Here is a 72,089-nt window from a genome sequence, read left to right on the forward strand (position 1 = left end):
ATCTGGGCTATTGAGTCGTACCAGTATCTGCTCTCCATTTGGAAGTCCTCGGCCTGACTAGCTGCTTTGATCTCAAGTGCAGCCATCTCTCTCTTTACTTTAGCCACAGTCTTCTCGTGGTTGCCTTCCAATTGATTCAGGTACCGGCGATGCTCATCTGCTCTTGCATCCCACTGTGCCCTGAGCTCTGCTATGACGTTTTCAGATTTCTCCAAACTATCTTGCCATTCCCTGATTTCACCTTTTAGCCTTTTTATCAACTGCTCGTCTAATCGATGCCTTGGCTGTTTATCCGCATCCACCCTTATCTGTTTGATCTGGGCTCTGAGCCTTTCGTTGTCCTGAATTAACCTGTTCCGCTCTCCCAGATTGGTAGCATCTTGCACATTGTGCTCATATTTCAAACTTTCCACTTGTTGTTTTAACCTGCTGATTTCGGCGCAATAGCCTCTTTCCTTTGCTAACCAATCTCACTGCCTTTGCGATGATTCGGTGAAATTCCGGATGTGGGGTCTCTTAGCTGGCCTTTCATGCTCAAGTTCCCTTCTATACCATGCAAGGTATCCTGGCGCCGTCTCTCCTTTGGCTCGATCTCGCACGCAAGTATCTGATTTCAAATATTGACACTCACTCCAGATTTGGCGAATCTTTGCTTCTGGGAATTGTCCGTTAGGACTTATCTCAACTGCTTGAGTGCTAAGATCTTCCTCATGAGGTACTGTCTGGCATCTTCCGAACTGTCTCAAAACTCGGCAGGGTGCGTAAGGTTGAATGCTCTTAAGCCCCATCAGTAAGAAATGAGTTTTAGCTGCAGACATATATAGGATCTCATCAACAGGCAACCATCCCAACGTCCATTGTATTTGGCTGGCAGTAAGAGCTTGAAAGAACGAGGTCCATGCCAGGACTCCTTTGGGCAAACTGATCTCTTTGGTTCTCGTGTAAGATTCTTCTATGCAGGTCTTTTCCGGGGAACCATGGCTCAAAATCTCGGAATGATGGCAGAGGTGCTCGGTCATCCATATCTGTAGGAGCAAGTTACAACCTTCGAAGAAATTTCCCCCAGCTTTACAAGCTGTAAGAGCTCGAAAGATGTCAGGATACCACCATAGGCGCGAGAGTACTGTCACTTTGCGTGAGTAAAGTGCTGACGACCCCGGATATCTTCAAATCAATGTTTCCGTCTTTCCTTGGAAATACCAGAAGGCCCAGGAACATCATCATGAACGCTACCCGTCTGTGCTTGTCCCACTTCTGACGAACTCCTTTGCTGCACAGTTTGTTGATTGGATTATTGAATCCCCCCTCATGACCGTACCTATCATATATGAAGCATGGAGTACAAAATCCGGCTGCCAGATCCGGGTTGTGGACTGTTCTGGGTATCTTCAATGAATCTAGGAACCGATGTACCGTGACGACTCTTGGGGCGACCAAGTATTTTTCCCTCAAAGGAAGTTCAGTATTCCCGATGTATCCGGCCATTTCTTCCAAAGTCGGGGTGAGTTCAAAGTCAGAGAAATGGAAAACATTGTGCGCCGGGTCCCAGTAGGTGATCAAAGCCCTTATGATATCTCCCCGAGGTTGGATTTCCAACAGACCCACAAGACCTTTCAGATATTTCTTAACCTCATTTTGTCCTTCAACACCTAGATCATTCCACCATAGCCGTAACTTGACAGGGATTTTGGTCATTATTGAAAAATATTCATTTTGCATCGTGCTCATCCTGCACATTTATTAAGGTGATTTTAAAAAATGACTGACTCAAAAAATATTTTTACAGAGGGGATCAAGTTTTGAACACGGCCTTTAAACACTTCGGGGACGAAGATTTTAAGGCTGTGTGGGTCTATTGGATAAAATGCTAAACAAGACCCAAAGGTGGCTGTTTACGCAAAGTCAGCCTTCTGGCGTCCCTTTCGGGAACATTCGGCTATTTACGACAAAACAACGTCACCTGACTTATTTATGACTCTTTAAAAATTTGAAACGCATTCTTTTTTTTTTTATTATTTTGGCTATTTTAGCAAAATGGGGGTTGAACCCGACGAGGGTTGCCTACGTATCTCACATCCGGTGAGAATCAAACCGGCGTAGTTCGGGCTATCGTGAATAGAGAAAACCAAATAAACCTAAAAATCAAGAATACGTATTTTTATTATTTTTTTTGAAAAGAGATAAAGATTAAAGAAAATATTTATTACTAATTATTTTTTGGGAAATATTTGGACTATTAGTCTGAATTTATAAAAGGGGTACTACAAAAGAAACAACATTTTTTTTGAATTATGAATTTCCGTTTTTTTTTACTTTTAAATAAATACCCTTTTTTTTCTTTTTGATTTTGGAAATGATAAAAAAGAAAATTTGTATTTTTTTTAATTCAAACTAAGAAGACAAATTTTGTTTTTATTCTTTTTTTTTAGGAGAAATTCCGGCGAGGTTTTGACACTACTTGGACATTGGTTTTATTTTTCCAAAATAAGTAATCATCTCCCTACGCTGCTATTTTCCCTCTCTTTTTTTTTAGAAACCGGTCAGCATGCGGAACCGAAGCAAATAAATGCGCAAAACAAATAGGATGCAGCAGGGTGGTCTTTTCATTTAGGTTGCCTATCCTAGACGGACCCAACCCCTGTGTTGAGTCCCCTAAGTCAAATGCAACATGATGCAGATAAGCGTTCCTACTAGGGATCCGGCATGAAATCAAGTTATTCTAGGTTCGCAACCTGGGCATTTGTTCTAGACTGTGTACCCGAGCGGACAACTCGAGTCGAGGAGGGGGCTACGTACCGGGGACCCGCGAGATCGTCCGGCTTTGTAACTTGTCCGACCTCTTTCTTATTTCAGGTATAGACACTAACAGAATAGGGAGTCTCGACCAGCGAGCTTCTCCCCGGAGGTAAGAAGAGAAGGGTTTCGGCACAGTTTATATACAGTTCAGATAATATCAAAGCGGTAAAAGACAACATTCAGCACGTTATATCAAAACATGTAATAAATATCAGATAATAAAGCCAAATATAACAATTATTCTAAGCTCGAATTCTTGAACCCTGAACCAGTGGTTCTGGGTTTTATTCCCCAGCAGAGTCGCCAGAGCTGTCACACCTCCTTTTTGCGCGCCCGCCCCGAAGGGTAAGATGCGCGGGTGGAGTTTTTTCCAATTTAAGTGACAATATTCGAAATAGGATTATTTATTTAATTCAGAGTCGCCACTTGGGAAAGGTTTGGCTTTTGGTGTCCCAAGTCATCGGTTTATCTTGAATCCCAAATCGAGGAAATTTTCGACTTTTCCAAATGAAGTCTGCGAACCAGAAATTCTAAGTAAGGAATTCTGTTGACCCGAGGGAAGGTGTTAGGCACCCTCGAATCTCGTGGTTCTAGCACGGTCGCTTAAATTGTTATAATGGCTAAATATCTGATTTAAATACATGTTATGACTTACGTGCTTTTATTAATTTAAACCGCTTTTATTATTATCATTTATTTTATTTTTTTATAGAATTTGCAACGTCGCGAAAATGTATCTCGAACCACGTCGCAATCAATGCGCCCGTAGTTGTTGACCATTTCGACTCCGTTGAGATTTGGATTTGGGTCACATCAATGTACACCCAAGTTTTAAGAATATAATCTAATTAAGTTGTGCCTAAAGGGTCTAGCGCGTTATTATTTTGTAGAAGGCCGTGAAATTCACTAAACAGCCTATCCTGAATTCTAAATAATTATTATGGTTATTTATTGAGGGCCCCGCAATTTTGCATTTTTATTTGGCGAGGCTCGTCTCTATTTTAGAAAGGATATCCTAAAGTGGCTACGTTTTTAATACATTTGTCCTAAAACTAGAAGAAGAGGTATATGCTAATTTAATTATATGCTTTGGCCTGATCCGGATTCTTATGATTAATTATCTACGAAGTTAAGAAAACATTATACTTTAATGAAAAATGCTTTAATTTGACAAGGAATCACATACAAGCTAACGAAATACAACACTTAATCCGAACATTTCTTGAGTTGAACTTAACTAAACTTATTTGGACTAGATTAAAGGATTTAGCTACTAGATATCGTTACTAATAAGACTTTGAATGTGACCCTAGGTACTGCCCAACGGAACCCAAAAAAAAGACTAAATGAAACAGAAACAGCGTTGTACAAGGTCGGAGTATACATACCCCATACTAACAAACAACTACCGAACTAAAACACAAAGGGGTAAACTCAGTCGAATGTCAGTACATACTTTCGAACTGTTGAATTATAAACTAATCAATTTTTACAGGCCCGTTAATGTACCATGAATATTACAACAAATACTTGAACTTCTTCAACCTTTTTCATTTCATGCTTTCAAACTGTTTCAGTTACATCAATATGGGACTTGAAATGTGTACCTGGAAATACTGAAAATGCAAAGGAGAAGAAGAAGAAGATGTGGAAATCAGCAGCAGCAAGAAACAGGACTAGCAATAGCAGCAGGACAGGAAACAGAATAGCAGCAGCAAGAATCAGAGTAACAGCAGCAATCAGGACAGCACAACAGAAAAGATTCTATTGCAAGGTGGAACTAGAGTTGAAGAGGAAACAGCCAAATGAAACAGCACACAGTGTGATGGCAACAAAACTCCAGACAATCCAATTCTGAGATATACCAAATGCAACAAAACACTAACAATAATCTCGATTGAAACTTAGACGAAGCAAAACTGCCTGACGTATTGACAACAGATGAACTTCAGACAAAACAAGACCAAGTTTCTGATTTCTGTTTTATCTCTTTCTTGCTCTCTTTCTATTTCTGTATCTATGTGTATCTATCAGATCTCTTCTTTTTCTTCCCTCCTCACTTTTGTGTATCTTCCTGTCTGTATCTCCCTCTATTGTGTGTGTGTGTGTTTTCCTCTAATCCCAGGGTCTTGTATATATTTTTCTATCAGATGTCCTTCCCCCCTTTATAAGCCTTAACACTACCCCTTTTAACAGCCTGTTTAGAATATCACCATACCCCTCCCATGTGCCTTCCATTTTCAAGTCCCACTTTAGCTAATTAAGTATTAAACCCCATCATTCCCTTGGCAGGCTTAACTTTCCATTTTATTAACTAAAAGCAAACATGGGCAGCAGGATGTAGTCTGACAGCACATGCTGTCAAACTATTTAATTCAAAAAGGGCCTTTATGCCCATGTCGTGCACATGCCCCCCAGTTCAGATTACCATTACAGCCTAACCTTAGATTTCTGAAATCAAATTAGCAATTATAAGTAACTGAACTTGGTTCTTAATTGATTCAGGCAATGTTCAACAGAAGCAAATCGATTTATTTTGTTCAGACAGTTGAAACTAATTGACGACACATGTCGACTCGACTATATTAGCATTAACATACACAATCGTAGCCAAAAATCAGACATTTAAACAGTATCGATACATGATTCGAATTATACTGACTGAGCAAAGTGGTACTCGAGGAACCAATTGATCAGTCAACATTTGAAATTCAACTAATTGCACAACAAATACATACACACATTATCAGAACAAGTAGAAGAAGACACTCGATCAAACAACAAAGGTTCAGGCAAAGTGGACAAACAGAAGTTGATAAAATTAAAACAAACATGAACGGACTTTTAGTCAATCACACAGACTAAACAGAAATAAGAAAAGAAAAAGCAAGACTCACCTCAAATCTCGAAAAATCACAACCTTAACTCGGATTCGGACAGACCTTTCTTAAGGCTGAACGGACTTTAATCGAAGTGTTTCTCAGATGAGAAACACTTCGATTAAGGTCCATTAGACCTTAATCCTTTGGTTTGAACAAGACACGGACCATCGACGAAGACCTTTAAAGTTCAAAAACTAGATCCGGGATTCATGCTTCCCTGGTCAGATTCGGACCAAACCAAGTATGGTTTGGTCACGAGGGGGTCTGGGGAGTGTCTGGTGTGAAGCTGGGGTTAAACGGTGTAGATCGAGTTTTGACTCGAATCTTCAAATGAAGATTCGAGAAGGTGGGATGGTATTCGAACTACGTGGTTAACAGATCCATGTTCCGGATGGCAAGGGGGTTCTATGGTGTTAAGGGCGAGGTCACCGGCGTTCATACCGCCGGGTTTCTGGTGAAGGGAGATGGGGGCGGCTAGGGTTTGAGGGTAAGGGTCTGTGGAGACGAAGGCTGGGGTATTGGATATGGGGGCAGGGTATGTTAAGGGCTTATATATGGAATGGGTGGGTTGATCTCAACCGTTAGATCAATCTAGATCTACGGTCTGGATCTGAGGGCTTAAGTGGAACGGTGTCGTTTCGAGGGTAAAGGGTTTGGGTTGGTCCGGGTAGAAACGGGTCGGGGCCATTAGTGGGTTATGGGGAGGTGATCTTGGCCGTTGATCAATCTGAGATCAACGGCCCAGATCAGTTTGGACCAAAACGGCGTCGTTTGGACACCCTGGGTATCAGCTGGTGTGGACCGGGCAAGCCTGGTTTGGACGTTGTTTGTTTTGGGCCAATTTTAATAAATTGGCCCAATCCGGAAGAAGAAAAGATTTTTTTTTCTTTTCTTTTTTTTTTATTTTAAAAACAAAACTAAGCAAAAATCAAATTAAAATTAAACACATACTCAATACAATTATTTGCACACACACTGAAATATTTCAAAACAGGTAAAACCAAACAAAATAAAATCACGGACGAAGACGCCTATTTATGATTTTCTATTTAACGACCGGATTACGGTTCGAATTATGCATGACACACACATTTTTTTGTGTTTTGTTTTAATAAAGTAAAAATGGGCAAAAATCGTAAATAACCAACAAAGTGTCATGTAAAAATCCAAAATTTGTACAGCAGGGCCAATTATTATTATTTTTTATTTCTTTTGGAGTGATTGTCGTGCGAAACAAAAATCACGTGCTCACAATTAGTATCACCATAGAAATCATAGGAAAAATATGAACAACATGAAATCCAGAAGAAAGATGCAAATCAAAGTAAAAATGATAGCTAGTAAATAGGTCATGCACTGAAAAGCGAAATAGTAAGACACAACGTTGCCACTATCTGTCTTAGACAAAAACCCTACCAGCCTATTCTCACAAAGGTACGAAGTAAGGCAAGAATCAGCTACCTCCTAACCTAGAACTCTAATACTCGACCTCCACATCTTCCTATCAAGTGTCATGCCCTCGAAAATCTGAAGCCTCGCCATATTCTGCATGATCACCTCTCCCCAATACTTCTTAGGTTGCCCTCTACTTCTTCTCATGCCCTCCACAACCAGCCGCTCGCACCTCCTTACCAGAGCATCTGGGCTTCTCCTCTTAACATGCCCAAACCATCTGAGCTTCGCTTCCCGCATCTTGTCATCAATGGGAGCCACGTGCACCTTCTCCCGAATATCATCATTCCTAATCTTATCCATCCTAGTGTGCCCGCACATCCACCTCAACATCCTCATTTTTGCTACTTTCATCTTCTGGATATGTGAGTTTTTAACAGACCAACACTCAGCCCCATACATCATGGCCGGTCTAACTACTGCTTTATAGAACTTACCTTTGAATATCGGTGGCACTCTCTTGTCATACAAGACTCCAGATACTAACCTCCACTTCATCCATCCTACCCCAATACGGTGTGTGACATCCTCGTCGATCTGCCCTCCGCCATGGATCACCAACCCAAGGTACCTAAAACTACCTCTACTTGGGATGACCTGTGATTCAAGCCTCACATCCACGCCCACCTCCCCCGGCTCAGCGCTAAACTTACACTCTAGGTATTTCGTTTTCGTCCTGCTAAGCTTGAAACCCTTAGACTCAAGAGCCTGTCTCCAAACCTCCAACCTCTCATTAACACCGGCTCTCGACTCATCAATCAGAACTATGTCATCGGCTAATAACATGCACCATGGCACCTCCCCTTGAATATGGTGTGTTAACGCGCCTATCACCAGGGCGAATAAGAACGGACTGAGCGCAGAACCTTGGTGTAACCCTATTACAACTGGAAAAAGCTCTGGGTCGCCTCCTACAATCCTAACCCGAGTCTTAGCCCCATCATACATGTCCTTAATCGCCATAATGTAGGGAATCAATACACCTTTTGCTTCCAAGCATCTCCAGAGAACTTTTCTAGAAACCCTGTCATACGCTTTCTCTAGGTCAATAAACACCATATGTAGATCCTTCTTCCTCTCTCTGTACAGTTCCACCAACCTCCTAACAAGGTGTATAACTTTTGTAGTAGAACGACCCGATATGAAGCCGAACTGGTTGTTGGATACAGACACTGTTATCCTCACCCTCGCTTCAACCACCCTCTCCCACACTTTCATGGTATGACTCAGTAATTTGATACCCCTATAATTGTTACAGCTCTGAATATCACCTTTGTTCTTATATATTGGAACCAGCGTGCTCCACCTCCACTTATCCGGCATCCGCTTCTCCTTAAAAATAATATTAAACAACCCAGTCAACCACTCCAAACCTGCTCTCCCCACACACTTCCAAAATTCCATCAGAATCTCGTATAACTCCCATAACCTCCTCAACCTTGATACACCTGTAGCACCCAAAGTCACGGTGACTCTCGGAATGCTCCAATTCTCCTAGCACAATATCCCGATCCCCTTCTTCATTCAGAAGTTTATGAAAGTAAGTTTGTTATCTCCTCTTAATCTGGGCATCTTCCATCAATACTCTACCATCTTCGTCCTTGATGAATCTCACTTGGTCCAAATCCCGAGACTTCCTCTCTCTCTCAACTTGGTCAGTCGGAATAACTTCTTCTCCCCGCCTTTTTCCCCTAGTTCCTCATACATATGACCATAAGCCGCAGTCTTAGCCTTTGTGACCATTAGCTTAGCTTCCTTCCTGGCTACCTTATACCTTTCCATGCACGCTCGCCTCTCCTCCTCACCTATGTTCCCCATTAACTTGAGGTACGCCGCCTTTTTCGCTCCCACTTTACCTTGGACCACTTCATTCCACCACCAGTCTCCTTTGTGCCCACCAGAAACGCCCGTTGAGGCCCCTAACACCTCTCTCGCAGCCTCTCTTATACAGTCTATTATTGCTGACCATATAGTGCTCGCATCACCACTGCTCCTCCAAGCTCCCATAGCCGACAACCGCCCTTCCAACTCTTGGGCTTTATCCTTAGTTAAGACTCTCCACCTGATTCTCGGTCTTTCTCGAGCTGACCTTTTCCTTCTCTTTAACATAATACCAACGTCCATTACTAAGAGCCTATGCTGCGTCGCGTGTATCTCATACGGAATCACCTTGCAATCCTTGTACAACCATCTATCACACCTCCTAAGGAGGAGATAGTCAATCTGAGACTTCGCCACCACATTTTAAAAAGTAACCAAATGCTCCTCCCTATTTGGAAAGCTAGAGTTCGCAATCACCAACCCAAAAGCCTTAGCGAAGTCCAACAGCGAGGTACCTCCTCCATTCCTCTCTCTAAAATAGAAGCCTCCATGCACCTCGCTATAACCACCTGCGGTCGATCTAATATGACCATTGAAATCCCTTCCGATGAATAGCTTCTCAGCAGGCAAAACCTGGCGCACAATCTCATCTAATCCCTCCCAGAATCGCTGATTAGCCTCCTTATCTAGGGCCGCATGCAGTGCATAGGCACTAACGACATTTAAGGTGCACTCTCTAACCACCAACTTAATAATCATCAATCTATCATTCACTCGTCTAACCTCAACCCCAGACTCTCTAAGTTCCCTATCTACCAAGATACCTACTCTATTCTTACCTTTTTGGACTCCTGAGTACCACAGTTTATACCCGTCCGCGTCCTTCGCCCTCGACCCTACCCACCATGTCTCCTGGACACACGCTATATTGACCTTCCTATTCTGGAGGATCTTCGCCAACTCTATAGACTTACCCGTCAATGTACCTATATTCCATGACCCGATTCTCAACCTATAGACACCCTTGATCCCATTACCTCCCTTGCCTCCCGCCCCACCCCTTAACCCCTGCCCTACCTCCCGCACCACCCCCCATTCCCCCCGAGAACATGACCTCACTCAACCATCCCAGACCACAGTCACTATACCTACGACAGACTGAGTGGAATCACTAACACACATAAGGCAACATACCAAACTAGAAGAAGACAAGTTGCAACTACAGACACACAAATACAGTGAATCAACTAATACGAACTAAGATGACGGTAATTTAACTAACACAACTAAGGGAAACAGGAAAACGGGAGGTACCAGCTTATGCGAGTAGAGTCTGGGAATCGTCTTGGTTTATACGGCGATGTTGCGTCCACCTAGCACATTCACGTCCAACTCCCACCGCCCTTTACTGACACTCGTCCGGGTTGCTCTTTAATATTTGCACACGCACGTCTCATTCGCCTCTAATAGTCACATGCCCTAACCTGAAATACACACAAAACACCACGAAGCCAAACAAATGAGGGAGGGGTTATCACCGCTACCACTAGTGGGGCCCCACCGGCGACGATTGAAGGCAGAGATAACAGGTAGAGGGAGAGAGTCCGAAAATGTTGAATCCGATCTGGTATATTTCTATAGTCATGTAGGTGAAATTAATTTAATTTAAAAAGAGAATAACAAACCAAAAACTGTACAATTTTATTTTTTCAACTAGAGAAAATGTACGGAAAGGATGATTCAAAAAGTTAGAATTTTGATGCAAAAGCCAATGATTTCAATTCAAATCACGCAGTAAATGCAATAGGAGATAAAATCGAAAAAAAAACAAAAATTTCAAAATGGGTTAATTCGAAGCTACAAAAAGAGTGATTTTCGGATCTGAGAATGAAACAGAAAAAGGATCAAATCAATCACAAGAACAGAAAGAATTGAAACTTTACCAACCAAGTTGACCTTAATTTCAACACTAAAGAAATAAATTCACAAAAACTCCACAAAAGAGAAAGGAAAAAAATGGACCAAAATGTCTGTAATGTGAGGAGCTTGGATAAGTTAGTGGGATCTCAGTTTACTAAAAAAAAAAGATATATATATATATATATATTCTATACTATATTAAAAGTACGAAAGCCCTTAGCGAAATATCATTCGCCTTTATTACCCTTTAAAAATAGATTTCGTATTAGACAAATTAGTCATTAGATTATTTTTCTAATATTAGTAATAGTCATTTAATATTTTTCTAAATATTTAGAAATTCGAGATTAACTAGATTTTGTGTATAATATTTTTCCTTATTTAAACTATGTAACATAATAAACTTGTAAAAGAAAGATCAAAATCTTTTGTAAAGTGTTCCAAAACAATCGTTTACATAAACTTTGAAGCACTTTTACGTCTTGGGGGTACTTTTGTTTGTCACATTTCAACAATTAATTCTTTTTAAAAAATTAGGTAATCCAGGTAAAAGTGAGTAATTTTAGTATCTTTTAGGTTTAAGAGTTTTTTTTCCTTTTGTATAAGTTATTAAAAATTGAGGATTTCATGTAGGTTTAGGAATATTTTTTTAAAAAGTTAATCAACTAATTCTTTATAAGAAAAAGATTAATTTTTTGTAATTATGTTAGGTAAACAAAATTATTAATACTTTGTAAATATTTTAGGTAAACTTTTTGTGCACTTTGACCTCCTTTTAGGTTTAGGAATTTTTTAATTTTTTTGGGTAAAATTCTCAAGCACTTGTACCTCCTTTTAAGTTTAGGAGTATGTGTTTATGTATAATTCCTAATATTAAGGACTGTAATTACTTACGTCTTTTGTTCATGATTCTTTTTTTTTTTTTTTGGTTATTTGCGAGATACAAAAGAATTGTGATTGAATCCTAGAGGCATACCCTTCCTTTTAGGATTTTTCTTATTCCTTCAAATTTATGGTCTTTATCTTTCTCCATTAAACTTTTGAGATTTTTGTACAGAAAGTAAGTTAATATCCAAGCATAAATTTTTCTCAAAAGATTCAAGCTTAAATTTTACAACTTATAAAATAGGTCTTATGGGAAGAAAATTGAATTTGGGCCAAGAATCGAGATTGTACAAGAGGTATTATTCATAAAGATAATTGAAATTTCTCCTCTTCCTTAATGGAAAGGACTCTCTACCGCTCTCTTCTAGTTAAATCTCACATTCGTAAATTCATGCTAAATAAAATTATAATACGGAATATTGTATACTTTGCCTAATAGAAGAGTTAGAAATCAATTAAAATTTTAATGATCTATTGGATAAACTTTGTCCTTTCTTTACTGCATTCAGACTATAAATTATATCTATTCCCGGACCATTATTTGTAGGCTCAAAACCAATGATTATGACAAGTTATGTTAGAGTGCAGCTTTGTCTTTCGGGTTTGCTTTTACGTTGTCTATGTTAAGCGTGCATACTGCGTTCGACAATTCTAAAAAAAGTTTGATCTTTCTTATGTTTCTAAATTATGATATTCAAACTGATGTTTGAAATTAACTAAATTTATGTATTGTTTTGATTTATGTTTTCTATGAATATTTTCTTCTTGAATTTTATACTATTAGTATTTGCATTATATGCCTACATGTCCACAAATTTGATTGTATATAGCTCATTGAAGTTATTATGTTCTTCATTTGGATTTTTTATTTTCGATAAATTTACTCTTTTGAATCTTTTGTTCAATTTATAACTTTGAATCGATTGTTACAATTAACTACGTTGATTAGCTTACAGAACGTTTTTCATAGTTTTTTTGATTAAATGTTTTACTTAGTAAGTTGTTATTATTATTGTAAAGTAAATGCATCAAAGATTAAATAATAGAGAGTCATTGTTTTTGTTTTAAATGATTTGACTTTTTAGGATCAACAATATCGTCTATGAAAGAGAAATTAGATTAGATTCAATAGTACTAACATATTGTTATCTCATACAATAAAATAGCTATAATTAATACAACTGAATTATTTATTTTTGTAAGTTCAAAAAAATCTAATTACTACATTTATGTATCACATTTTTTATCATTAAATAATTGTTATTTTAATGACATTCGCTAATTTACATAATCAATTGTTCTTGTATTCAAGTTTTAATTGATTGACGCTATATATACGTGCAACACAGGTGCACTAAGACTAGTATATATGTATATATGTATACCAGCCTTAAGGGTACGCGCTTTGCGCGTGTACCTGTATCAATAAATACAATAAACTTTTAAAAGTTGTGTAAATATTATTAGACAATTTATCTGAGTTATGTAAAATTTAAAATAAAATTTAAAGAAATTATTTTAACATACTAAATGTTGTTCCCATTTTAGCTAGTTCAATAAATAAAGATATCTTATACCAAAAAGGTTTTCAGATGCCTTATTTGTGATTTATCTTATAAAATTGTAACTTATTTTATAGAATTATTTGGATATGTAATTCGAAACAAGAAATACTTTAATTACATAAAGTAAATTTGTGTATAGTTAAAACAGACAAAAAAAAAATTACAAATAATTAAGACTCCTAACATAAAAAAGTCAAAACAACTTGTTTTTCACCAAATCTTTTTTATGGGAAATTAGTCCTTCAGTTGTATCAACTAATTAAGACTCCTAACAAAAAAGCAAAAAAAACAAAAAAACAACGTATGTGAGAATTAGGAAAAACAATTTTACTACAAAATAGTCTCCTAAATCTAATAGGTATTAAATACAAAATAAACTCCAATGTAGGGTGTTGATAGAAGAGGCGAAAATTTAGGCAAAATTTTATTACCTTTCCTAGATTGTTAATAACAAGAGAATAATTAAACAACTATACCTAAATTATAGAAAAATTAATTAAATAACTATTCTTAAATATTAAATAAATACTCAACTTCATACTTTTAATATAGTATATAGTATATATATATATACATATAAATTTTTTATTTTTTAAATTACTTAATCATGCAAGTTGATACGCTTTAAAACACCCAAAATATGGTAAGTTTTTACCATTTATTAGGACGACCAGAACTTCTAATCTTAATAAACTACCAAAAATGTATTTTAGTTGAATTTATTTACTAAATTGCCATCTCATCGGTTCTCTGCCGCGCCGTCGGCCGCCACCCACCTCTCCGTCATGTCAGTCCAATTCTCCCTATCAAAGCTCCGTCGTTGCTCTCGTAATTTACCGGAAATCTCCTTTCTCCACACTGTCACTTCTTCAGACTCTTATACTAAAACCTCAAACCCTTCCAATCACTATCGCCGCCACAACCATGGCCACCGCCGGCACCTCCACTTTCTCAGCTCGTTATTACCGTCGCAGCCGCAACTTTCTGGACTGCGCTGTGTTTCCTTCTGCCGTTCGTTCTCCACTCGCGGCTGGCGAGTTGGTGATATCGGTGACTCGGTGATGACTCAGTATGAGAACACGGAGTTGTCATTGATCGGAGAAAATGTTAGTGGAAGTGTTGAGGATTCTATTCTCCCAGTACGTGCATTGATTTCATTGCTGGATGGTTATCATGACCTCACTGGCTTCCCTTGGTAAAATTATTTTTGAGCACCTTTAGATTTGTTTATTTGAATTTCAGAAATTCTAAGCTTTATAGTTTGAAAATTTGTAGTTTATGTACAGTGATACAGTAAGGCGAAAACAGAAGTAAAGCAAAAAATAAGGTGAAAACAGCTCTTATGTACAGTGTAAAATGCATATACAGAAGTTAAGCAAACAATGCAGAAAATGCTTTTCTTTATGCATTAAAGCGCTGATAGAAGATAATTGTATCTTGTAAATTGTGATATATGGTGCAAAATGTGTCATATTGCTGGAAGTTTGTCTATGATAAGGGACTGCATCTTGATAAGGGACTGCATGATTTGGAAAGGAAAATGTAAGGGCCTGCATTAGGCTTTCGGTGGTAGTAGAGATAGGTGCATGTCAAGAGTAAATTGTGGCACTAAACATTTCTTTTTGCTTGTGCTCAGCTTACAACCGTTGAAGATGATTTAATGTGTAACTTGTTATCATGTTATTGGAAATTTTTGTCCTTAAGAGCCAGGATTAGGCTTTCAATACTAGTACAAGTAGTTGCATGCTGTTGTTCTCTCATAATAATGAATTCCAATGGATGCCTACTTATGTCATACTATCCTCTATCTAGCCAAATGCTTTAGTGTCTACTTTTGGGTGGGAGGCACTGGTTTGTTCAAAATTTAATCATTGGATACTTCGGGGACCATGCATATTTTCTTTGTGAACTTTATGCCTTAGGTTTTTCCAGGTTTTTGCTGGAGGTATATGCTGTTAGCAGTAATTCAATGTGAACTTTGTGCCTTAGGATTTACCAGGTTTGTACAAAAGGTTCTATGCTGTTGGTCGTAATTATCAAGTCGTTGTTGTGTTTAAAAAATTGGCATAAGCAGCTTAATTCTGTACTTCACTGGTTTAGACCCACTCCATTTTGCTAGATGGCCCACAAGGCCTGCGTTGTTCCTCAACCAAGACAGGAGTTGTTGACAAAATTCCGTCCAAACGCACATGGAATAGTCGATAATCTCTTAATTTTATAGTTGTTTGTAATTTTTATCCAATGATAGTATATGGCCCTTGACGGTAAAATAATGGTGTATGTACTTGGTTTGCAGGTGGATCATAATAGCTTCTTCAACAGTGACTATGAGGCTGATATTGTTCCCGTTTGTAATATTGCAACTCCACAAGTTGATGAGGATTGGAGAGTTATTTCCTAAATGTGAGGCTTGGTTCTCAATACCGTTCGTTTTCCTTTAGCTGATGCTAACTATGGAACTCAAAAAGTAGGATGGAGTGAATGAATGGGTGGAATTTTCCGTTTGATTGGAATTTCGGATAAAAAATATTTCATTATTTCAACTTCACCTTGAAATATAATTTGTAAATCAATATTTGCTTTACCATTTGATCCATTAGTTCAGCTTCAACTTCAAATAGAGAATTTGAAGTTGGAAAACTGGTTTGAGGAGTATTTCAAGTGAAATAATGATTTTTAATCACAAAACTTAAATTATTTTCCAAGTGAAATTTATGTCAGACACAACTTCAACTTCCAAATACTCTTTTTCAACTTCAACCTCAAATAGTACTCTTTTTTTTCAACTTCAACCAAATATTGTCCAAACACCAAAGAAGATGCTCATAGATTTGGATTCACTTGGTAAGATGCTGAGTGATTTTGCTGCTAGAAGATGACAAGTTAATTTGCATGCTCAGTGATTTTGCCACTAGAAGATGACAAATAAGATTCTCTTATTTTTTAACAGTTCAGTTCCTTATCATCTCTGTCAAGATTCACAAAACAATAGAAATCTTAAATTTAATGTGTTCTATAGTTCTACTACTTCTTTCCCTCCAAGTGCTTCAGTATGTATTCATCCTAGAGTAGAGTCGTATACCTGCATTTTGTCATTTCATGTTTCTTGAGGTGCACTTGTTCAAAAAGAAAGTTATGTAGGGTCCCCAAGGGGATGGCCTGATGGTTGAAGCATGGGACTTACAACCTGGACATTTCAGGTTCCAACACCAGCTATATCGCTTGGTTTGAGCCCATCTGCTTCAGCCTTGATGGATGTATCTTGGGAAACCTATGCTTATGCACAGGACAAGTTGCCCTGTAGATTAGTTGAGGTACTCTCAAGCTAGCCCACACACTGCTAATTTTAAAAAGAAAAAACATAACAACCATGATAACTTTGATGCTGTTGCTATTTTCTTTGTTGCCTCAAGAATCCATCTCATAATGACACGTCCAGCCTCCACAAAACTGATGAAAAAGAAAAGAGTTAAAGAGGCTAGCCTAGTGAGTTTTTTTTTTTAATGAAGTAAGGTGTTATATTGATGGCATTAAGAAGATGCAGAAATTACAAAAAAGTTTGGAATAGCTCCTGAGTACAAAAAAACTAGCCTAGTGAGTTGTTTGAGAAAATGGTCATAGTATTTACCTCTTAATAGAGATGAATGCCCGACAGAAGCTATTATTTTTCAACTGATCTTTCTTATGTATTTTTAAGTGCCTCCTCCATTCCCTCCGCCTATGTCAGGAAGGAGTTTAAGAGACCAACTTAAAATCTTTTTCAAGCAGAAACGAGAAGCAGGATGTCCTTCATTTTTTTGGTACTTCGCCTCTCTGACAGTTCAGGTGATAATCCTTTCTATTTTATTATATCAAGTTAATTTGCTTTAGAAGACCTTTTACAAAATTCGTGGATAACTATTTTTGATTGTACATTAAAATACAGTGAGGAAATTGTGACCTTTATTTGGGAGCCTAGTGTGCAACAAACCAAAACTTACGACAATTCAGTACTATCTGAGTGAATCCGAGATTGACTATTCCAATTTGTGATGAGATATTCTAATCATTACACTTTATGTGATTTATAAAAGTTGTCTTTAAATCTAAGTTAACTTCAGTGATTCCATAGATATTTCTAGTAGTCTTACTATGTTAGGCCTTCAAGCTCTTCCCAACATAAGATGCTGTTATTTGTTTATCAAGTTAGAGTATTTTACTTGTGATCTATAAGACCTTCCCCTAGAGAAATGTCTTTTAGGTTAGGTAGCGAATTATGACCTTGTTCTTGTTCTGCAAAATGAAACAATCTGCATATTAGGTGGTAGTGAGCCAAAACAAACAAAAATTGACTGGAATCTTGGATTGTGGTTATCTCATTTGAGTGGTCGATATATGTAAACAAAAAAAGTAAGAATAGCTGTTTTGGGGATTTTGAAGATATTGTTCTTTAGTTAGTCTTCTAAAAAGGATCTTTTACAGGATTAACTTCTAGAATGACTTCATTTGATTTATAGTGATGTTACGTGGACATTATGTTTGTGTTAGTGTTTGTACAGCCTTATTCCCCTCTTGGTTCCTAAAAGCGCTTGAGTCTTTTGGTCTTGTTAGAAGTTTGTATGAATTTTTAAATATTAGATTAATGCAGGTCTAAATGGAACCACATGGTTGTGACAATTCATATAGTTGATCCTGACTAGCTTGAGATTGAGACACAGACACATAGACTAGTAATTGTTGCTATCTAGGTGCTATTACAGGCTATTGGGAGTACCCCTGGTCATAGAAGTTTGTGAAAAAGGATTTAAGGGAGGGGAATGAGAACATTTCTGGTGATTTAGAGAAGGTAAGAAAAAGAAACAGCTGTTAAGTGTCAAGAAAATTTACAAAGGCTGGAAGCAGGCAGGAAGAGAAGTTATGGTATCAAGTGAGGAAGAAGCTGTAGAAAAATATTAAGAAGGGAAGGAGAACTCAGGAAATTGCGAAAAGCTGAGGGAGATTCCTGGAGACAAAAGTACCGGTGTTTATGGCTTCAACACGGAGACAAGAATACAGTTTTTTTTTTCTTTTCACAAAATGACAAATACTTACAGGAGATATAATTTTGTGGAAAAGTTGAAGGTTGATAACACTACGGTATGGGATCCAACAGAAGTTAACAACATGATAGTTGGATAGCATACAGCCCGCTTCAGGAAGAGGAAACTTGGAGACCTTCTTTTGGGGGTATAGACATGCCCACCATTACAACAAGTGAAAGAGAGTGGCTGCAAAGACCATTCACAGTGGAAGAGATTGAGGAAGCACTTAAACATACTATGGAAACTAGCCTCGTGACCTGATGATTATACAATGGAAGCATACTATGGAAACTAGCCTCGTGACCTGATGATTATACAATGGAAGCATAAATGTTTTCCAGTGAAGTCATCTCATTAAGGGTAATCAACCAAGAAGTTTAATCAAAATAATGCTCTCAGGCATGGGTTACGAGGTAAGTTACTAAGGTCATTTTCCAACAGTTTCAGGCAGGATCGCTCATCGGAGGGACTAAGTTTTTCTTCAATCTTGCTGATTGACCAAAAACATGGTTCGAGATCAACATAACATGGACAATACTATTTATTTTAATGCGGGAGGCAAATCTTTCGATATAACAGAATACTTTCCCGGGTCTGAAATGTGGTATGATTGGGTGGAAGCATACTATGGAAACTAGCCTCGTGACCTAATGATTATACAATGGAAGGAAGCATAAATGTTTTCCAGTGAAGTCATCTCATTAAGGGTAATCAACCAAGAAGTTTAATCAAAATAATGCTCTCAGGCATGGGTTACGAGGTAAGTTACTAAGGTCATTTTCCAACAGTTTCAGGCAAGATCGCTCATCGGAGGGACTAAGTTTTTCTTCAATCTTGCTGATTGACCAAAAACATGGTTCGAGATCAACATAACATGGACAATACTATTTATTTTAATGCGGGAGGCAAATCTTTCGATATAACAGAATACTTTTCCGGGTCTGAAATGTGGTATGATTGGGTGGAAAGCAAAGGGAATTCAATGCACAGAATTACAGTTAGCAAGAAGGCCCTGCTGTGGATTTGCCATTTATTACATTTGGCAACAGGAACCAGGGGAAATAAGTATAACAACTGGAGACTTAAAGACCATTTACACAACTACTTTTGTTCTCAGAAGTACAACAGTTATGGCAGATTCATCAGTATTGTGGCAGTACAAGGGGAGAGGAGATCAGTTATTATTGTTCCTGAACTGGCTCCTAACAGGGGGTGGGGAGATATAGCTAAAAAAATCTCAAAGTTTACAGACAAAGGAGTTGTGAATGAAGTTGAGAAGCTGCCTCCCATTATGAAAATCTCTTATGGTGATGCTCTAGCCAAAAGCAAATGGTCTTTGAAGGAAGGTGGTCACAGGATTGAGCACCACAGTGACTGTATCAGCTTCTCCGAAGTCGAGGACAACACAGAAAATGATCTGTTAAGCAGGTGCTTAATAGGCAGTTTCTTAGGGAAGTCAGAGGGTCCTACTCGAGAAAATTTGCACAGATGGGTGGCTGATAAATGGAAGTCAGTATATGGAGTGCTTATTTATGATCTGAACGAGAGGCAATATCTGTTCGAATTTTCCAACAGGAAGATGGCTGTGCAGGTGATGCTAGGTGACTGGAAGTGGAGGCACGAACCTCTGAAACTGAAATGGTGGTTGCCGGAACTTGCATGCACGAAGTCCAATGAAGTAAGCGACTGGCTGTGGGTCAGAATTATTGGGCTTCCTCTTCACCTTTGGACAAAGGAGGTGATGATGGAAATAGGCAATAAGTGTGGCGGGTGGATTGAAACAGAAGAGGAGACAACATTGAAAAATCACCTGAAGTGGGCAAGAATCAAAGTTAGAGGTCCACCAGAAAATATTCCTCGCTTCATTGATCCGGAGAAAAATGGTCTGATTTTTACCTTACCGATTTGGTGTGAATGGCCGCCGACGGTGAGAGTTGGTAGAAAGTACGTCGGGGATCCTAGAGACGTGAAATTACAGGAGTCCAATCGCTTGTCTGAGTCTATAGGATATAGAATGGCTGGGCACGTGAGTAAGGAGATGACTGTGCAAATTTTAAAAAATAAGGAGTGTGTGGGGCACATGGGTGAGACTTCCTGTGTGGAGCACGTCATGGAGGCAGAGGCCCTAGCTGAGGGTTTTAAAGGGTAAGGGCTTTGGGCCAAGTTATGGGCCTGGACCAGAGTTTGAATATAAATGAACAAAAGGAGTTTGCCGCTGTTGGGCCTGATTTTCTATTGGAAACTCTGTCTGAAATTAGGCCCAACACACAGGTTAAATACGACCCTTTGTTAGATGAGATCGAAGCAAACATCTATCAAACAAAATTGGTGATGGTGGAAGTAGAGGAAGACAGAGAAGAAGTATCACAGAGAAGCTCAGGAGATCTATACCTTGCCTTTTCAGACGTGAGCAACATAGATACAGATGAAGGTATAAATCAGAAAGTTGGGGATTTGGCTAACAGTAGCTATGGGGTGAATGAGTTACTATTGGTGACAGCAGAACAACCTCACCAATGGCCCATGAAGGACCCTCTTCCTCTGGAGATGCAGATTCAGTTAGCAGAACTTGAAGCTTCTTTGTGGGTTCACAGAAACGTGGTGAAATTAAGAAAACATTTCGGAGTGGATTTCTAGGGTTGCGAATGGGAGGCTTTCTCGCTCTTCATGAAGTTGGACAGGAAAAGACAGGAGAAACTTTGTGTTCCCAGCAGTTCTACCACACCTACACCAAAACAAAAAGGATGGAGGTCAAGAATTTGACATCGTTTGGGATCAAATTCAAAGGAGGAGGATCGAGGAACAGGGGGAGAAACACAAGTAATAGTGATCAATGAAGGTACACATTATCTCGTGGAATGTGAGGGGGTTAAATGGGGTTGATAAAAAAGGGTTATCAAATCTTTGATTCAAGAATGGAGAGCAGACATATATTGCTTTCAGGAAACAAAGTTGGAAGGGGAATGTGGTACAATAGTCAAACATTTGTGTAGTAATAGATAGGCAGATTATGTGGGATTAGAGGCTAATGGGAGGAGTGGCGGTATCTTAATTATGTGGGATAATAGAGTATGGAGGGGGGAGCTAGTTAATTCTAGTTTGTACAGCATCACTTGCAGAATTAACTCCCTGCATAATGATTTTGATTGGTGTCTAACTGGGGGGTATGGTCCACAAACTAGAAGGGAAAGGGAGGAATTATGGTGGGAAATGGCAGCTTCTAGAGGGTTATGCGAGGGGGCTTGGGTGGTTTGTGGGGATTTCAATACAACTAGATTTGCAAATGAGAGAAGACATAATGGTGGGTTTACCAGGGCAATGAGGGATTTTTCAGAGATCATTGGGGAGCTGGAACTTGTAGATCCTCCATTGTTAGGGGGAATGTTTACCTGGGCGGAAAAAGGAAAATCAAGAATGCTCTTCTAGAATAGATAGATTTCTATTCTCTGTGGAGTGGGATGAGGTGTTTAGTAACATTAAGCAGTCCTTACTTCCTAGAATTAGCTCCGATCACTGCCCAATTTCTCTGAAATGTGGGGATTGGGAATTCTCAAAGTCTTATTTCAAGTTTGAGAACTGATGGCTGGAGGTTGAAGGCTTTACGGAGAGGGTGGAATGCTTGTGGAACTCTTTTCAGATAGAAGGAAGACCAGATTATGCTTTGGCCTACAAACTTAAAAGGTTTGAAAACAAAGCTGAAGCAATGGAATGCCAACAATTATGGGAGTTTGAAGGTAAAGAAGAGTGCTATTCTGGAGCAGATCTTAGCTTTAGATAACTTACAGGAACAGAGACCTCTTAATGAGAATGAATTGTTGCAAAAGGCAAGTCTTCACATGGAGTTCGAGGAGGTAGCAAAACATGAAGAGATATCATGGAGGCAGAAGTCCAGAACATTGTGGCTTAAAGAGGGAGATAAAAACACCAAGTTTTTTCAGAAAATGGCAAACTTTCGCAGAAGATTCAACTACATAGATAAATTAGAAGTTCGAGGGGAAGTCATTACTAATCCAGATGATATTAAAAGGGAGATTGTAGCCTACTATAAGAATCTGTATACTGAAACAGAACCATGGAGGCCTGATTTCAACATAATGGGTGGGACAAGCATTACAGACGAAGAAAGGGTGTGGATGCAAAGGGACTTTGAAGAACAAGAAGTATTGGAAAGCTTAAAACTGTGTGCGTCAGATAAAGCCCCTGGGCTAGATGGATTCACTATGGGATTTTTTCACAAGTGTTGGGAGGTAGTCAAAGAGGATCTTATGAAGACCATTAAGAATTTCCATTGCAGTGAATACTTTGAGAAGAGTTTCAATGCCTCTTATATAGCACTAATCCCTAAAAAGAATGGTGCAAAGGAGCTGAGAGATTTTAGACCTATTAGCCTAATTGGAAGTGTGTATAAGATCATCTCTATAACATTGACAGAGAAGCTGAAAAGAGTGGTGGACAAGTTGGTTAATAGTCACCGAATGGCATTCATCAAAGGCAGGCAGATTATGGATGCTGCATTGATAGCAAATGAATGTGTGGACTCTAGAATTAGAAGGCAAACTCCAGGAATCCTATGCAAGCTAGATATTGAGAAAGCATATGACCATGTAAACTGGAGTTTTCTCCTGAAAGTTCTAAAGGATATGGGTTTTGGTGCAAAGTGGATTAATTGGATCTCTTTCTGTATAAGAACTGTTAGGTTCTCTATTCTTGTTAATGGTTCTCCAGAAGGTTTTTTCCCATTAGAAAGAGATCTCAGACAAAGTGACCCGTTGTCCCCTTTTCTGTTTCTTACTATGGAGGGTTTGGGTCAGATGATACAGATTGCCCAGGGGAATGCTTGGCTAAGAGGCTTCTCAGTCTCAAGTAGGGAAGACAGCAGTTTGAGGATCACACATTTACTGTATGCTGACGACTCCTTAGTTCTCTGTGATGTTGATCATGAGCAGCTGAAATATCTAAGATTAATCCTTGTAATATTTGAAGCTGTTTCTAGGCTTCATGTTAATTGGAGTAAGAGTAGTTTGTTTCCGATTAATACGGTTGATAATACACAGGTATTAGCTGCAATTTTGGGCTACCATGTGGGATCTTTGCCAACTACTTATCTGGGGCTATCACTTGGCTCCAAGAATAAAGCTCAAGAAATATGGAGCGGAGTGTTGGAAAGATGTGAAAAAAGACTAGCAACTTGGAAGAGTCAGTATCTTTCTTTGGGAGGCAGAGTGGTCTTAGTAAATACTGTGTTGGATGCACTCCCGACCTATGTCATGTCCTTGTTTCCGATACCATCCAAGGTGAGGAAAAGAATTGATGCACTTAGGAGGAATTTTATATGGCAGGGCAACAAAGATAAAAGAGCCATACATTTGGTAAAGTGGAGCTCACTTATCACCAGCAAAAGGCAGGGGGTCTGGGACTCAGGAACCTCAAGGCACACAACCAAAGTTTACTTATGAAGTGGATGTGGAGGTACAACTCAGACACTAATGCTTTGTGGAGAAAGGTTATAAGGGAGAAATATGGTCAAACTGAGCAGTGGTGCACTTATCCCTGTTAACAGTTCCTATGGGGTAGGTGTTTGGAAATCTATCAGGCAACTATGGAGCTCTGTGTTGGTTAACACTAGCACAAGGGTGGGTAATGGTAGGAAGACACTATTTTGGAATGAGAATTGGCTTGGGTATGGTCCACTCAAAGAGATGTTTCCAGAATTTTTCAGTATTCCAAATATGCCTCATATTAAAATGGAAGCAGCTTGGGGCCAGCATGGTTGGAATATTACTTTCAGAAGAGGTCTGAATGACTGGGAAATGGGGAGAATTGCTGATTTTTTTAAGGTTTTGGAAGGGTTCAAAGGGCTCAATGAAAATGAGGACACCTTATTATGGCACTGCTGCAAGAACGGGGTATACACTGTCAAATCTGCCTATTTCATGCTTACAAATGCAGATCAGCATACAGCGGGATGGCCATGGAAGAACATATAGAAAGCAAAAGCTCCCTTTAAGGTGGTTTGTTTCTCATGGCTGGTAGCAAGAGAAGCTTGTTTTAACCCAAGAAAACCTACAAAGAAGGGGATTTCTGTTATGCTCGAGATGTTTGTTATGTGGCACAGATCTAGAGACCAACAGTCATCTGTTCCTGCATTGTTCTATCACCAGTCAATTGTGGCAATTGTTCCTTAACATTGTGGGCCTCAGATGGACAATGCCTGCAACTACTCTGGAGCTTCTAAAGTCCTGGAATAACATTGGAGGTGTAGTCAGTCAGAAGACATGGTGGAGAGTGATACCTGCTTGTGTATGGTGGACAGTGTGGACAGAGAGGAACTCAAGAATTTTTGAAGACAGATACAATACTCTTCAGAATGTTAAGATGAATTGTATTCTTTTGTTTTATTTCTGGTGTAAAGAAAGGCATGTAGAGAATACTGAGTCCCTGGTTGACATGTTAGGTTTTTTGTAAGTCTGGTGGATCAGTTTTGATCTTCCCCCCTGTACATATGGTTTTGCACTGCCTTAGTGCCTTTTTTCTTAATATATTGGTACCAGTCTAAAAAAAAAATGTTTTCCAGTGATAAAAAATGGTAATGGATACGTAAATTATTTCTACCAATATGAAGTCTTTCAAAAAACCTCTATGCAACACACATTGCTCTTGTTCCGAAAAGGAATGATGCAGAAGAACTCAACTACTACAAACAAATTAGTTTGGTTGGAGGAAAATATAATATTATTGCAAAAACATTAACAGTAAGGCTGAAAAAGGTGATTGGGAAATTGATATCTGGTCTTTGGAATGCTTATATTCTTTGGCCTTTTGGTTTAAGATGACAGATGCATATGATGTCAACTCTTTACTTGAATTCCTTTTTGGGAAAAATAAAAAAACTCTCTACTTGAATTCCTCAACTCGCTAGATGTTTGAAACAGAGAAGACTGAGTTTTTTATTTGTGTATAGCTGCATCTACTTGGTGCTGTTCCTATGGAATAAAGATACTTTTACTTATCAAAACTAATTGTTGTTGTTACTACTTGAGGACATTTAGTTCTCGGTCTTTGACCCAGTCCAGTTAGTTAATGTTCTTGAAATCATGGTCTGCAGATTCTTTTTTTTTTTAATTTTATTTTTAGAATGAGGTTTGTAGGAATCATTATTTGCTTATTTAGTATGAGTAGGAGTTAAGACTACAATAAGTTATATTTCATTTTCCTGGCCTGTTACCTTCAATCTGGATTCCGGATTTGTTTTATTTTTAGTTTTTGATGAAGAATTCACCCGAAAAAAGTAGATGCACCAATGGAGATTTATATTCACATAGAGGGTATGACGAATGATAGAATGATATTTGTCTGATTGAAAAATCTATGCATGATTTTTTTTTTATTTTTTATTTTTATATGAAAGTAAGATGTGGTTGAGTAATCTTGTCATCTTGATTATATTCTTATTCATTTCTAGATGCCCTGCTTTCTTCTTTGGATTACAACTATTAGAAGAATGTCACTGGATCATCACGAAGGCTTTGATTGTGTAAGGGCACTCTTGTTTTATGCAATTCCTGTGTAGGTTATTGTTCTTTTGGTATTATGATTCTTTCTTGTACTTATTTAATTGTTTAGTCTGTTTTTTGATTATCATTCTATTACAAGGCTCATTAATACACCTAGTACATAATTTTTTTTTTTTTTTGAGCGAAACAGGAAACTTATATTATAGCTAGATAGGGTTCAAAATGTTACACCCATAGTTAGTGTCACATAGGACACATTTGTTACCGTAGCTTACTAGACTATTACAAGCATCATTACTTAGGTTTTTAACAAAAACTACTTCTTCCACTTGGTCCCTCTTCAAGGTTGATTCCACAAAAAGAGGCGGTTGAACAAAAAGTTTTCTTTTAGTTGGTTGAGCCTCATTTTGTTTTGCCATCTGGTGTGCTACTTCATTCCCCTGCCTGAAGTTGTGCTTGAGGATCATGTCCTTCTTCTGGTGCATTAACGATCTGCATACAGTTAGAATATCGTTAAATATGTAGTTTCCTTCATTAATGCATTGGATTACCTGTATACAGTCTGTTTCTACTTCGAGGGGAAATAGATTCCATTCTTGAGCAGTTGTGAGTCCTTCAAGTAGAGCAAGTAGTTCCGATTCCAGTGCTCCATTTGTATGAATGGCTTTTGTGAAGCCTACTATCCAACTACCTAGTACATAAGTTCAAGATGTTAGAAGTTTTGTTGTTTCTCCATCATAAAAATGAATCGTTTTTGTTTCTGCAGATAATATGCAATCCAACAACATAGCATTGATACTAACATAGTAACTCTAAAAAAAGTGAGGCACATAATATATGTAATAGTCTTTCATAATAAGTATACAAACATAAATGTTATCCCTTACATCTAGGAGTATGCAACATGAATTCTACTAGTGTACTTATTGAAATGGATGGATGCTCGTTTTACCTTAATAATTGCTTCCTCCCTTCTCCTCCTCCAAACAAAGATGGGATTTACACACATCCGATGAGGTTTTCTGTTCTTTTAGTGGTATCCCAAATGGTTTTCAATATTTTAAAAGCTTTATTTTTAACATGAAATATATTCTTATCATTTGGACAGTCCTCTCTTTGTCCCCTATGGACATTCAATTAACCAACTATGCCCTAATTCTATAGATGGCTATGAATTCTCTATATTTATTCCAATTTATTCAGATAGTTCAGTATCACGAGTATTCCTCATAACTAGATCATTATTTATTAATGTTGGTTTTCAACCAGCCACAACCATCCTCTTTTATCTGGATTTGAGATCTGCTATGCTTCACAATGAGGATCTTTTAAAATTACTTGAGATAGCTTTTGCCAGTGAAGTTAAACTATATTGATGTAAGGGGGGGGGGGGACCCCATACAAGCTCTATATAGAAGATGCAGAAGCTTGCACAAAAACATGATTTATGCAAAGAGCATCCAGTATGACTGGGTTATCATTTATGCTCCAGAAGTGCACTTAAAACAAAAATGTTCCACTAATCTGGACTAAGGGATCATCGGTTCCACATAAGCGCCAAAGGGATTATGTTCCATGCTCTCCTTCACCACCTCTGACAACTCCTTGCATTACCCATTTTACTCCAAACATATTCAGCACAAATCTCTGTAGTTTATTTGAAATAGGGCAATGAAGTTGCAACTGGTTAACATTCTGCCCATCTTTGTGCAAATAGAGTACGCGCCAATGTGGATTGTCTTTTCACTCAATTTTTCCGCGATCAGGATACCTCCCCATGCTACGGTCAAAATAACGAGAAGAACTGAAAAAATCCTTGTTCTCCCTTTTTAGTAGCCTGCTACAGAAAGTTCAGTGTGAACATGTTATCACACTATCCTTCCCATCTCTCTCTCTCTCTCTCTCTCTCTCTCTCTGTAGGACATTTTGGTTGCTTGAATCTAACAAACTGCTGTGCATCTGATCTTTTGTGGATATCTCTTGAATCTCCGGACCCATAAAATTTCTTCTCTTTTCTCTTCACGTATCTGGGAAATTACTGTTGTTGCTAGATATTAAAAGTATTCGTCCAAGCTTCACATAAAGGGGATTCCACAAACATTCCTACTTCCAGAAACTGATTCTATTATCATTGCATGCTTTATGTCATGGGCTGCTTTCCAGACATGCCCCATGACCCCTTGGCCGCGCCCCATGGCGGCCTAGCAAGCCTCACAATGCCTAGCGCCATGGTCGGCCCCGTGGTCTTGGCTGCGCCAAGTGACAAGCGCGCATGTGCCTCTGTCGCCCCACCGATGCCTCTCGCCAGCGCCCAAGGGCTGGCCAATGACAACAGCGCCGCGCGCCCTGACAATGCCGCGCGCGCAGATCCTGATGCCTCGCCAGCGCCCAGCTGCAGGCCCATTCCAGCAGCGCCTCGCGCACAGACCCTGATGCCAAGCACCAGTGCCCAGCCTCAGGCCAGCACATCAAGTGTCGCGCGCGCCCACAGCAACGCGCGCGCAGACCCGCAAGACAAAGATGCTGCCATCGGACTTAGTTTTTCCTTGTAATAATCTAAGTCCTTTTCATTGTAATCATAGACTAGTTTTCATCATTTTCATTTCAGTGTGCTTCTACAGCTTTATTAGGACTAGTCTTGTCATGTTGGTTTATTTTTTTTAAGCATTATTAAGGGGGACCAAACAATCAAACATTTCAATCAGCATTTTCTGGTGTCTCTCCCCCTCGACACCACATCATTGTAATCAGCATTTTCATTCAGCAATAAAATCATCATCATCATTCAAAACCCAATTCTCTCTCAGCTTCCGCAATTTGCTTACGACATTGGTTTTCCCGCACGGCACTGACAATCTAGTCTAGCGTGCGGCGAGGACCTCATTGGCGGACAGCAACCGCACTGACATCGGTTGCTTAGCCTTACGTTGCCCTTCCAAAGATCATCAGGAAGGCGTTGCGTAACAGTTGGTATCAGAGCCTAGGCTCGACATCGGACGAGGGAAAACATTTGCCATCATCACCATTTCTGACCATGGTGAATCATGGGGAGCGTCTAGCATCCCTAGAAGAGACGGTTGACCGATTACGACCCATCGTAGAAACGGTGCCTGATCAAAGCAACAACCTAGTGCAAAGGTTGGACGACCTGGACCGCCGAATGCGGCAGGCGGAAAATGACATTGCAAACATCAGTCGTGACTCCGACGAGGACCGACAAACGGCAGCCATCGAAACTGCCAATATTCATGGCAAATTTGAGGACCTCCAACAGGAGCGTGCCGACGATTTAGCCCATCAGCAACATGAGGCAGACAGACTAACTGCCATGCAGCAAACCATAAACGACTTGACTGACAAGCTCAACGTTGTCAATGCTGCCTTACAGAGCCTACTTCGAGAAGGCAACCATCACATCAGGGGTGCAGCAGACCTCACCCCCATTCCACAAAAGCTTAAGATACCGGAGCCAAAGCCATACGACGGATCCCGGGATGCTAAAGAAGTGGAAAACTTCATCTTCGACATCGAACAATACTTCGATGCCGTGGGCCATTTGGAGGAATCCAAAAAGGTAGCGACTGCTGCCATGTATCTTCAGGGCGATGCCAAACTTTGGTGGCGGGTCAAACACGAAGCCATCAAGGCCGGTGAAGATACTCTTCAGACATGGGACGAATTGAAGGTAGCCATACGCCTGCAGTTCTTTCCCGAAAATGTGGAATACAACGCAAGGAGAAAGCTACGGGACCTCCGCCACACCAGATCAGTGAGGGAGTACGTGCGCGAATTCTCCGCACTCATGCTAAACATACGCGACATGGGGGACAAAGACAAACTCTTCGCATTCATAGAAGGTTTGAAACCTCATGCCCGTATGGAACTACAGCGACAACGGGTAGACACCCTGCCCAAGGCCATTCAAGCTGCAGAATGCCTTGGCGACTATCATTTGGGAACTCAGAACGACAGGCCCCAGTCGTCTGTCCGAGGGGGATTCAACGGGCACCATCCCAGCAATGGTGGCCCAAGCAAAAGTGGGGGAGATCGGAGTGCATCCAAAACTAAGACTCCTCCCTCCAACAGCAACAGTGCTGCATCCATCAACAACAATCAGGGGAGAAAGCCTCCCTCAGAATGCCGTCATTGCGGCGGGGCACATTGGAACAATGAATGCCCAAACATCAAGGTCAATGCTCATCAGACGGTCGAGGGTGAGTTAGACACATCAGACTCATCAGACGACGACCAGGTAGGCGCCTTCAATGCAATTGTTGGCTCTATCCCTCATGCCTTAGCGGGGACCAGTGCATCTCCTCCTAAGAAAACATCAGTCCCGATCACCAGGAAAGGGAAAGAAAAGATGGACGAAGGACCTCCTAAACAAGCGAGGACCCTAATGTTCGTCGAATTGAAAGTGAACGGCAAGCCCCTTCACGCCTTGATAGACACGGGTGCCACCCACAACTACTTGTCATCAACACAAGTAGAGCGCCTAGGTCTTGTGGTACAAAAGAGCAAAGGCCGCGTCAAGGCTATCAACTCACCACCTCAGACATTGGGTGGAACAGCTACAAATGTCCCAGTGAAACTTGGCCCATACAAAGGAAGCATCGACCTGCGCATCGCAATCATAGATGACTTCGACATCATAGTGGGTTTGGATTTCATGAGGCAAACCAACACCATACCAGTACCATATGCCAACATGCTCCTGATGATGGGAGAAAAAGGGGCCAAGCCCTGCACCATACCATGCTTTCCCATAAAGATGGCCGCTGAAAACATCTCGGCCATGCAGTTGGAGAAGGTAGTCAACAGACATGAACCTCAGGTTCAGGCTACCCTTCGCAGCAACAATCAGTCATCATGTCATCGGCCTCAAAAGACTGGTGACGCTCATCATCGTGTGAAATGTTACACAACGCCTTCCTGATGATCTTTGGAAGGGCAACGTAAGGCTAAGCAACCGATGTCAGTGCGGTTGCTGTCCGCCAATGAGGTCCTCGCCGCACGCTAGACTAGATTGTCAGTGCCGTGCGGGAAAACCAATGTCGTAAGCAAATTGCGGAAGCTGAGAGAGAATTGGGTTTTGAATGATGATGATGATTTTATTGCTGAATGAAAATGCTGATTACAATGATGTGGTGTCGAGGGGGAGAGACACCAGAAAATGCTGATTGAAATGTTTGATTGTTTGGTCCCCCTTAATAATGCTTAAAAAAAATAAACCAACATGACAAGACTAGTCCTAATAAAGCTGTAGAAGCACACTGAAATGAAAATGATGAAAACTAGTCTATGATTACAATGAAAAGGACTTAGATTATTACAAGGAAAAACTAAGTCCGATGGCAGCATCTTTGTCTTGCGGGTCTGCGCGCGCGTTGCTGTGGGCGCGCGCGACACTTGATGTGCTGGCCTGAGGCTGGGCACTGGTGCTTGGCATCAGGGTCTGTGCGCGAGGCGCTGCTGGAATGGGCCTGCAGCTGGGCGCTGGCGAGGCATCAGGATCTGCGCGCGCGGCATTGTCAGGGCGCGCGGCGCTGTTGTCATTGGCCAGCCCTTGGGCGCTGGCGAGAGGCATCGGTGGGGCGACAGAGGCACATGCGCGCTTGTCACTTGGCGCAGCCAAGACCACGGGGCCGACCATGGCGCTAGGCATTGTGAGGCTTGCTAGGCCGCCATGGGGCGCGGCCAAGGGGTCATGGGGCATGTCTGGAAAGCAGCCCATGACATTCTCCCCCACCTGAGTTGGCGCCGTCCTCGGAGCCTTATGATGATGATGATGATGATGATGATGATGTTTCTGATGGTTGTTGGATGGGAGGTCTGCGCCCCTCTGTTGTTTGAGCTTGCTGTTGTAGCGAAGCAATGATTTCATGCGGCTGACATGGAAGACTGGATGGATCTTCCACCAGGATGGAGTTTTTACCTGGTATGTGGACTCCCCAATGCGTTTTTCAATGGACAGGGGCCCGATGTATTTTTGTTGCAGGCGAGGGTCATGGGTCCTTTCTGCAAACAAGTACTGCTTTGGGATGCGTAGCATTACTTTGTCCCCTGGTTGATGTTGGGAAAAGCAACGCTTTTGTTCGGTGAACCTTTTTGCCCGCTCTTGGGCCCTGATGAGATAGCTCCGCACTATCTCCATGTTGCGCTCCCATTCGCTCGAGAAGTTGGCAGCTCGAGGAGATTTCGGCATGGTTGATGCATTCACCGTCTGCGGGAGAAGCGGTTGCTGTCCGGTAACAATTTCAAAAGGGCTCTTGTTTGTATGATGGCTCTTTTGAGAATTGAAACACAGTTGAGCAGCATCCAAGAGCTTCACCCAATGCTTTTGGGATCCGGTTGCAAAGTTGCGGAGATATTCCTCCAGCATGTCATCGAACCGGTCTGTCTGGCCATCCGATGGTGGATGGATGTCTGAGTTGTGACTCAATGTTGACCCAAAGCACCTGAAGAGATGGGTCCAAAAGTTGCTAGTGAAGCGTGAGTCGCGCCTACTAACAATGTGTCTTGGGCAGGCCCCAATGTTTGACAATGTGCGAGAAGAAGAGTCGAGCTGTATCTTCTGCTGAGATGTTTTGCGGGGCTGCTATGAAAGTTGCATAGTCTGAGAATTGATCTATGACAACCATGATGGATGCAAGATTGCCGACTTGGGGCAATCCCGTGATGAATCTGAGGGAAACACTTTCCCATGGTCTCTGAGGGACATGTAATGGCTGCGAGGGTCCCGGCTGTGATGAGTGATCCGACTTGTCCTTGTGGCATGGCTGACAAGTCTTCACACGATGATGAGCGTCACCAGTCTTTTGAGGCCGATGACATGATGGCTGATTGTTGCTGCGAAGGGTAGCCTGAACCTGAGGTTCATGTCTGTTGACTACCTTCTCCAACTGCATGGCCGAGATGTTTTCAGCGGCCATCTTTATGGGAAAGCATGGTATGGTGCAGGGCTTGGCCCCGTTTTCTCCCATCATCAGGAGCATGTTGGCAAATGGTACTGGAATGGTGTTGGTTTGCCTCATGAACTCCAAACCCACTATGATGTCGAAGTCATCTATGATTGCGATGCGCAGGTCGATGCTTCCTTTGTATGGGCCAAGTTTCACTGGGACATTTGTAGCTGTTCCACCCAATGTCTGAGGTGGTGAGTTGATAGCCTTGACGCGGCCTTTGCTCTTTTGTACCACAAGACCTAGGCGCTCTACTTGCGTTGATGACAAGTAGTTATGGGTGGCACCCGTGTCTATCAATGCGTGAAGGGGCTTGCCGTTCACTTTCAATTCGACGAACATTAGGGTCCTCGCTTGCTTAGGAGGTCCTTCGTCCATCTTTTCTTTCCCTTTCCTGGTGATCGGGACTGATGTTTTCTTAGGAGGAGATGCACTGGTCCCCGCTAAGGCATGAGGGATAGAGCCAACAATTGCATTGAAGGCGCCTACCTGGTCGTCGTCTGATGAGTCTGATGTGTCTAGCTCACCCTCGACCGTCTGATGAGCATTGACCTTGATGTTTGGGCATTCATTGTTCCAATGTGCCCCGCCGCAATGACGGCATTCTGAGGGAGGCTTTCTCCCCTGATTGTTGTTGATGGATGCAGCACTGTTGCTGTTGGAGGGAGGAGTCTTAGTTTTGGATGCACTCCGATCTCCCCCACTTTTGCTTGGGCCACCATTGCTGGGATGGTGCCCGTTGGATCCCCCTCGGACAGACGGCTGGGGCCTGTCGTTCTGAGTTCCCAAATGATAATCGCCAAGGCATTCTGCAGCTTGAATGGCCTTGGGCAGGGTGTCTACCCGTTGTCGTTGTAGTTCCATACGGGCATGAGGTTTCAAACCTTCTATGAATGCGAAGAGTTTGTCTTTGTCCCCCATGTCGCGTATGTTTAGCATGAGTGCGGAGAATTCGCGCACGTACTCCCTCACTGATCTGGTGTGGCGGAGGTCCCGTAGCTTTCTCCTTGCATTGTATTCCACATTTTCGGGAAAGAACTGCAGGCGTATGGCTACCTTCAATTCGTCCCATGTCTGAAGAGTATCTTCACCGGCCTTGATGGCTTCGTGTTTGACCCGCCACCAAAGTTTGGCATCGCCCTGAAGATACATGGCAGCAGTCGCTACCTTTTTGGATTCCTCCAAATGGCCCACGGCATCGAAGTATTGTTCGATGTCGAAGATGAAGTTTTCCACTTCTTTAGCATCCCGGGATCCGTCGTATGGCTTTGGCTCCGGTATCTTAAGCTTTTGTGGAATGGGGGTGAGGTTTGCTGCACCCCTGATGTGATGGTCGCCTTCTCGAAGTAGGCTCTGTAAGGCAGCATTGACAACGTTGAGCTTGTCTGTCAAGTCGTTTATGGTTTGCTGCATGGCAGTTAGTCTGTCTGCCTCATGTTGCTGATGGGCTAAATCGTCGGCACGCTCCTGTTGGAGGTCCTCAAATTTGCCATGAATATTGGCAGTTTCGATGGCTGCCGTTTGTCGGTCCTCGTCGGAGTCACGACTGATGTTTGCAATGTCATTTTCGGCCTGCCGCATTCGGCGGTCCAGGTCGTCCAACCTTTGCACTAGGTTGTTGCTTTGATCAGGCACCGTTTCTACGATGGGTCGTAATCGGTCAACCGTCTCTTCTAGGGATGCTAGACGCTCCCCATGATTCACCATGGTCAGAAATGGTGATGATGGCAAATGTTTTCCCTCGTCCGATGTCGAGCCTAGGCTCTGATACCAACTGTTACGCAACGCCTTCCTGATGATCTTTGGAAGGGCAACGTAAGGCTAAGCAACCGATGTCAGTGCGGTTGCTGTCCGCCAATGAGGTCCTCGCCGCACGCTAGACTAGATTGTCAGTGCCGTGCGGGAAAACCAATGTCGTAAGCAAATTGCGGAAGCTGAGAGAGAATTGGGTTTTGAATGATGATGATGATTTTATTGCTGAATGAAAATGCTGATTACAATGATGTGGTGTCGAGGGGGAGAGACACCAGAAAATGCTGATTGAAATGTTTGATTGTTTGGTCCCCCTTAATAATGCTTAAAAAAAATAAACCAACATGACAAGACTAGTCCTAATAAAGCTGTAGAAGCACACTGAAATGAAAATGATGAAAACTAGTCTATGATTACAATGAAAAGGACTTAGATTATTACAAGGAAAAACTAAGTCCGATGGCAGCATCTTTGTCTTGCGGGTCTGCGCGCGCGTTGCTGTGGGCGCGCGCGACACTTGATGTGCTGGCCTGAGGCTGGGCACTGGTGCTTGGCATCAGGGTCTGTGCGCGAGGCGCTGCTGGAATGGGCCTGCAGCTGGGCGCTGGCGAGGCATCAGGATCTGCGCGCGCGGCATTGTCAGGGCGCGCGGCGCTGTTGTCATTGGCCAGCCCTTGGGCGCTGGCGAGAGGCATCGGTGGGGCGACAGAGGCACATGCGCGCTTGTCACTTGGCGCAGCCAAGACCACGGGGCCGACCATGGCGCTAGGCATTGTGAGGCTTGCTAGGCCGCCATGGGGCGCGGCCAAGGGGTCATGGGGCATGTCTGGTGACGCTCATCATCGTGTGAAGACTTGTCAGCCATGCCACAAGGACAAGTCGGATCACTCATCACAGCCGGGACCCTCGCAGCCATTACATGTCCCTCAGAGACCATGGGAAAGTGTTTCCCTCAGATTCATCACGGGATTGCCCCAAGTCGGCAATCTTGCATCCATCATGGTTGTCATAGATCAGTTCTCAGACTATGCAACTTTCATAGCAGCCCCGCAAAACATCTCAGCAGAAGATACAGCTCGACTCTTCTTCTCGCACATTGTCAAACATTGGGGCCTGCCCAAAAACATTGTTAGTAGGCGCGACTCACGCTTCACTAGCAACTTTTGGACCCATCTCTTCAGGTGCTTTGGGTCAACATTGAGTCACAACACAGACATCCATCCACCATCGGATGGCCAGACAGACCGGTTCGATGACATGCTGGAGGAATATCTCCGCAACTTCGCAACCGGATCACAGAAGCATTGGGTGAAGCTCCTGGATGCTGCTCAACTGTGTTTCAATTCTCAAAAGAGCCATCATACAAACAAGAAGCCCTTTTGAAATTGTTACCGGACAGCAACCGCTTCTCCCGCAGACGGTGAATGCATCAACCATGCCGAAATCTCCTCGAGCTGCCAACTTCTCGAGCGAATGGGAGCGCAACATGGAGATAGTGCGGAGCTATCTCACCAGGGCCCAAGAGCGGGCAAAAAGGTTCACCGAACAAAAGCGTTGCTTTTCCCAACATCAACCAGGGGACAAAGTAATGCTACGCATCCCAAAGCAGTACTTGTTTGCAGAAAGGACCCATGACCCTCGCCTGCAACAAAAATACATCGGGCCCCTGTCCATTGAAAAACGCATTGGGGAGTCCACATACCAGGTAAAAACTCCATCCTGGTGGAAGATCCATCCAGTCTTCCATGTCAGCCGCATGAAATCATTGCTTCGCTACAACAGCAAGCTCAAACAACAGAGGGGCGCAGACCTCCCATCCAACAACCATCAGAATCATCATCATCATCATCATCATCATAAGGCTCCGAGGACGGCGCCAACTCAGGTGGGGGAGAATGTCATGGGCTGCTTTCCAGACATGCCCCATGACCCCTTGGCCGCGCCCCATGGCGGCCTAGCAAGCCTCACAATGCCTAGCGCCATGGTCGGCCCCGTGGTCTTGGCTGCGCCAAGTGACAAGCGCGCATGTGCCTCTGTCGCCCCACCGATGCCTCTCGCCAGCGCCCAAGGGCTGGCCAATGACAACAGCGCCGCGCGCCCTGACAATGCCGCGCGCGCAGATCCTGATGCCTCGCCAGCGCCCAGCTGCAGGCCCATTCCAGCAGCGCCTCGCGCACAGACCCTGATGCCAAGCACCAGTGCCCAGCCTCAGGCCAGCACATCAAGTGTCGCGCGCGCCCACAGCAACGCGCGCGCAGACCCGCAAGACAAAGATGCTGCCATCGGACTTAGTTTTTCCTTGTAATAATCTAAGTCCTTTTCATTGTAATCATAGACTAGTTTTCATCATTTTCATTTCAGTGTGCTTCTACAGCTTTATTAGGACTAGTCTTGTCATGTTGGTTTATTTTTTTTAAGCATTATTAAGGGGGACCAAACAATCAAACATTTCAATCAGCATTTTCTGGTGTCTCTCCCCCTCGACACCACATCATTGTAATCAGCATTTTCATTCAGCAATAAAATCATCATCATCATTCAAAACCCAATTCTCTCTCAGCTTCCGCAATTTGCTTACGACATTGGTTTTCCCGCACGGCACTGACAATCTAGTCTAGCGTGCGGCGAGGACCTCATTGGCGGACAACAACCGCACTGACATCGGTTGCTTAGCCTTACGTTGCCCTTCCAAAGATCATCAGGAAGGCGTTGCGTAACATTTAGCATGACAATATTACTCCATATGGCACTGGTTTCTGGTTTGCCTGTCACCCCTTCTGCATATTTATCAAAGCTGACCATCTTCCACAAAGCTTGGTCCTCTGGACCAAACCTCCAATCTTGCATTCCCGAATCTTCCAGCCTTAGAGATATAATTGTTTCAAATTGTGTGGTACTTTTCATCTCTCTGTGCACATCAAATACAATATTGTTCAGCAGCTTTTGAACTTTTATGCGACGATCACAAGAGTGGACATTAAGGATATGTAACAAGTCAGAATATTGGATAAGGGACTACTGATTTGTGTCCGATTTCCTTCATTTGATTGGTATTTCTTTTGATACCTACTAGCTTCTTTTCAACTCTCTCACATTGGATACATACTGTACAATCCTTGTGAGATGCATCCAACAGTAGTCCCAGATAAACCATGGAAGGAAGCAACCTCACAATTTAAGACCTGGCCAACTAACCAATGTTTTCGCATTTTTTCAGATTATTATGCTCGACACTTCTTGATACCTCATAGTAGTGAACACTTGAGGTTTCTGATTCTTCTCGACAGTATATACACTGCGTATCATCTGCGAGTAGAGCTCTATCTTCCTCGATCTTACATAATACAAGCGCATCATCCACGAATAGAAATTAAAAACCTGTAAGCTTTCTTGAGTTCTTGTGTTAGTTGTGAAGCCATTCAAATAAGCTTCCATTGCAGTTGTATCCATCTCTTGGTAAGCACCTCTTTGACAAGTATGAACAACGTAAGGGACAAGGGGTCCGCTTATTAAACACCTTTGGCTTCTGAAGAAGCTGGTAGGATTTCTATTGACAAGAATTGAGAATTTGATGAGAGACATGTGAAATTATATGTATTGTCTTCTCCTTTCTGTGAACCCTATTTGTAATTACGAAATTCAGAAAGTCCCAGTTGATGTGGTCATGTTTGTCCAAATCCAATTTTGCAAGCAATCCTGCCTTTTCCATATGGAGACTAGTAACTCGTCTGCCTTTTTCAAATCTGATATTTGTCTTCTTTTAATGAAATGTCTTGGGAGATTGATATCGTGACATCTAAACCTTCTTGTGTCTAAAGGAAAGCACATTCGAAAAGATTTTTTTTTGGGTGGATCAAGAGCGTATTTGCAAAAAATGTTTTAGAAGTCTCCCATTTGAAATCACAATTATCGTTAGAAGCTTCAATTTCTGGGTGAGATAGAAAGACAGAGCTTTCAAGTCCTCATTATCCCCAAGCCGTGTGCTTTCAACCCCATGATTTCAAATTTGAAAGGCGTCAAACACTTTAGTATTCCATTATAATTGCGTGTGATGCAATCTAGTGTTATGATTAAATGAAAGAAGGTCTCTTGAGATGGTTTGGTCATGCCTTACGTCATCCTAGAGATACACCAGTATGTTGCTGTGAAATTGTGGTGAATGAAGGTGTTAAAAAGGAACAAGTTAGGCCTAAAATCACATGAAAAAAAGTTGTCTCAAAAGACGTACAACTCTTTGGAATCAATGCAGACTTAGCTAAGGATAGGGCACAATGTAGGAAAAAGATCCATATATGTGATACTTACTTTTTAGGAATAAGCTTTAAATATTACTATCTTTTAATTATTATTATATATATATATATATATATATATATATTTAACTTATTTCATTACCACTCTTATTTTAATTTGGCATGATGATGATATGAGTTGAGCTTAAAGAAATAAGTGAGTATTCATATCGCCGACCCCAATTTTGTTTGAGACTGAGGCGTAGTAGTTGTTGGTGGTTTTATGCTAGTTGAAAAAGTGGAACTTGGATTAACCCTGTCGGGATAAGAAATCTCAAGTGTTGATTTGTCTCGACTCCTCAGCTTTGGACCTTGTAAATTTATTACCTGTCTGAGGGAAGTCAGCTAATTGGTGATACAACAACAACCCAGTGAGATCCCACAAGTGGGGTCTGGGGAGAGTAGTGTGTACGCAGACCTTACCCCTACTCCGGAGGAGTAGAGCAACTAATTGGTGATAGTTTATAAAATTTAAGATTTCCTTAGAATATGTCTCACATTCCACGCTCTCCTCTGACAACCTTATCTTATTGAAATCCCTCCTATAACCCTTGTTACCTCATATCTTGCGACTAACCTAATTTTGTCAACACTCTCTAAATTGGACTCTTCTCCTTCAAGCCCATGACAACTCCCACAAAAGTCCACTCAGTTATCTCCTTGATTTTCTCCTTATTCCTCTAGAAGAACCATTTTCTTCTTGTCCACCTCCTTATCTACAAGCTCCTAACCACTGCCTTCATTTTTTTTTCTTACTGTGAATAGTAGATTGCAGAGCATGTTTGATCTTTTATGAAGGACTTTAATAGTATAACTATATAGTTTACTTTTTGTTACGAGATTATTTCTGGTTAGTAGTCTAATTCTTGCATTTATAATACTATGTAAAGCTTCGGAATTCTTTTGGGTTTTTTTCCACTCGATGGTACTGATTTCCATTTCATTTCATTGTAGGGGGGCATTCTTTGGTTCCAGAACTTGACTGAGTTCCCTAGCGGTATTTTAGGGCCAGTCATTCCTTTACTGATTGCGGGCTTGCATTATGTCAATGTTCAGGTATCTTGCTTTTATCAACTTGAGAGTTACTGCTTATCTGTTTTGTTGTTGTCTGTCTTTGTGTTACCGGAGTTTCATTATGGGATTAAGAGACCTGTACGTTGTTCTTGTCCTTGGTACTAGATACACTTTCACATATAATTTCTTTTCTGTTTGGCGGGTTGGCTGCCATCCAATTTACTCATGCTTAAGCATTTGATCATCAACATGAACCATCACTTTATGTATAAGACATGTTCATTCGAGGTCCACCCTGCAAGGGGTGATGGGTCTTGGATACTGTTTCAAGTTTGGGGCAGGCCTGAAGCAAGTAGGTAAAAGGAAAAAAAATCTTCTACAGTTCTATAGGTATGACACACCTATATACCAGCATCCGTTTTGTTTTTAAATATTTTTTCCCATTGTCTAGTGCTTGTTAATTGTCAATACTTACTAGATTTGCCTTTACTTTCTTGCCCCTTCACATTTTTAAGCTTTTCGATATACTGTTGGAAGGAAAGATAATCCATTCTTGCATGGTTTTGAATGCTAGGAACTCTTCTCCCAAATAATATAGGAACTTTAAATCCGTAAACATTGAGTTTTGTAATCTCGTGCTCAAAACTCTCGAGGATCTAAGATTTAACCGACAAGTGGATTTTCATGTTACCTCTGTTCAGTTAATTTATAAGACCTCCTCGATAAAGTTTGGTCTTCCCAAATGGTGGCGTAGAATCTTAGAGAAGAGAGGATTTGATCTTGGTTTGGATGATCACCGAGCAAAGGCTTAAACTTCCTGGAAGAGTTCAGCAATTAGCAGATTGGTTAGGAAGCAAAAAATACTTACGAAATTGCCTCTTCTTGTTATTTTGTGCTTACTGCTTTTCTGTTATAAAATCTCCCTTATTTCTCCATTTTCCCCAAAAAGCATCTTGAAAAATGGGTTTCCGGAAGTTTTACCTGCAAAAAGGTAAAAAAGAAGAAAAGAAAGGAGCCATCTTGGGTATTGCTGGTAACCATTGTGTTTTGTTCATGACAGTCGGGAGGGTGTGAATTCTATCTTTGTGGTGCTGGATAGGTATGGATCTGATGCTGAAAACCTGCAGTTTACCAACCATATACACACTGATTTAATAATCTTTCCGGTCTTTTGTGAACTGAGGTTTTAGTTTCAGTGCTATCTTCAGGATATTACTAACTACTTTTAGCTTATAACTTGAAAATGAGAAGTTGGAGTAGAGAAAATTAGATCTTTGGGCCCAGGGCTTTGGTTTAGTGGTAAGAATGCGGTTTGTGATGTGTGGGTTAGGCGCACGCCACAAGCTTGAACCTTACGACAAAATCCTGATATTTAAGTGGAGAAGGATAGAAGGGCGGGCCATTACCCATAGAGTTTTGAACCGTGTGCCATTAGCGGTCAGGGATTTCTCAGTTGTCAAAAACTTTAGATCGTTGGAAGTGGTAGGCACATGTTCTAGAAGGACTTATTACAATTCTGTTTTACACCCCAACAATATTAGCTTGAACTAGCTTTTGCAACTGTTACTGAAAAAGGTGGCTTCTTGAACCAATTGTAGAGGCTATTTGTGGTCACTCCATTCAATTGCCTTTCACACCAAAAAACAATGCAATAGGCATGAAACACTGGATTTTTGGCAAGATGGGTTGCACTTTGACCATCATTGAACAACAACAACTTACCCAGTGAAAGTGTGGGGTCTGGGGGGGAGGGCAGGAAAGGTAATATGTACGCATATCTTACCCTTACCTTGTGAAGGTAGATATACTGTATCCGATTGATCCTCGGTTCAAGAAAATTATTTCTCAGCAGGTTTGAACAAGAAAAACAGTAATGAAGAAGCCAGGCTGAAAATACTGAAGACGAAAATTGTAACAACATCAAATTAACAAAGCGGTAAGAAAACTGAAGTAAGGGGAACAACGAGTAGTAATAAATATTGAAGATTAAGAAAATACGAGAATAATAATAATAATACTGATGTGGGAAATACGGAACAGATAAGGTGTCCCAAACTCGACTATTTACTAACCTTCTACCTTAATCTTTGACTTCCATATCCTCCTATCTTGGGTCATGTCCTCGGTAAGTTGAAGATGTATCATGTCTTATCTAATCACTTCTCCCAAATACTTCTTCGGCCTACCTCGACCTCTCCTTAGACCCACAATTGTCAACCTCTCACACCTCCTCACTTGATTCTTAAATTTTTAGATTGAAATGGTATTAACCTTTTAAACGATAATATTAGTTTTAACAAAATATTTATCTTTCAATTATCAATTCGAATTGTTTATTACAATTCTCATTAGGTTTTGTCCTAAAAGTGAAATGACTTTTTCTCAATGCGCCACTTGGTTTAATCACAATGCAGACTACCATCCTTTTTATATAATATAGATATAGATTCTAGGGATGAAGATTGTTTGAGAGCGAATAAGAAAAAAGTTGTGGCTATCTTATGAGTAGTACCTTGAACATGTACAGGAACGCTTCAACGTGAAAATTGCTAAACCCGTTCTCACTCCTCTTGTTGGTCATCTGAAGTTGATCAAGATGTGTCATATAACAAATGAATAAAAATAGACCACGTCCAAAGTTCCTTGTTCCTCAACAGTCGGAAGCCTGATGTATGCAATAATATGTACCAGACCTCATATTGCTTATGCAGTCGTTGTTAGTAGGTTCCTTAAAATCTTGGAAAAGAACATTGAGAAGCAGTCAAATGGATACTCAGATACCTAAGAGGTGCCTCCGGAGACTGCTTATGTTTCGGAAGGTCTGTCTAGTCTTGAAGGGCAATGATATGACAGGTGATCTTGATAATTGAAAATTTACTACTAGATACATGTTCACTTTTTAGGTGGAGCTATATCATGACAGTCGAAGTTCCAGAAGTGTAGCGCGCTCTACAACTGAAGCAGAGTATATTGCTGCTATTGCAACTGGCAAGGAGATGATATGGCTATAACAGTTCCTTCAAGAGCTTGGATTGCATCAAGAGGAGTGTGTCATCTATTGTAACATTGAAAGTGCAATAGATTTGAGCAAGAACTCCATATACCATTCAAGAAAAAAGCACATCGATGTGAGATATTATTGGATTTGTGATAAAGTGGAGAACGAGTCATTGTAGGTCAAGAAGATTCACAAGAGTGAAAATCATGCAGATATGTTAAGGTGATACTGCGAGACAAGTTCGAGCTATGCAAAAACTTGTTGGCATGAGCTCTATGTAAGAAATTGGAAATACCTCCTTCAGATGCATATACTGGAAGCGGGAGATTTGTGCGTCCAACCCATGTTTTAAGGAAGATGTTTTCTTCCTTTGGTATGAATTTCAAATGTATACAAATTTGGCCAACCGACCAATGATCTCTTCACATCGCAATTGTTGACATTGCTATCATGCCCATGTCATTGATGACATTGGCATGTTATTCTCCACCTTTATAAATACAAAAGTTCTTCTGTATTTGCGACACACCAAACACACTGAACGAAAAGTAATATAGGGAATAAGTGAGCAATTCACAGAGTGAGAAGTAAAATATTATGTGAGGAAATATAGAGAGTGCAAGTGATATAGTAGTGAGGTGGAAAATCAAAAGAGGGTTATTTCTTTTGAGTGTGTAGTGGTATTTGGAGTATTTTACACAAGACATTCAAAGTGTAAAAATTCTTTAGTATAGTAATATTAGTTGCTCTTCTCGGGGTCGTGGTTTTTCCCTTAGGGTTTTTCATGTAAAAATCTTAGTGTCCTTGTTACTCTTTTTTTTTATATTCTTGTTGATTATCGTATCTCGATGCCACGTTGTCATTTCTTTGTTACCGTGAATATTATTTATGTGGCCTATTTATTCCCAACAAATAGTGCAATGGAAGAGATTTATCTGATAATGCTTGCATTCATTGCGGTGGTGGGTTAGAAAGAATTGAGAAGGTTGAGCCATGGAAATGACAGTGTGTTTTCAGAGGTTTAATAGGATGAATAATCTGATTTGCTGGAAATATGGCAAGCTTAGAAAATGAAGAGAAACTTGAAACAGACTTGGAGGACTATTCCCATACTAGATTACGTTGCCCGGGCTTACGCACAGGCCCAACAATCTGAACTCTGACAAAGTTTGTTTTCTACTTGTTAATTTGTTTTTTGTTATAATTGTTGTTGTACTTTAATTTAAATTCAATTCACCCAACTAAATGTTTTATCTTTTTAGTCCTACGGGAATACTAATAATAATAATAAAAAAAAACCTGGCTCTGATACCAAGAGGGGTACAGGATCGCTTCCGAATGAGGTTCAGGAAATGAATTACAAGGACTTCAGAAGGTATGTCAATGGCGAATTATTCACAGAATTCGCCTAATTGATGTCTCTCAGTGAGACGATGTTTCTTAATTTGCTGGTTTAGCTTAATCTCATTACACAGAGCTAAACCTTCCTGAGTGCATACACTAAAGAGTTTACCATATGAGTAAGTATCATAATTGATACTCATCCCTGTGCCTCTAAGGACCTTTCGAATCCTTTCAGCAAATAAGGGAGGGAGTTCATCTATGAATTTAGACTTCCAATGAGTACTATTACTCTCTGGTAATTCCATCACTCTGGAGAAGAAAACATCTTTATACCATCTAAAAGATGTGAGGGTTTTACACCTCAGATTCTGGAGCATCATTCTAATGGTTTCACTATTATCAGACCATCTTCCAGAGAAGTGTTCGATGATATTCATGACTAAAGAATAGACTGAATTTTGGACAGTCTTATCTTCTTCGGTCTTAGTCACATTCATTATTTGAAAGCGTTGGTCATGGGTAAGATAATTATCCCACCAGCCTTTTAGCTGACCAGTAAATCCGGCAATGATCATTTCAGCAATTGCCCTATCTGTATTTTTATTAACTTTACAGATAGTACTGTACATAATCATTCTATGTACTGTCGTATAGATTTGTCTTTCAGCAAGACCATCTATATTCCACTCATAGATATCTGACCCACTATAACCTTGGTGGTAGTGGTCATTGTCCTGTTCTTCTATTAGGACTTCTTGAGGGGTTGGTCTAGGATAATAGAACATCTTTTGGTATGGTTTACGAGCATATTTTTCAGAGATTTTATTAATCTCATCGTCTACCTTTAGGTTGCTAAGTAGACACATGCTCTAAACTTAGAGACTTAGCTCTAAATTCACCCAACTTCTGAACTAGAAGTTCCTCAATGTCATCAAGACTTTTTAATTTAAAGTCTTTTATCTCAGGAGGTGGTTGGATACTTGTAGTAGAGATTTGCTCTTTACCTATAGTATCCTTGTGTTGAATTTTTTGGACTTCAGCTATAAGCTTGTCCAATTTCTCATGAATCTTAATAACCTGTTCACCCAAAATACTAACATACATATTAGTATAATTATTTGAGTGAGCATAATATTCAGATTCTTGGCTGTTATAGCAGTAACATCATTTTCAAATATTTTTGAAAAAGCAGTACAGTAAATAATTTTATCTTTTTACCCTATGTGGAAAGATTGTTGTGGTGGAAAAATAGAATTAACAATGTTTCCATTAGTGAGTGTATAATCTCTTTCTGACACCGAACATAGTTATAAACATGTTTAGCCATAAACCAAGGAACAAAAGCAATAATCTTATTTTTTTATCCTCATAAAAATCATTTCTAAAAAATTGTATTAATTCACTAGTCATGTTTTCATGAAACCATTTTCTGAAAACAGCCCATCTGGGTTTTAGAAATTCTTCTAAAATCATTTTTCTCGCCGGTGAACCCGGACTAAAATCTATCTGGTTTTCAACCATTATTAACACCATTTGAAAAATCCATTTCGGATTCAGTTGGTTCAAGATTTGTATTGACCTTGACTGTATTATCACTTGTGATGCTAATATCATTAATTCTATTACTTTCTCTAATTTGAGATGTGGATGCTCTAGATGGAAAATCTACCACATAATCAATTGGAGAGATATAAGAAGAATTTGATTTAGTTAATCTAGATGATAAATTGATATTATCAGTTTGTACGGGTTCATTGAACCTGATTTTAACAGTACCATCTGAGGTTTGTTCTATTTCTGTAACCTCAGTATTACCAGTGTTTCGAGGGGCAACTGCTTCCTCTATGACCCATTCTTTAGGGAAATCAATTTCATCCCATTTCATAGGTCTTCTGGTGGTTACCTTGGACTTGCCAAAGTTGGTTTCTATAAGAATAGTTTCATTTTTGAAATCCATAATTTTGCACATCGGATTTAAAGTATATAAAGGTTTGTAATAAATCCAATAACAGATACATATAACTTCTGTACCAGGTAAATAATCATAACCATGTAATTTAATGCTAAGTATTAAAGCATTTAAAGAATTCTCATCATTCAGAGAAATTTGCAAATTGGGATAAGCATTAAAATAAACAGGGTCATAGGCCAAACTGGTTTGCACAGTCCCTATTAGAAACTTTTTCCAATTCTGGTTTCTGCCATCTCTGAGAGCTGCTATAAAGCTTTCAGGTAAGCCTCTTAAAGTAAGTGGCTTAAAGGCGACTTGTATTAAGCCTATATGTATAAATCTATGTGAATCCCTATAAGGGGCTAAATCACTTTCAGATAATAATCTGAACGTAGCATGGTCACTATCTACAGTGATAGTCTCTTCAGTAGTTTTAACTACTTGTTTTAAACCTATCCTTTCAAAAGTACCTAACTGATATATTACTTTAGGCTTGACTAATGGCATAGTCCACTTATTAAGCAGGTCTAATTGCTGGGGCAATTCATATTCCTCTTTTCTACTGTTTTTAACAGTAATCTTCTTCCTAATGATATTCATTAAGAAAATAGTGTTAAACTTAGCTTCTAAAGGTTATTACTAACATGGCTCTGATACCAAGGGGGGTACGGGATCGCTTCCGAATGAGGTTCAGGAAATGAATTACAAGAACTTCAGCCCTGGCTAGCTACTAACTTCTAGGTAAACCTTAAACCACGGTGAATAATTATTAATAATAATAGGAACATATATGTATTTCTATTGTCAACTTTTAGAACATTAAGATAAGATACATGAAAGTGAGGAAATAAACACGTCTTTCAAAGGCAACCAATTCTATTTTTTTTAAACAAAAATTTCTCAAAAAAAAGTAAAATGCTTGAATTAATAATGTGAATTTTTTTTGCTCATTCTTGGTTCTACCTTTCTTTTGTTTTAGATACCTAATTTTATTATGATGTTTTAATAAATTTTGTTATTTCAGTTTGTTGCTTGATAGATATTTAAAAAGTTTCAACCTTAGAACTATGAACGTTTGTGTGCTCCATTTATCTTATTTTCATTCGGATTATTTAGAAAGTACACTCTTAGTTAATACACAGGTTAGTAATTGCGAAGTAGTAAACAATAAAAATCTTATGTATTTTATAGAGATCACTTACATATCTATTTGAAAACCTTATGAGAAAATTTTGAACAGATAAAAAGACCTTAAAATGAAATCTAACTTTATAATAGACAATTAAACAAAAATATGACGCAAAAATAAAATGTCTTCTGCAAAATATTTTTCTTCAACTTGAATTTATCAAACTATTTAACAAAACATTGTGCACGTATTTTACCAACCCAAATAATGTTTGATACAGTCACCATATTAAGAGTTTTTAGAACTGAAATTACCAAAGTTAACCATAATAAAAGGTATTAGAAGATGATTTGATAAATATTTTCCAGTAAAATGATTTGATTTTTAAAAAGAAAGTCTTTGTTGAAATAAGTTGACATCTATAACTTTTTGGGCATTATAATTTCAAGTAAAAAATCAATTACCACATAAATAATTTTAGTATGTGATCTACAAAATTAATTTAGAAGAAATTTATAAAATTAAATTACCATAATATCTATTATAGCTTATATATATAAAGTTAGTCCTTGAAAATTTCTAAACAGTTTGATAGTGACTGCTCTGAGCTTTAGAGTTTAGAAGTAATCATGAATATATTTAAACCAAAAATTTGTCTCCCCACGGGCATTCATAGAATTGGGCGAGTTATATATAAAAAGTTCCCAGGCATGGTAATGGATTTTCCTGCCGCAATTTGTAATGAGAGATGGACCCACTCGAAAAGATATACAGCTCCCTCAAAGGGCTAAAATGTCTATGAACCAAAATTAATAAATTAGCACAATAATCAAGTTATTTGAACCAATCAAAACTTAGAGCCACTTTAAATGATCAAACAATTATAAAAGCTAAATATGAAATGACCAAAAAGAGCCTTGGTCGGCAAGCTGGCAAGACAACGGCCAGCTGCTTCCAAGGCTCTTCTATATATTAGAATGTATCGTGTGGACTTTATGGCTGGAAAGAAGCAAGGCATGCTTTGAAGGGAAGATGGTGCAGATTGCTAGAGTTAAAAACAAATGTATCAAGAATTTATTTTTCTGGTGCTTTAGTAAAACTCTAGATACGATGGATTATTTGGATTTTTTGTATTTCTTGGGGGGAAATATGTAGCATGATGGGGAATCTGTTGTAGTTTCAAAGTTTGTACTGATTTCTGTACCATCTGGTACTTTCTTTTAATAAAAGCCTTTACTTATAAAAAAAATCACCATATTTGTTTTTTTTTGGGGGGTTTGGGGGGGGGGGATGATGAGAAATACAGATAATACCAAAAAGATATATGAGGAAAGTGGGAAGAAGATTATAAGTAGTTGGCTGAGTTGTAGATGATGGGATTTGACCAGGAGAAAGAAAAACACCATTTAGTGTTTCTTGTGGTTACATTTAAAAAGAGGGTTTTCCCTAAAATTTCTCCTTCCCTTATGCACCAAATAACTTTTACAAACTTTTGTCTTGAAAAAGAAAAGGGAATAAAAAGGAGAAAAGTTTTGCAAAAACGCTTACTCAAAATTTATTCTTTTTAAAAGGCAACACATTGTATTTTATTATGCAGTGAGCTTGGTCTAGTTTCTTATGGTAGTGATAATCCAGCAGGTATTCTGTCTCCATGCTTTTTGAGCTGATATCTTCTCTTCATATTACTCTTCAGGTATCCTTTCAGAAATCTTCAGTTGGAAAAATGGGTGGATTCCTGGGATTATTAGCCGAGGTCAGTAATCTGCCTAGAAATTTATGTGACATCTGCTTTAGTAAAAAGGTTCTTATTGTTAGAAAGAGAAATTTACGAATTGTGGTTTTCTTCGTTGTGCTGTATAATTACAGACAATCTCTATTCAAACTCCATTGTAGAAGTATATCTTTAATTTTCGGTTATCTTATTCCAAGAGTCTTATCCTATGAATTGGAGACAAGCTAAAAGATTCTCCCTCCGTTCCAAAAGGAATACCTAGTTTCAGAGCATGAGGATCGAAGCATATAATTTTTGAAGTGCATTCGGATATCGATTTCCAAATTAATCTGAAATATAATTTAAATATCTACACATAATATTAAATATTACAAATTACATTTTCCTATAATTTTTTTTAAAAAAGTTTGAATCACACTCAGAAGAACTGCTCAATTCTTCAAACAGTAGCATCGTCATCCTTTTTGGGATGAAATGATTGCATGACATTTTGTTTGAATATCTATTTATCCTTGTTCCTAATAGAAGTCCAAGTGATTTGGCTTGATTTTTTTTTAAAAAAAAAAGAAGAAGAAGAAGAAAGAAGTCTAAATGATATGGTGTTTTAGTATTTTGTAGTTTGAGTTCTCACATTATTATGCTTGTACTATAATCACTTTCCACCATTGTATAGATGCCACTTTAGTCTCTTTATTGTCCATCTTGGTGCAATGTTTTTGTTAATCTTAAAAGTATTTGGTATAAGGTCATCTTGGGGTATCAAACTCAAGGCTGATCTTCTGGGTACTACAAATCTGTTTTATTCTGGAGGTACAACCCTATAAACTCCGGTTGTCTGGTCGGAAGAGGTGTTTGTATGCATTGAAGACACATGGGGGGACTGATTGGAATAGATGATACTACGAAAAGATGAGCTTTCTTAGGTGAAGCTTGACTTGCAATGAGACTGACAACACAACCAGTGCCGGAAAAGATTGATCGTGGGCGGAAAAAGTTTGCCATCTTAATAAGAGAACAACCTCGCTGAAAATTTTAGGATACTTGCAGACGTGACAGGCGTTCTGAATGAGGTTGGTCCGAAGATGCATTAAACTTCAAGCACAATGAGCAAGTAAAGGGGAAAATCAGAGAACTCGACGTGTGGCACATGGTTACTATGAGACATTTGAAATCTTGGGGATCCAATTTGAATTTTTGAAGATTGGAAATCAGAGGGGAGCCAGCTAGCCCCCTAGGTTCAACACTTCCGGACCATTCATTTTATTAAAAAGGCCCATCGTATAGAAGCAGTTCAATCTATCATCTAGGCCCACTGCTCATCATTTAGGGAAACCTTCAGACCCCCTTGAACCCTGAGAAAGGCCCACTGCTCATCATTTAACCTATCATCTAGGGACCCTCTCTTGGTAGATATTCAAGCCCATCAAGGGTCCATCTCTGATTCCCATCAAGATACCAAGAACAGCTCGAAGTGAAGTCTAGGCACAGCCTCCAATGGCGATGATGGTTACCTCATGGAATAGTACTCAAAACCATACTCAAGCGAGTCGGGAAGGGAAAAGATTTCTCCTTTCGGTAACCACTTCAGATATTGGACTCTCTTTGCAGTCTGAAGGAGATACGGAGGAGAACTACTCATTGCAGGCAGGGGACAACAAATTACTTCTCCCTTGGTATGATCATGCAAACGACATGCAGAACCAGAAACTCATCTTTAAAGTGGTTGAAACATCACTGTGAGTAAAAAAGTATGCTCAGAGTCGGCATGCAATTGGAGGTCAAATCTAGGGGCTTTGAGACAGAGTTGCTGGAGCTCTTCTTGAATATAAAAGCAAAGGAAATCACTTTCAGATCAACAGGTCTCAGTCAAAAAGGAGAAGGCCAAAGCACAAAAGGGTAAGGATGAACTTAAAACCTGGAATTTAAGGTAAATTTTGAAGTATCTTTGGAAGGGGGAAAGTGGAGAAAGAAAAGTTCTCCGTAAATGAAGATCAAAATTCTTTAGCTAGAATGTGAGGAATTAGGGGATCCAGGAAAATTCAAAACATTGAAAATTCTAGCAAAACAATGGGGGCTGATTTTACGTGCTTCCAAGAAACAAAAGTAGAAGAGCGGACTGTACAAAAGTCGATGCACGTTCGGGGAACAAATGGGCTGATTGGGCAGATAAAGAGTTTGGCAAAGTAAGGATAAGTTGGCAGGGAGCTATAAAATTTCATATGTGCTTGAAAACATATCAAAGGAGAGTTCACTGGAACATTTACAGGAATCTATGGACCTGACGAAAGAGAAAGTATGTGGCTGAAGCTTGCTGCAATTAGACTAATTTGGGAAATTCCTTGAGTTATTGGGAGGGATTTTAACACTACCAGATTCACCAAAGAAAAGATTGGTACAACAGAACAAGCAGGGCTATGGGAAATTCCTAAGGCCTTCTCTGATCATAATCCTTTTCTCTTGGGAAGTGGTGAATGGACTCCTAGTCTAAGCTACTTCAAATTTGAGAATATGTGGCTCAAGAGCGGTAGATTTTTGGATAAAGTTAAAAATTGGTGGAACAACTATGCAATTCAAGGAACCCTTGGTATCATATTGATGCAGAGAACTTAAAATGCTGAAAACAAATCCTAAAAAATGAAACAAGGAAGAATTTCGTAGTCCGGTAGATGATAAAACTTTAATTTGGGAAGAGTTACAAACCCTTGATCAGCAGGCAGAAAAAAGAACCCTTTCATAAGATGAAACAACAAAAGGATGGAGCTAATGGAGGAGCTAGAGAATCTGGCAAAACCAGAGGTAATCTCTTGGAGGCAAAAATCAAGATGTTTGTGGTTAAAAGATGGAGACAGAAACTCAATTTTTCCATATAATGGCAACATCACATAAAAGATGCACTTGGATTGACAACTTGCTGTCAAGAGGGGAGTCGATTTATAATCCCGAGGTGATAAAAAAATGAATATTTGAACACATCTATACTCAGAGGATGTTACATGGAGATCTTCTCTGAAACTGGATGACATCGATATCATCCCTAGTGAAGAAAAAGAATGGCTGGAGTGAGCGTTCGCAGACGAAGAGATTGTTGCCACAATAAATAATTGTGCCCCAAATAAAGCGGGGCCATCATGGGTATACAATGGCGTTTTATTATTCTTGGATAAAATAAAGATCTGAAAAGAGCCGGGGTACAACAAAGTTGTTTGGAGTGGGGATCGAAACTGCAACCTCACATTTCACAAGCTATAGCAATCCCAGCAACTGGAATGTTGTGACCAATGGTTCTCTTATTCTATGTAGTCATGTAGGCCCTATGGCTATATAGGTCCCCATAAAATCTTAGAGGTCCTATAGCTATATGATTCACCATTAAATCTTATTAAATTTTAAGGTTATTGATTTGTCTAAAAGTTCTGCTAGGCAGACAAACTTTCAGGGTTTAGCATCTTTTTTGCTGTAATAAGTATTGCTGAAGGCTTTTGATAGATTTAAGCTGTTTTGTGGTAGCTGCAGCGTCTTGCAGCTGCAGTAAAATTAGAAGTAAACTTAAACTTTTGAAAATACTTTAGCTCAAGGCTTGTGATGTTTTTTGGTTTTATTGATTATAACTTTGAGAAGTAAGTCTTACAACTGCATTTCTTGTTGCAGTACTACAAGAAGTACTTGGAAGTCCTGACCTTACCCTTATTGTTTATTACATTCAATATTCCCCAGGTAATCAACCGTTTGATTCTAAAATTTGATGTGCCATAAGATTTGTCCACTTTCATTTCATTCATTTGCAGTAAAATATGAACCTGGCATCTGATGATTTTCTTTTATTACGTTTAGCTTTATGGCCCAATTTTAAATTGAGGGAAGAAGGAATCTTATTTTGAATTTGAACTGTTTGGTTTGTTTTCCCCTAGAATCTTTTTTTGGGTCAAGTTGATTTATTGATCTTTGCAATAGCTGAAATCATTGTTTTCCTAAAAGGTTGTTAATGGAGGTACAGTTTGACTTTTGCCTCCATTCTTCGTGACCCCCTCTGATCATAGAAATATTTCCTCCATATAGGGCAAAAGGGGCTTATCATATTGTAAATATACTGATATTTCTGCTTTGAACCTGAATATCTCTACCTGTGTTTTAACAACTTATTGATGGTAAGGAGTAACTCATCGTGTCAGAGCTTTGAGTTGGAATTGTCGGGATGTTCTTGGTAGCCTGCATCATGTCTAGTTTGGAGATGTCTCCTAAGGTTTTCTTTGTTGGGACAGACTGAACCATATCATAGTTGGGTAGAACAGAGTATTTTATGGATTAATGTTTTTGTTGATAGGTTTAGTTTCTCTTGCAAATCATTGTTCTCTGTTTAATACCTTCGGAGATGGACTGTACTAGGAATAGAGATGCAATTAATGCAACTGACATTGTGGCGAACAAGCGGCACATCTAATGGTCATTTGGAATTGGTGAAAGCTGATGTTGTGGGAGATGATGAGCTGCCAAATGAGTAAATGACCTGACGACTCCTCAATAGTACAATATAATATCTTACAGAAGGGGAAGCCAGTATGGAGTTTTGGGTGATGGAGAGAGCAATTTGATTTAGTTTCTCTATGTGATACTGGAGACTTATGCGAAAGAATGGAAGCTGTGGGTGGACTGATCACTTAAAAATAGATATTAGTGTTGTTGAGTCCCTTACGTTTGCTCTTCTATTTTTTTTAATTGTGGTGTTGAGTTGGAGAGGGTGTTGCAAAGGTGAAACAAGTTTCATTACCGTTTTGACTCATTCATTTGCTCTTCTATCTTGATATGCCTGATAAAGGATCATGTGCATGAAATGAAGTTTCTTTCATTTGTCTATTTTTCAGGGGAGTTCAGTCTATTGGCTTACCAATAGTTCGATGACTGTTGTTCAGGTATTTCTTCTGAAGTATCCTTCCCTGAATGATTTCCTTGGTGACTGGGCATGCAGATAAATGCAAATGTTCTCAGTTATCTTTAAGGTTTTGTAACTTCTTATGCTTGGACTCCAAGAGCTTTTCTTGCACAAAAGGCATTAGTTTCGAACTTGCATGATCCATGTGGAGTGCTGGGACTTCTTATCCTTTACTTTTCCTGGATACGTGGAAAGAAAGCATGATAGATAAACTGCTAGATAATGAAGATCGTAACTTTCTTCAAGCTTCCCTTGGAAAATGTCTATGAGCTCCTTGTTTTCTCGCTTTTGCTCCCTCTAACAGTGCTGTCTAGCAGATCGTACATAACAGTTGTCTTTTAAGTTTGTATTCTTTTCCTGGTCCACTTGTTGCCATTGAAAATGCGCTTCTTAAGATTGCACTTTCCACATCTTCATGAAAATCAATGAATGTGGTGAACTCATTACCTTTTTATGGGCAGCAACTATCACTAAAGCATCCAGATGTTCGCAAGAAACTGGGCCTACCTCATATGGATCCTCAGTCAGTGACTGCACATCAGAAAGAGTTAGGTAATCCTGAAGAAATCAAAATAGAACCATCAAAAAAGCAGCGGAAAGTATCTGTCCAGAACCTATCACCTCATGAATTGGTTAATGTTAGTAACTATTTTCTTTTCCTGTTATTGACTTGAAATGTTGAATAGTTCTTGCTGCTGTCTAAATTTTTTGCTGTTGAAACTTCATCAGCTTTCAATCAAATTCTTAGCAGGAGGACGTAAAGATGAAGCTATGCCCTTTCTTCGGTAGGTCTCTCACTAAATAAAAGCAATCCTCACCTGCTCATTTATTTTCTTTCTTCACTGTAGTATCTCCCATTTTAATGTATGTCTTACAGACTTGCTCTTGCAAAGGATCCCGAGTATGTTCGAGCTTTGCTTGTTATTGGCCAGTCACTTTTGCAAGATGGTTCCTTACCAGAAGCTACTGAATACTTGGAACGTGCTATTGCTAAGGTTCGAGTCTGACATCCTGCATTTCAATTTGAGTTTACTGATCTTTTTGAGTGGAGAAACTTCAGTTTGCTTTTGTGGACTAAGAATTTTTCATGAAATGGTGACTAAATTCTGTTAAAAGTCATGATCTGTTTTTCTATATCTGGTAACCTTCTAAAGTTTATGTAGTATGCAGTATACTCTACAGAAGACCTTGATCTGGCTGCTAGAATCCAGCAAACTTGATTTGTTGCTAACCATAGTCTATTTCTGCAAGTTCAGCTTCAGCTAAAGGAGAATCCGATGGACATTGAGGATGTTGATCTCCTGATTCTATCATCCCAATGGGCAGGTGTTGCCTGTATACGGCAGGTAATGGTTTTTTAAGAAATTGGCTTGATGGTTGACCTAATAGGCTTGACATGACAATAAGAATTCTTTTTTATTATAAGTAGTTTAATAAAAAGAATTCTAGTACAGATAATTGAGTACCTTGCACTATTTACATGATTCCCTGTGACATGGCAGAGTGGTGGCGATAGAGAAACCATGTATGTAGGGGATGTTTTCCTTTTTTCTGCTTTTAGTGGGTTGAGTTATTGAAACTCTATTGTGGGATAATTTTCAAATATATTTTCAGCCTAGAGAAGGCTCCTAATACAAGATTTCCGTCTTTCCTTTTTTTTTTCCTGGCCCTGGATATGCTAGAATTTTAATCTTAGTTCTCTTTCCTATTCAAGTGTTTTGTGAAATTCGTGTCTGTTTCATCTGCAGTATGTTCGAAGAATATTTAGCTTGTTTGTTTCAATTATCTTTCTTTGAATTTAATGTCCATATAAATCTAAATAACACTAATGATTCAATCACTCAGCTTCCTTTCTTACAATATGTTTTATTCTTGAAAACTCTAAACTGCCCCTATGGCCTGCTGATTGCTGCTCTCCTATATAATGACAGTGAAGAATCAACCCGACTTACCCCAATTCCTAGCTGCTCTCCCCCCTCTCCCTTCAATGTTCTGAACAAACTGATTACCCCTCTCTGTATCTCTGCCTTGTCCTTCATTGAAAGAAACCCCAGGTTTACTGTTCTTTGCCATCAAAACTAGCTATAACCTTGCTCTTTCTTTTCCTCATTCCACTCTTTGGACTCGAATTGAGATTAAATGAAACAAATAATATGAAGGCGGATAGGTTGTCTGCTGATTGCTCAGTGCCTGGAGTTAGTGTGGATGTCAGGTATAAGAATGCTGACACCTCCAGAATGGTGCTCAATGTAGTCGTCAATCTTTAGTATTTTCTTATCTCTTTTTTCGGAATCTTTATATAAGGATTGTAGACAGATTTTTGTTTCCTCTACATTTGATGACTGTATTGCTCTCTCACCACTATGTAAACCCAACTTCTATTTTATTATGTTGTTTTGAGCTTGGCTTGCCATATTTTGGGGCTTATAGTCATAGTCAGATCTGTCTCAAGGCTTCTCTTTCTTGACCCAAGCCCGAGCTCTTGGATAATGTGACCAGCACAGCTTGTTTATGAAGACGTCATGGGAGTAGGTTTCTCAGTGTGATATTGCACCTTTCTTTTTTTCTTACAGGGTAAGATGGGAGAGGGACTTGTACACCTGGAACGAATAGCTAGTATAAAAGAGCCAGAGGACCCAAAGAGCAAGGCTCATTACTATGATGGATTAGTACTGCTGTCAAGGTAAAGGTTTTCCTTTAATTCTTGACACATGGTTTATCATCTCCAATTAGTTCCACCTAGAAAAGCCAGTTCTAAAAGACCTTGTGTTTATTCCAATTCCACAATTGATTAAACTGGTACATGATGTTTTTACAGTGCGTTGGTCAATGTTGGTCGCAAGAACGATGCAATTAAGCATCTGCAATTGGCTACTGCTTATAATGAGTCTTACAGGGAACTTCTGCAACAATGCGAAAATGAAGTGGATGATATCACTGGTGACCTTGTCAATAGTAGAAGAGCAGATTACTGAGTTTTGCGAGCGCATTTTGTGCATTTTCCCCTTTATGCTTTTGTTGGCTTGTCTTATTGTTATTTAGTTGTATCATAGTGAATAATTGCCGCTGTAAAACTTTGTAGGCGCCATTCTTTTTGCTGAATTTTTTTTGATAGGTCAATGATGTAGTAAGGTTTTCGTTGAATCTAGATCTTAAATTGATCGAGGTGTCAACAGAATCTGTACAAAATGATTTTGATAGAGATCAGATTTTTTCCCCTTGAAATACCATGAGGTTTGTTGTTTGTAGATCTCCTAAAAGGAGAATTCGTATAGGTACATTCAAATTCTGGGATTGGATAAGTTGGTGAATCAATGTTTTTAGCATAACTCAGTAATTATTCAAGTGTTATTGCCAATTAACTGAATATTTGTTATTCCCAATAACTTATAAAATGGCGCCTCCCTATTAACAATATTCTTTTCTGTTTGTAACTTATTAGAAGTTAAATTGGAAATTTCCATATGTTTATGCTTATTTACAACTTCACATTACTTGAACATAGAAAATTCATGTATAAGTCTTGATTAAATTTATGATTGATTAAATTTACATAGAAATTTATTGTTTAATGAGTAACTAATGGAAAAATTTGAGTAATGTTTGGCTTTAGACTGGGGGTGTTTAAGATCAAATCAAGTTCACGTAAAAAACTAAATATACTTGATTTGGTTTGTTTTTTTAAATTTTAAAATAAAAGCTACATATTTGATTTGGTTTGATACTAAAGAAGCTAGCAAAATATTTGTTTATTTAAAAAAAATAGTTTATCTTAGCCAGTAAAGTTGTCTACACATATTAATGATGCTTAGTTGAGTTTTGTATTCTTTTTCATTGGAGTTATTTTGGAGTGATTTATTCATTATTTTAATCATTAATGTTAGTTAAGTTTAAACCAAAAAATAATAATAAGATGTTGTTACTTGATTTATAAAGTGAAATAATTGTAGTGTCTCAGTCTTGCAGTGAAACTACCTCTCAGATATAGATAAATGCAAAGATATAGGTTCAACTATTTGTTTAATTCTTGCCAAATATATAAATCAAAGGGTTAATTATACTAAGGGAGAAATTCAAAAATAGCCAGATTTACAAGTGGTCATTCAAAAATAATCACAGTTTCAAAAGTAATCGAAATTTAGCCACTTTTCATGTAAAGATAAATCTGAATGAAAATACTGTTCAAATCCGAAAAAAATACTCCAGTATTAGACTGGAGTTCCAGCATAATATACTGGCCCAACATAATATACTGGAGTTTGGAGCACCGTGCTCCAGTCTCCAGTATATTATACTGGAGCCAGCAAAGTATACCGGTCCAGCATAATATGCTGGAAGTTCATACACAGGTGCACCGAACTCCAGTATATTATGCTGGACCGATCTCTGTTGCAGCAAAATAGTGGTTATTTTTTATTGACTTGATAAACGCTGACTATTTAAATGACCAGTCCAAAAACTGGCTAGACCGTGCTATTTTAACTTATACTAAACACCAATTGTATTTTAAACTTAAATACTTACACCCCCTATACTATAGAAATCTTACACTTACACCCTGTGAGGTGTAACATATATAAAAATATAAATTTTATAAGACAAATTAAAACTATAAATAAAAAGTTTTTAAATTATTATTATGAAATTTAAAAAGATCGCAAATATTTTTGTTGAAAATCTTTATTGACACTTTAGATTAAAAAGAGAATAGATATTTTTTAAATACGTGTCTTTTGAAACTATTAAATAAGAACTGAACACAAATTACTTAATAAGGTGACTTGAATTTTTACGTATTTAGCAAATATTTTTATTTTTCGAAACTCTTAAATATAATATTGACATCCTTATTTTCAACATTTAAACTCATATATAATGAAACAAATTAAAAGTGATTTAAGATAATTTTGAAGCAGAAGAACAAATAAACAAACAAAAAAAATCGGAAAAGGTTTTTATTTATAATTTTATTTCTTTTAATAATTATATTTTATTGTACTTAGTTATAAATATACCTCTGCATATAGGATTTTCATAATATAGAGGGGGAGGGGGGAAATGTTTGATTTAAAAAATGCAGGGGGTGTATCCGAAATATGAGTTAGATAAATTAAATTTGTATTTTAAGTGAAATTTTAAAAATCAACTAAAACCAAAAAACAAGAAAAATCACTCTCTAAAAGTTGGGATAATAATGCTACTAATAATGGCCAACATTTTACATTCTTACCTGGTTTATCCTATTTTATATTTCAAAAAGGTGCTCAATGAAGAAGACAAGCCAGATTAGATAATAGCGTGTATAAGATTGTGTAATAGTATATGTGTGTATCAACACCTCTTATATACTATTATACACTTTTATACACCTATATATATAATGTTCTACCTTGTGTAAAAGTGTATAACATTGTATAAAAGTGTATAAGCATATGTAAACGACCTTCTTCTATGATTTTAGATGCAATTCTTGTTTAAAACCAGTTCAAATCTCTATTAAATGACTTCCATTTTTGTAATCAAGTTCCATAGATTATTTCTAACAAGTTTAAACAACATCCACTCCAAATTTCTAACAAAATCATATTTGAAAATTAAATCCACTTATTTAAGCTCGTTGAACAATGGCGGATTACCTTAAAATTTTAATTTTCACCATCCAAATAGATTTGATTTGTTGAACTAATATTTGAGCATAGTTAATGATTCATAGACTAGGTTAGAACCTTGAGCTTTTAAAAAAAATGAATAGCGATTTTGAAAATCATTTGAAATTGGATGCTGAATCTTTGCCTATTATTTTTGGGCTACAACTTTGCGAATTTAAATATAGGCTACCTAATTACAACATATGTGTGTGAGCTGTACTTATGTATGATTCTCTCTTTAAGAATCAGGATTTTGTATCTACAATCTATTCTTTTTTATTTTCGAAAAAATGACTTGATATATTTATTGATTTTGTTTTATTGTTCAATCATGTCCTCTTTTATATTTTCCGTTCAAGATCTAGTCCTGTCATCTGTCTAAGTTTTATATTTTTCTATATATTAACAGCCAATATATGTCGCACATTCTGAAGGAATCAACCTAGTCAACTAAGAAATTAACCAAATCGGACTTTATACCTTTGCCCCACCCGATTCTATACCCTTTTAACCTTATTAAATTTTTGTACCTACTGTAAAAACCTTTCTCACTTTTAATTTGGTCTACGGTTTCTTCATCATTTCCTTCTTAATGCTCAGCTAGTGGGAAAGGGATCGATATCGAAGAATAATTATTCATCGAAGGGGATGTGCCGTTGTTAGGAAGTTGCTAATCACTTCACTTCAAAAACTCTCTTAAACCCGGAAGGAGATTTTATAATTGTCATAAACCTGAGGTACTTTTATAAGGTTAAAAAGGCATAGGATCGGGCGAAGCAAAGGGTATACGTCGGGTTTGGTTAATTTTTTAGTTGGGTAGGTGATTCTTTCAGAATGTGCCACGTATTCCGTTCGTTAAAATATGGATAAATATCGAACTTCGATGGATGACAAGGCATAATCTGACGGAAAGCATAACGTGGGACATGGTTGAACAATAAAATAAAGCAAAGGGTATATCAGGCCCTTTTCTATTATATAATGTAGTCAATGTTTAATAAGTGAAACTTTGGGCATGCAGTCTGAATTTTTTTCTTCGGACTCTCATCAATCCAAATTCTACAACAATAACAACAATCCAGTAAAATCTCACAAGTGAGGTTTGGAGAGGGTAGAGTGTACGCAGACCTTAATCCTACCCCAAAGGGGTAGAGAGGCTATTTCCGGTAGACCCTCGGTTCAAGAAGATGAAAAGAGAGACAATATATCAATACTATCAACAGAAAACATAAGAAATAATGACAGCAACATAAGAAACAGAGAATTGATGAAAAACACTAACAACAACAACTAGATAAGGCCCGACACAATGAAAAACGGGAGAATAATGTGAACATAACATTAACCACTAACAGTCTAAGACAAAACCCTATCACACTATCCTAACACTTGTACAGAGTAGAAAAATGCTCAACTATCTCCTAACCTAGAACCCTAATGCTCGACCTCCACACCTTCCTATCAAGGGCCATGTCCTCGAAAATCTAAAGCCACGTCAAGTCCTGTCTGACCACCTCTCCCCAATACTTCATAGGCCGTCCTCTACCTCTTCTTGTACCCGCCAAAACTAATCGCTCACACCTCCTTACCGGGACATTTGGGTTTCTCCTCCGTACAAGCTCGAATTATCTGAGCGTTGCTTCTCGCATCTTGTCATCCATAGGAGCCACTCTACCTTCTCCCGAATTTCTTCATTCCTAATCTTATCCATCCTGGTGTGCCCGCACATCTACCTCAACATACTCAGTTTTGCTACTGACATCTTCTGGGTATGTGAGTGCTTAACTGGCCAACACTCAGCCCCATACAACATGGCGGGTCTAATTACTACTGTACAAAACTTACCTTTAAGTAACAGAGACACTTTCTTGTCACTCAACACTCCAAGATGCTAATCTCTATTTCATCCATCCCACCCCAATACGGTATGTGATATCCTCGTCTATCTCCCCATTCTCCTGGATAAACGACCCAAGGTACTTGAAACTACCTCTCTTGGGGATGACCTGTGATTCAAGCCTCACTTTTGTGCTTGCATCCCTCGGTTCCACGCCAAACTTGCACTCCAGGTATTCCGTCTTAGTCCTGCCCAACATGAAACCCTTAGACTCAAGGGCCTATCTCCAAACCTCCAACCTCTCCTTAAAGCCGCTTCAGGTCTCATCGATCAGAACTATGTCATCAGCGAATAACATATACTATGGAACCTCCCCTTGAATGAGGCGTGTCAGTGCGTCCATAACCAAGTCAAATAAGAACGGGCTGAGCATAGATCCTTGGTGTAATCCCATATTTCGAGTCACCTCCCACTGTCGTAAACCGAGTCATAGCTCCATCATATATGTCTTTAATCGCCCTAACGTAGGCAACCGGTACACTTTTAGCCTCCAGACATCTCCAAATAACCTCTCTAGGGACCTTGTCATATGCTTTCTCCAGGTCAATAAACACCATGTGCAAATCTTTCTTCGTATCCCTGTACTGCTCCACCAACCTCCTAATAAGGTGGATCGCTTCTGTAGTCGAACGATCCGGTATGAACTCGAACTTGAGATCTATTTTTGTCATACGATATGATCATTGAAATTCCCTCCTATAAATAACCTCTCAGCAAGCGGAATACTACGTACAATCTCATCCAATCCCTCCTAAAAGCGCCTTTTAACCTCTCGAATTCAACATTAATACTAATTAAATAATGTCTTTTGAATAATAGTTAAAACTTTGTTCAATTGGCCATTTAACAGCTTGTTTGGATAGTTGTTACCCGTTGGAACGTATTGTATTATTATCGCAAAACAAAGTTTGTTTTGATTGTTTAGTTAAAATTGATTGTATTGTATTGTTAAATTTATTATTCTAGAACAATGAAAAGTTTCACTTTTTGAGACAATCGATTTGATGTGGTGGGATTGTTTTCTATTTATTTTTTTCAATTATGCCCTTGCTTATTATTCCATAATTCTATTTTACCCTTTATATTTTATTTTTAATTTTAACTCCAAATCTCCAACATATAACCTACTTTGTCTTTCATCCCTTTTCTCCTACAACTGGTTATGTCGTTTCCAATTCTATGGCCATAGGTACAAGAATAGATTGTGCCATTATTTATTATCGTTCATAATTTGTCTTTGTTCGTTTTTGTCTCTTATCATCGTTCTATAATTTTTTTTCTTTAATGATAGGTAACATTTTTCTTCATGTTTTTGCTTTTGTTTCCAAATTACAAGTACTTCTTTTTTTTTTTTTTTTTTGTCAGTTACCATCTGTTTAGTTCTCCTATTATATTGCAACTATGTCTGGTAGTTTGAGTAGTTAACCTCTTATTATGCTGAAACTATGTATAATTATTTTGGATATTCTGATTTGTATGACAGAAGTTCTTGATGATCAATATGGTTTGCTAATGTGATTCACCAAGTAATATACACCAACAACAACAACAACAACGACCCAATATAATCCTACAAGTGGGGTCTGGGGAGGGTAATATGTACGCAGACCTTACCCCTACCCCGAAGGGTAGAGAGGCTGTTTCCAGGAGACCCTCGGCTCAAAAAAGCAATAGGAAATGATATATTAGTACCATAAAAATGCGTAATAAAAATAACAACAATAACAACACCAAGTAATATTTTAAACTCAAATATATAGTCATGGCTTTTCCACACCATGAGGTTATCTTTCAGTTAATTTTTGAGAGCTCCTTGAATCCGCTCATAGCACTAAGTGAGCATAGAGTTTCAGCAGTTGGTTGGTGGCTATTGATCAGGGATGTGAGTATTTAGACTGATATCAAGATGTTGAGAGAACTATGTTGGATATGAAACTACTAATGCTATTAGAGTTTTGCTTGTAATAGTCCTTTTTTTATTATTTGTTGATAAGAGACAAGATTGAGAGGCAATAGCTAACGATTTTGATTTGTAACACAATTATTTTTTTACTTGTTTTAAGACAACAATGCAACATAGAGTAATGACATATTCAAATCATTGTGTTCAGTCTGGGCGATTAATGTGGTCCATGTTCTCAGAGGTGGATCTATTATTTTATAATGTGTTAAAGGTCTTTATTTATCTGTATCCGATTAATCAATATAGTTTGGTAATGTATTTTACTTAGTCAAAGCCATAGTTGTATATTTTCTTCTTTTATACATAATAATATTTTCTATGAAGAAAAGTTTATTTTCAGTGCAGATATATTTGTACGTAGTTAATTAGTTGATGCATCTCACGTAATTTTAATATAGATAACTGATCGAAATAATCAAGATAATAGACAGATATTGGGACAAGTGAGCTCTTTAGCTGCATATGTTGATTGCTTAGTAGTTATTTGGTTTTGGACTATGCACGTGAAGTTGATAATAATCGATGTACGATCATACATGATATACAACTTGAAAGTAAACAAGTCATAAATGAATTATTGGATCATTTATTCTCAACTGAACTTTTTCGTAGTATTGTAAGAATGATTCCTTCAGCTTTTACCAGTCTATACAATGAATCGCGAGTTACTTTTTGTCTATCGACACTCTGGGGAGTCGGTTAGTCTCCATTTTCATATTATCCTACAAGCGATCTTGGGGTTATATGAAAAATCTATTAAACAACCTGATGGCTCCCAAATTCCTATTGAAATTTCCAGTAGCTAAAGATTCTATCCATATTTTAAAGTGAACACAATTATAATTTTTATGAAACTTTTAACTAAAATTAAGATTGTTTACATTTTAATTCATGATTATAGTGTCAAGATTGTATTGGTGCAATTGATGGTACAAATATACGTATTAAAGTTTCAAAGTGAAGCACCGGGATATCGTGGAAGAAATATTATCCAACACAAAAATGTATTAGCTGCATGCACATTTGATTTAAAATTCACATAAGTGTTAGCTGGATGGGAAGGGACGACATATGATTCAAGAATCATGAAAGAAGCATTAAATAGAGAAAACTCACTAAAACTTTCAAAAGGTAAATGTTACATATATTTATCTGGGTAGATGTAATGAACAAATAATTGAAGCTTGTTTAATCTTTAGAAAAATACTACCATGTTGAAAATGGATTGATATTGAGAAGTGGACTTATTACGCCTTATAGGAGAGAGCGATATCACTTGAAAGAGTATTCAAGAAATACATCTCAAAATCCTCGTGAATTATTTAATCTAAGACACGCATCTTTGCGTAATGCTATTGAACAAGCATTTGGAGTTCATATAAAGAGATTTCCTATAAGTTCTAGTTCAACTTAGACACATATGATATGGAAACCTAAAAGCTTATTATTTTTGCATATTGTATTTTGCACAACTACTTAAGAGGTGTAGATCCAAATGATGTGCTACTTGCACAAGTTGATGCAGATCTTATGAATGATAATAATGCAGGTGAAGAACTACCAAATCCTAGGGAAAATAATGAGTTTAGAAGGGGGATGATTCGAGATGGAATAGCAGCTAACATGTGGACGAGTTATCAAACTTAATCTTCTAGGAAATAAAAACTCAATAAATTTTTCGTAGTTGTTTAGTTGATGTTGTTTGAAAGTAATTTCTTAGATATTATTGAATAATATGTGCAATTTATTCATTTTGTTTTGTATGTGTTATGTTGTACTTTTTGTGTAGGCTAACCTGAAGCTGCTGAATGGAGAACAAGTCGATTAGAAATTATGATAAGCTAATTGAGTTATATGGAAGAATTATATGAAATTACGATAAGCTAATTGAAAAATATGTTGAGACTGGACTAGACATGTTAAGAAGACCATGAATAAGGTTGATTTTTATGTACAATTCTTGATAAATTTAATAAGTAAAATAATTGACGGTATTTTAGTAAACTTATTAGTTACAATACAATGATAAGAATATACCACCTGGAATTAAGGGCAAGTTCTACAGAGTGGTGGTTAGACCGACTATGTTGTATGGGGCTGAGTGCTAGTCCGTCAAGAAGTTTCATGTCTAGAATATGAACGTAGCTGAAATGAGAATGTTGAGATGGATGTATAGGTTGTCACGGCCCAACTTTTCCCTCTGTAAGATGTCGTGACAGCATCTAGTCTCTAAGATTAGGTAAGCCTAACAATTTCGAAATAACTGAAATGATAAATGAAATAACGACTAAACTTCAATAGATATAAATAGAGTTGAAACTGTCGCTCGACATGTACAAGTAAAATCAACTACTCCGAGTAAAACAACTCCCAAAACCCGGTGGTCACAAGCCACAAGCTCTAATGGATGTACTAACTGTCTCTATACATCAGCATCTAAGAGAATAAAGAAAAAGACAACATAAGGATAGAGGGGGACTCCGAGGTCTGCGAACACTGGCAGATATACCTTGAAATCTCCAAGTAGCAGCACACATACTCTACTAATATCGGGACTTGTAGGAGGTACTTGGGTCTGCATACAAAACATGTGTAGAAGATTAGTATGAATACACCACGATACCCAGCAAGTGCTAAGCCTAACCTCGATAGAGTAGTGACGAGGCCAGGTCAGGGCCCTATTGGATTAAAAAAGAAACATGGCAGAAGATATAATATTAAAATGAAAGACTGAGAATTTAATAATGAGAAATTATAGGAAATAACAACATCGCAAATAGAGGTAAACAACAACGGCACTCCCGAGGTACCGCTTCGTAGTCCCAAAAGTAAATACACAATAGGGGAGCTCCTGAGGTACCGCCACGTAGTCCCAAAAGTAAATATGCAATAGGGGAGCTCCTGAGGTACCACCTCGTAGTCCCAAAAGTAAATGTACAACTCGTAATCGGTGGAACAATGAATTTACAGCAAGAAATCCTACAATTAGAGGCTAAATAAAAAATCAAGGAAACAAAAATTCAACTAAGCATGTTTCACAGATTACAAGTAAGAATTAAGATACGTAGACATGCGATATTAGGCTAAACATGATGACTACATATGCTAAGGCAACCCAGTTAAGGAATTAAAAGAAGACTACTCAGCAAGAACCGGATTTTTCAATATTTAACCCGAGTACGCACTCGTCACCTCGCATACACGGCCTTCCCGTATTTCAAATACCATAACAGTACCAAAACCTAAGGGAAATTTCCCACACACAAGGTTAGATAAGTTACTTACCTCAAACCAAGCTCAATCAGTCAATAAGAATGCCTTTTCCTCGACTTTCTGACTCCAAATGGCTCACATTTAGCCAAAAACAATTATACTATAAATATAACTATAAGAAACTAATCTAATTAAAGAAATTACGATTTTAACAAGAATTTAGAAAATCGCCCCAAAAAGTTGACCTGGGATCATGTCTCGAAATCGTGTAAAAGTCACAAAATCCGAACACCCGTTCAACCACGAGTTTACCCATATCAAAATTATTCAAATCCGATACCAAAATCTTGATCAAAACCTCAAAATTCGGCCTAAGAGCTTTTCTCAAATTTTCCCAATCTTCTACCCCAAATCACTAATTTAATGATGAAATCAAAAGCATAATCATGAAAGTTAACCAAAACTAGGTAAGAATCATTTATCCCAAACACCCACGTAAAAATCTCTCCAAGAATCGCCTAAATCCGAGCTCTCTAAGTTTCAAAATTGAAAATGGGACAAAAACACTCGGTTTGAACTTTAATCTGCTGCCCAGGTCTTCTCTTCTTTGCGAACGAGGAATGTGCCCCATGTTCTTGAAGCACAAAAATTCTCCCAGATTCTTCTTAGCGAACACGATGCATACTGAGCCCAGGCCTACGCGAACGCGACCCCTCATACACGAACGCGGTGAACAACTTCCTACACTTTCGCGAATGCGTTGCCATCTTTACGAACGTGAAGAACAAACTTCGCATGCCTCCTATATACCCTTCGCGAATGCGCGACCTCTCTCGCGAACGTGATGAAGGAAACTAACATCAGAAGCATCAGTGATTTTCTATAATTCAACAAATCCCGAAATGTTCCGAACATGATTCAAATCGCACCCGAGGCCTCCGGGACCTCAACCAAATATACTAACAAGTCGTAAAATATCATACAGACTTAGTCAAGCCCTCAAATCACATTAAACAATATTACAAACACAAATCACACCTCAATTCAAGCCAATTGAAACTAAGAAATTCCAACTTCTACAAACGACGCTGAAACCTATCAAATCACGTCCGATTGACTCCAAATTTGCACACAAGTCACATTTGACATTACAGACCTACTTAAACTTCTAGAATCGGAATACGAACCTGATATCTAAAAGTCCACTCCCGGTCAAACTTTTCAAAAATTCTAAAACTTCCAACTTTCGCTAAATAACGCCGAAATGACCTATGGACCTCTAAATCAATATCCGGACGCGCTTCTAAGACCAAAATCACCATACGGAGCTATTGGAACCGACGAAATTCCATTCTGGAGTCATCTTCACACAGTTAAAACTACGGTCAACTCTTACAATTCAAACTTCACACTTAGGGGTTATGCGTCCCATTCCACTCCGAAACTCTCCCGATCCTGACACCAAGCACCCCTGCAAATCAATCATGCATAAAAATGAAGCAGATGGGATAATAAATAGGGGACCAGGGCTCATACTCTCAAAACGACAGGCTGAGTCGTTATACCCTCCCCCTCTTAAAATAATTGTTCGTCCTCGAACAAGTATAGAGACATACCTGAAGTGGTGAAAAGATAAGGATAACGGCTGCACATATCATGCTTGGTCTCCCAAGTTGCCTCCTCGACCGGATGACCCCTCCACTAAACCTTCACTAAAGCAATGTTCTTTGACCTCAACATTAATATGTCTGTCCAAAATGGCTATCGGCTGCTCAACATAAGACAAATCTTTATCCAACTAGATTGAGCTGAAATCTAACACATGTGACGGATCGTCGTGATACTTCCGGAGCATGGAAACATGGAATACTGGATGAAATCCTGTTAGACTAGGAGGCAAGGCAAGATCATAAGTAACCTCCCCAACTTGCTGCAACACCTCAAATAGGCCAATAAACCTTGGGCTCAGCTTGCTCTTCTTCCTGAACCTCATAACACCCTTCATGAGCGAAACCCGAAGCAAGACCCGCTCCACAACCATGAATGCAACATCGCTAACCTTCTGATCTGCATAACTCTATTAACTGGACTGGGCTGTACGAAGTTAATCATGAATCACCTTAACCTTTTTCCAAAGCATCCTGTACCCAATAGCCTAGCCTCGCCCTGCTTGAACCAACCCAGAAGAGACCAGCACTACCGACCATACAAAGCCTCATACGGTGCCGTCTGAATGCTAGGTTAATAACTGTTGTTGTAGGCAAACTCCACAAGTGGCAAGAACTGATCCCATGCACCCCCAAAATCCATCACACACGCACGAAGCATATCCTTAAATATCTAAATAGTGCGCTCGGATTGTTCGTCTGTCTGAGGGTGAAATGTTGTACTCAAATCCACCCGAGTACCCAACTCACGTTGTACGACTCTCCAGAACCGTGATGTAAATCGCTTACCCCCAGTCAAAGATGATAGATACCGGTACTCCATGAAGCCTGTCAATTTCGCGAATGTAAACCTGAGCCAGCTGCTCCGAAGAGTAAGTAGTAACCACAGGAATGAAATGAGCTAGCTTGGTCAATTTATCTACAATCACCCAAACTGCATAGAACTTCCTCTGAGTCCGCGGGAGCCTAACAACAAAATCTATAGTGATCCGCTCTCATTTTCACTCCGAATTCTCTAGCTTCTGAAGCAATCCACATGTACATTGATGCTCATACTTCACCTGCTGACACTTTAGGCACCGAGCAACATAATCCACTATGTCCTTCTTCATTCTCCTCCACCAATAATGTTTCCTCAAGTCCTGATACATCTTTGCGGCCCCTGGATAAATGGAGTACCGCGAACTGTGAGCCTCCTAGAGGATTAACTCATGTAAACCATCTACATTAGGCACACATAGCCTGCCCTGCATCCTCAATGACTCGTCATCTCCAATAGTGACCTCCTTAGAATCACCGTGCTGAACCGTGTCCCTAAGGACGGGTGGATGGGGGTCATCATATTGACGCTCCCTGATACGATCATAAAGAGAAGACTGAGAAACCATGTAAGCCAAAACTTGACTCGGCTCAGAAACATCCAATCTAACAAACTGGTTGGCCAAGGCCTAAATATTCAATGCCAGTGGCCTCTCTGCTGCTGGTAGATATGCTAGATTGCCCAAACTCTCTTCCCTACGAATCAGGGCATCGGCCACACATTGGCCTTCCCGGGATGGTACAAAATGGTGATATCATAATCTTTAAGTAGCTCTAACCATCTCCGCTGACGCAAGTTGATATCTTTCTGTTTGAATAGATGTTGAAGACTCTGGTGATCGATGTAGAGCTCACAAGGGACACCATACAAATAGTGCCGCCAAATCTTCAAGGTATGAGCAATAGATGCTAACTCAAGGTCATGGACATGATAGTTTTTCTCAAACACCTTTAGCTGTCTAGATGCGTAGGCAATCACCCTACCGTCCTCCATCAATCTCGTGCCGAGACCAATCCGTGATGCATCATAATATACAGTATAAGAACCCGAACCTGTAGGGAATACCAATACAGGGGCTGTAGTCAAAGTTGTCTTGAGCTTTTGAAAGCTCTCCTCACACTCCTTTGTCCATCTGAACAGAGCACCCTTCTAGATCAGCCTAGTCATAGGCACTGCAATAGATGAGAACCCATGTACAAATCGACGGTAATACCCCACCAAACCAAGAAAAATTCGGATCTCTTTAGCTGAGGACGTTCTGGGCCAACTCTACACTGCTTCAACCTTCTTCGAATCCATCTTGATCCCCTCACTCAATACTACACGACCCAAAAATGACACTGAATCTAGCCAGAATTCACACTTTGAAAATTTCGCATATAACTTCTTTTCTCTCAAGGTCTGAAGCACAGTCCTCAGGTGCTGCTCATGGTCCTCCCGACTCTAGGAGTACACCAGAATGCCATCAGTAAATACAATGATGAATGAGTCAAGATAAGGCTGGAATACACTGTGCATCAAGTGCATGAATGCTACTGGGGTGTTGGTCAGCACAAATGACATCACAAGGAACTCGTAGTGACCATATCGAGTTGTGAAAGTAGTCTTCGGGATATCTAGCTCCCTAATCTTCAACTGATGATAGCCTGAAAGCAAGTCAATCTTGGAAAACACTCTAGTGCCCTGTAGTTGATAAAATAGGTCATCAATACGAGGCAATGGGTACCTGTTCTTCACTGTAACTTTGTTCAACTGGCGATAATCAATGCACATGCACATAAAACCAACTTTCTTCTTCACAAACAAGACTGGAGCACCCCAAGGTGACATACTGGGTCGAATGAATCCCTTATCAATCAACTCCTATAAATGCTCTTTTAACTCCTTCAACTCAGGTGAAGCCATATGATACGAGGAATAGAGATGGGCTGAGTTCCCGGTGACAAACTAATATCAAAGTCGATGTCCCTATTGGGCAGCATGCCTGGAAGATCCGCTGGGAATATATCTGGATAATCCCTCACTACCGAGACTGACTCAATGGTAGGTGTATCAACACTGACATCCCTCATATAAGCTAGATATGCATCGCATCCATTCTCAACCATTCGTTGAGCCTTTAGAAATGAATTAACTCTATTAGGAACATAATCTAAGGTACCTCTCCACTCTAACCGCGATAGTCCTGGCATAGCCATCGTCACGGTCTTGGTGTGACAATCAAGAATAACATAATGGGGCAACAACCAGTCCATGGCCAAAATAATATCAAAGTCTACCACTCTAGGCAATAACAAATCGGCTTTGTTTCAAAACCACTAAGAACAACCAAAAATGACTGATACACATGGTCAACAACAATAGAATCCCCCACAGGTGTAGACACATTGTTACATCTCACATTTTCGTATGTTAAAATTTTCATCTTCGGTTATTTGACGTAGACTCGGGGATGAGATTATCTTGACGTTAACATACTTACGCTATTTATAACAAGCGATAAATAAGTGTTATGAATGATAAAGGGGTACACGGATTAAAGAAAACGAGTTTCGCTGAAAGTGGCCAATTTGGAATAAAATACGGGTCAAGCAATAATATTCGATAATTATGAACTAGTACCATACAAAGTACCATATGACCACGGTAGTATAATATATAAAGTATATATGAATTATTTTAAAAATAAATAGAATTTTAAGTAATTTGTGGTAATTTTTAAATTATGCGAGTAATTGATTAATTATCGAGTAAAAGAATATTACTTAGTTAACTAATAAGCGGACAAAACTTAATCAATTACAAAAAGAAACGTGGCACAAGGCCACTATTCAAGAAAGGTGAGTCATTATAACATGGGGTAGGTGTCTACCTAATAATTAAAG

The 72,089-nt window shown here is 39.1% G+C and overlaps 2 protein-coding genes across 5 annotated transcripts; one reads left to right on the top strand and one right to left on the bottom strand.

Moving 5' to 3' along the window:
• Positions 1-8,741: 8,741 nt before the first annotated feature.
• LOC138886820 (uncharacterized) lies at positions 8,742-9,254 on the bottom strand. The gene has a single exon (XM_070168510.1). The coding sequence runs from the start codon at positions 9,252-9,254 to the stop codon at positions 8,742-8,744; it is 513 nt and encodes a 170-aa protein (XP_070024611.1).
• A 4,743-nt stretch (positions 9,255-13,997) lies between these two features.
• On the top strand, positions 13,998-57,325 carry LOC104244272 (ALBINO3-like protein 2, chloroplastic). 4 transcript variants are annotated; one of them, XM_009799659.2, is made up of 14 exons: positions 13,998-14,516; positions 15,618-15,724; positions 17,019-17,146; positions 25,844-25,915; positions 39,856-39,957; positions 49,031-49,090; positions 52,718-52,783; positions 53,929-53,976; positions 54,458-54,634; positions 54,726-54,781; positions 54,874-54,991; positions 55,253-55,342; positions 56,570-56,679; positions 56,815-57,325. In XM_009799659.2, the coding sequence occupies exons 1-14, from the start codon at positions 14,107-14,109 to the stop codon at positions 56,969-56,971; spliced, it is 1,701 nt and encodes a 566-aa protein (XP_009797961.1). In that variant the 5' UTR covers positions 13,998-14,106; the 3' UTR covers positions 56,972-57,325. The 4 variants fall into 4 exon arrangements, 3 of the variants coding, with proteins under 3 accessions (XP_009797961.1, XP_009797963.1, XP_009797964.1); XR_011405986.1 differs by lacking the exon at positions 56,815-57,325 and having other exon boundaries at positions 54,748-54,781; positions 55,160-55,342; positions 56,570-56,608; XM_009799662.2 differs by lacking the exon at positions 13,998-14,516 and having other exon boundaries at positions 17,049-17,146.
• Positions 57,326-72,089: the final 14,764 nt, after the last annotated feature.

Source organism: Nicotiana sylvestris, chromosome 3 (genome assembly GCF_000393655.2).
Source record: "Nicotiana sylvestris chromosome 3, ASM39365v2, whole genome shotgun sequence".
In the NCBI taxonomy this organism is placed as follows: domain Eukaryota; kingdom Viridiplantae; phylum Streptophyta; class Magnoliopsida; order Solanales; family Solanaceae; genus Nicotiana; species Nicotiana sylvestris.

Coding starts and splice junctions, on each gene's coding strand:
- LOC138886820 (XM_070168510.1), bottom strand. CDS start 9,254: ATGGACGTTGGTATTATGTTAAAGAGAAGGAAAAGGTCAGCTCGAGAA.
- LOC104244272 (XM_009799659.2), top strand. CDS start 14,107: ATGTCAGTCCAATTCTCCCTATCAAAGCTCCGTCGTTGCTCTCGTAAT. Junction 54,992..55,252: donor TGGAACGTGCTATTGCTAAG/GTTCGAGTCTGA, acceptor CTGCAAGTTCAG/CTTCAGCTAAAGGAGAATCC. Junction 56,680..56,814: donor GGATTAGTACTGCTGTCAAG/GTAAAGGTTTTC, acceptor ATGTTTTTACAG/TGCGTTGGTCAATGTTGGTC.